General features: G+C 35.4%; 3 protein-coding genes and 2 non-coding genes across 5 annotated transcripts; 2 read left to right on the plus strand and 3 right to left on the minus strand.

Annotated features, from left to right (window-relative positions):
* Positions 1-2458: 2458 nt before the first annotated feature.
* Positions 2459-23348, minus strand: LOC105943105 (NKG2-A/NKG2-B type II integral membrane protein-like). The gene is made up of 7 exons (XM_012933394.2): positions 23271-23348; positions 9327-9546; positions 8896-8994; positions 7618-7677; positions 6968-7137; positions 3110-3210; positions 2459-2822 (listed from the first exon to the last, which is right to left on the minus strand). The coding sequence occupies exons 1-7, from the start codon at positions 23346-23348 to the stop codon at positions 2708-2710; spliced, it is 843 nt and encodes a 280-aa protein (XP_012788848.2). The 3' UTR covers positions 2459-2707.
* Positions 23349-25088: 1740 nt separating this feature from the next.
* On the plus strand, positions 25089-25222 carry LOC129399225 (U11 spliceosomal RNA). The gene has a single exon (XR_008627000.1). It is a non-coding gene; the product is annotated as a U11 spliceosomal RNA (small nuclear RNA).
* Positions 25223-36888: 11666 nt separating this feature from the next.
* On the minus strand, positions 36889-43971 carry LOC129399163 (NKG2-C type II integral membrane protein-like). Its single transcript, XM_055118458.1, has 5 exons — positions 43883-43971; positions 43309-43407; positions 40540-40709; positions 37294-37394; positions 36889-37006 (listed from the first exon to the last, which is right to left on the minus strand). The coding sequence occupies exons 1-5, from the start codon at positions 43944-43946 to the stop codon at positions 36889-36891; spliced, it is 552 nt and encodes a 183-aa protein (XP_054974433.1). The 5' UTR covers positions 43947-43971.
* On the plus strand, positions 42356-42489 carry LOC129399228 (U11 spliceosomal RNA). Its single transcript, XR_008627003.1, has one exon. It is a non-coding gene; the product is annotated as a U11 spliceosomal RNA (small nuclear RNA).
* A 7746-nt stretch (positions 43972-51717) lies between the features above and the next one.
* LOC129399164 (NKG2-A/NKG2-B type II integral membrane protein-like) lies at positions 51718-60593 on the minus strand. The gene is made up of 6 exons (XM_055118459.1): positions 60407-60593; positions 59976-60074; positions 58969-59028; positions 58323-58492; positions 55748-55848; positions 51718-55460 (listed from the first exon to the last, which is right to left on the minus strand). The coding sequence occupies exons 1-6, from the start codon at positions 60591-60593 to the stop codon at positions 55346-55348; spliced, it is 732 nt and encodes a 243-aa protein (XP_054974434.1). The 3' UTR covers positions 51718-55345.
* Positions 60594-71370: the final 10777 nt, after the last annotated feature.

Below are 71370 nucleotides of genomic sequence, written 5' to 3' on the forward strand. Positions count from 1 at the left end.
CAATCTCTCCAGACCCTAATTATGAAAAGTTTAGAATTCCTAGAGCTCCAAGCCACTCTTGCAGCCACGTGACATTGTATTGTATCCATAACAAGCAATACAAAACACATTGACTAGCATTGCATTTTTGGCAGGTATGAGGGGTGGTGGGACTGGGCTCAAATATCAAAGGTGACCAACTTAGAGAAAGAGTATTGTGCAAATTGTCTGCCATGTAGGCAGGAGTAGGTGTGGAATGGGCGTGGTGGGGGCGGGGATACTGGGGACTTTGGTGGTAAAAAACGTGCACTGGTGAAGGGATGGGTGTTTGATGATTATATGAATTTAGATTTTGTCTAAATTCAAATATGAAAGCTCTGTTACTGTACCTCACAGTGAATCAATAAAAAGGGGGGGAATTAAAAGGGGCCAGAGCAGTAACCCTGAGGGTGGGGGGCTTGCCTTAGACTTGGCTAATCTAGTCTGACCCCCTGAGCGTGACCAGGAGTGGTCTCTGAGCACAGAGTGAAGAGAAAGTCCTGAACACCATCAGGTTTTACCCAAAACCAAAAATAAATAAAATAAAAAGTTTACTCAATCACAGAAGTCATATTCAAGAAAAATGTAGAACATTTTTAGATTTACAGAAAGTTTTTTTAACAGGAGTTTACCTAAAAGTGCAGGGAATACCAAATACATGAATATTCTTTCATGGCTTAAAATTCACTAATACATCCCTAATTAGCACAGCAATTTAGTAAATGGGTAGAGTGAACTTTCACATTACATATAAATGGAAAGAAAATTATGACATTAAGTGTATTATGCACAGATATAAATAGGAAGGGAGGAAGGAGAGAATAGAAAGCAAAAAAGGAAAAAGAGCTCAAGAAATGAGAGTGAGAGAGAGAGAGAGAGAGAGAGAGAGAGAGAGAGAGAGACTATACAAAACAAAACCCGAAAGGCCGAAATGCTGAATTAGAGGCAATGCAAGGAAAGTAAAGGGCCAGAGAGCAAGCACAGAGCGTAAGGTGCTTGCACGGATGAGGGACAGGCAGACCCAGGTTCTATCCTTAGAACCACATGTGACCCCCTGAGGCATTGCCAAGAGTGATCCACAAACACTGCGCCAGAAATAGCTTTTGAACCCCTGGACGTGGCTTAACAGTCCAGGTTTGGGGGCAAAAGAAGTAGCAAAGGGAGTAGAAGGAAGAAACTGATAATTATTAGAAACATCAGAATGACAGTTAGGGAGCACCAGAGCCAAGATGCTTTCATGATAATATTGAATAATGGTAACAATGACTGTTGAGAACATTGGAAATACTTCAGTTTCAATTGTCATGCTTTTAACACACATAAACAGATAATAATGCAAAATTATAAATACATTTTAATCTCTATAGAAACTGAAAAATCCTAGAAAATGAAAATTACAAATATGCAGTACAACTAATAGGCACAGAAGTCCTTAGCACTGTCCAATTTGACACCAAAAAAACACATAAAATATTTGGGGCTGGAGAGATAGCACAGCGGGTAGGGCGTTTCCCTTGCACACGGCCGACCCGGGTTCGATTCCCAGCATCCCATATGGTCCCCTGAGCACCGCCAGGGGTAATTCCTGAGTGTAGAGCCTGTGCATCGCCAGGTGTGACCCAAAAAGAAAAAAAAAACCACATAAAATATTCATGGTGGGTGCTATCTTCCTTTATGTTGGATCCTACTTGATCTACAGCACTTCATATGTTTCCCAGTTCATTGCTATGTATGACCCCTGAGCACTGCTGGAGTACTTTAATTCCTGCCTTCAATGATATAGACATATATATGATATAGGTATAGGTATATATAATGATATAGGTATAGACATATATAGATATCTATATGTCAATATGTCAATGATATAGACGTGTGTGTGAGTCCTATCATACAATTATCTTCTGTTGATACAATAAGCAAATGCTTCTTATTCATAGCACTGTATAGCACTGTCATCTCGTTTTTATCAATTTGCTTGACCGGGCACCACTAACGACTCCATTGTGAAACTTGTTGTTACTGTTTTTGGCATATAATACGCCACGAGTAGCTGGCAGGTTCTGCTGGGCTCTCCAAGCGGGACGAAGGAATTGAACCCAGGTCAGCCATGTGCATGGCAAACGCTCTACCTGCTGTGCTATCGCTCCACCTTGTGTAGCTTTCTTATGTCACCTTGATAAAATCTAAGTATATAGTTAAAAATAAAATCTTACTCTAGTCTGTGAATTGGTTAAGAAAACATCTCAAATAAATATAGATACACACCAATTTTTTTTAAAAAAGTACATCTACTCACTTTAGTTTATTTTAGAATTAAGATTCTTTTACCATTAATTTACAAACATAAAATGGAAAAAATTTGTTATTCCAATCTAAACAAAAACAATAAAAATTACCACCACTTGTAGAATTATAGAATGTAGTAAAAAAATGAGAATACTTTTCTATTGGAGAAAAATGGGAATTACTTTAACTATGACAAAAATTCAATAAGTCTCATATTTGGGATGAAATACAGAAATAATTTCCCTGAAATAGGAAAGGTACATATAGAAACTTTACACTAATTACTCAAACTTTACTTTTGTACATTTCAATTTTATTTGGTAAGGTCATTATCAGATGCAAAATGAGCTATTTTCTTTAAGATTATCAATTGATTCAATAGAATTTATATATAGCTTTACTAATTCTGAAGTTTATGCTTGCAATAATATAAATTTGTATAAGTGCAAATCTCTGAATGGAGCCTAAATAATAATACGACACAGTTATCTTCTCCAGCTGAATTTTCTTTAATTCTGTAATGGAAAAACATGCATAAATATGTTAGCACTTTTTAGCAGGCAACCCACTAATCAATAACATTTCTTGTGTAAAGGAAGAAACAAATGTATTGAAAGTGAAGAAAAGATAATTTCCAACAACTTTGGGTTCAAAATCTAACCATTCCATATTTTGAAATTAATATGAAAAATTGCTAGCAAACAATATTTTCTTCATGCTATAATTAAACAAGTTAAGATTATTATAAAATCTTATATTTTCTCTATACATTTCAAATGTGTAAAGCAAACAAAAAACTTACATTAGTTTGGAAGTTGAACCATTTATTGACATCCATGGATGATATGTGCTGTTACGAAATATTCCAACCCAAGTCGGAGGTAATATGGAGCCCAGAAATTTCTATTTGAAAATATATAGTGTTCATTATGAGAAATTTTATTATTTTAAAGATGCAAGTAGCTATTTTTTCAAAGATTCTTAATTTAAAAGTGAAAAGTTATTGCTACATTTCAATTTGGCAAAAATAGAGATTAACGATTTTCATATTGCCTAAAATTGTATTACCATTTTGCTTCTGATTTAAATTCCTGGATATAAAAAATTAGTGGCTTTGGTTGGTTTCTGATTTAACAAGGAAAATGAAGTGTACATAATTTATTTATGTTTATCATTTCCCCAGACCTGGAAACAAATCAATTGTCACTGTCATCTCTGCTCATCGACTTGCTCAAGCGGGCACCAGTAACATCTCCATTGTGAGACTTATTGTTACTGTTTTTGGCATATCAAACACGCCATGGGTAGCTTGCCAGGCTCTGCCTTGTGGGCAAGATAGTTTCGGTAGCGTGCCTGGCTCTCCAAGAAAGAGATGTAAATGTAAATTGTTACGTTACATTTTTACTTTGAGTTTGCTTTTATAAGGAAACTAACAAAAGATTTCATAACGGGTTGGCAGTCAGAAAATGATAACTGGATATCCAAAATTATTTGTTGGGGGGGGGCTACATCTAGTTGTGCTAAGGGATCACTCCTGGAGTTACCAGGAGACATATATGGCACCAGGGGTCAAACTAGGGTTAGTTTCCTCAAGGTCATAAGGCCATACCTTACCCCTGTTCTATCTCTAAGCCAACTGCTCTCTAAGCCAAGATAAGCAAAGAACAATGCCTCTTCACTGTAACAGCAATCTGTTCAAGCTGCTATACTCATTTCTCTTTGTTCGTTCCTGCTAATAACATTTTTTACTAAAATTCTAATGTAAAAGTTAAAGGACTCTGAAAGAGAAAGGCAAAGAGTGTTCTCCAGAGTTATGAAAAAACAGGTATGGAAAACACTACTATAGATCACCCAACAGAGGAGCTAGACTTGCTGCTTCCCAACACCAAACTACAGAAGAGGTGGCTCAGGGCAGCCAATCCCCCCCCCCCTCTCTCTCTCTGGCTCTCTCTCTCTCTGGCTCTCTGGCTCTGGCTCTCTGGCTCTCTCTCTGACTAATAAACAAAGGTTATACATTACTCTCAATAACGTTGTGAAGGCATTTGAAAAGATCATCACCAATGTGTTAATTTTTAGAAAATGGTGACATCAGGAATATAGTTCAAGATGTAGGATCCTCATGTTCTGTAAATATAAAGTTCTGGATTCAACCCCAAGGTCATGAAACATATATATTTATACAAAAACCAAAAGAAAATATTGATAGAAGTGATATATCTAGAAGTAATCAAAACACATACATAGTTAATGTCATAATCAGTGTTTAAAAGTGAAAAGATTTTTCTGGAAAAACACACTAAACACAAACACGATTAAATGAATAAGCCTGTGCACCTTTGCATATCTATAAATACTTTGAATAATCTATATTAGAGTTGTAACAATGAATTTTATATGGTTGTATGTTTATTTTTTAAGAAAATTATAATTTTCCTAATTTATATACAATATGTAAGTTTAATTAAAATACCAACACTGAAGAAACCATTCCTAAAAGTGAAAAATAACAGATCTATGTATATTTATAATAAAATCATATATAAACAGAAAGGCTTCCTAAAGAAGAACAATGAAAATTTAGATGGCCACATGGGAGGGATTTGGTGAAAATGTCTAATGGATTGTGCTGGACCTACATTGACCTGGGGGTGAAGGGTGTGGTGTGACAGTAATACATTCCAAATGTGTCTAAACATTTGGAAAACAGTCTATTATAATTTTGTATATAATGTCAGATATAATGTTACTTATAAGTCTAATATGCTGTATAAATCAACATTGTCACAATAAAAATGTTTTATTTTGTTACTTATTTTTGGTGGAGAACCCCAAGATTTGGACAGGAATCCCGAAGGCCCCTTTCAACTGTGCTCAGCCAAGTAGATTAGGCAGGTCAGCGAGAACCTGCGGCTGTGATATTGCTCAGGTTCTGTGGGATCAAAAATTACCCAGTTCCCAGAGCCCTAGAGGCTGAACCCTTCAATACTGGGTTAACCACGGGGTTGAACCTGGGCAGTACACGTGCATGACTTAACTGCAATCCAAGTACTATCTCTCTGGCCCCCATTTTTTATTGAATATAATCTTTTACAGTAAAATTGGGAACAAGGTAAAACATCTATTAGTACCATTTTTGTTCAGTTGAATATTAGAAGTACTAGTCAGATCAAGTAGAAAGCACATAATAAAACAAGTAAAAAGTAATAAGAATTCAAGTCAGGTGAGAGGGTTTAAGGCATTTGCTTGTAAAGCAGTGGATGCTCTTAGATATCCGGCATCACAAAGGTCCCCAAGCACAGCTAGGGGTGATCCCTGAGCACAGAGCAAGGAATCATCCCTGAACACCACTGGGTATCACCAGAATCTCCCCTTCTAATAAGCCTACAATCCATTACTTTGTGCATATTTTGTGATAGTATCTATCAAAAGTCTTAAAGACTTAATTAAAATCTATAGAAGCATTCATGAGCATAGACAATTGCAAAAATGAAAATTCAAAAAGAAATCTTATTTATAATTGAATAGAATAACCCGGAGAGAAAATGCATAAAATCTGGTAAAATATTAATACAGGAGTCTATTTAATGACAAGGAAAAGACATTAAGACATGTTAAGGACTTTGAGCTGGAGAGATTGTACAGTGGTTAAGAGGCTTGAATTGCATGTACCAGGCCCCACTTCAATCTCAGCAGGACATATGGGTCCCCAGGATGTGCCAGGATCTTGAGCACAGAGTTGGCACACTTGAAATGCTCAAGCCTTCCTGCACAGACAAAAACTATGAAAAGATTTTTTTTTCCTTGTTGGTCACACCCAGCGATGCTCAGGGGTTACTCCTAGCTTTGCACTTAGGAATTGCTCCTGGCAGTTCTTGGGGGACCATATGGGATGCCAGGGATCGAACCCAGGTCGGCTGCATGCAAGGCAAATGCCCTACCCGCTGTGCTATTGCTCCGGCCCCCTATGAAAAGATATTTTTGTATGCAGACAGTGAAAATGTCTATATTAACACTACCATTTTACTGAAAGCAACATGTAGATTTAATGCAATTTCATTAATAATTACAAAAATGTAAATTTGCATATCAGTGCAAAGAACATGAAAACATTAACTCAAAGGTTACATTTTCCCAAGTTTATTGATACACATTATCTAAAAGAACTAAAAATGGACTGGAGCGATAGCACAGCAGGTAGGACATTTGCCTTGCATGGGGCCGACCCGGGTCAATTCTTCCGTCCTTTTCCCTTTTTGACAGAACGGCCTTTGAAGCATGGAGTGTTTTTATGTCACTGGCAGACTGAAAAATGTGCCAATTTCTTATTGCATTTATGAGCACAGAATAACACTTGATTCACTTGAAGCTAACTAAATCCACTTAAATGGCTATCACTAGCTGTAATATGAGTAAATATTATATCTTTAATTAGCTTAAATGGAAGAAAAAAATTAAAAACAGTTGTGAAAACATGTCTTTCTAGAAAAAAGTAAGAATGATAAATCAAATGTGTATTACGACATGAAAGAAAATTGCAGGACTACTGAAATATTAAAAGTCAATATGTAGAGTGTACAAAATATACAGTAAAAATATGCGAAAGTGAATAAGTATTAACTGAAATGTCTTTTGGAATGTGGTTGTCACGTTAAACTCTTACCAGTTCTTTTTTGCTCTCTATGTAAAGCAGGCGAGACCGGCCAGAAGCACAGGCCACCACACTCTCGGTCCATGACATTTTTTCATGATTTGTATAGTAGCAATTGTTGGAGTATGTAAATCCCTCAGGAGGACAGTGAGCACAGTGAGTCTCCAGAGAGTTATTTTCAGCTATTAATAGGAAAGTTGAATTACAAACATCAGATAGAACTACTACACGCGCATAGGTAAAAACATGCTTGTATATTGCATATTTTGCACTGTCAGGATGTGATACATCAAAGCACAAGTCTCATGCAAACACGCCCAGTAAGGGTCAGTTTTTATCCCTTAATTTAAATGTTGATATAAGACAAATACCACACTAAAAATTCCCACTCCATATATATACTTTAGCCACAAACAATTTTTATCGTTGAATAACTTATTCACCATCATTTTTAGCTGTAAGATATTTGAACCAAAATTTGTAAAGAAAATTATAATAAGTAAGTTATTCTTTATATGTTGTTGCATACCAATTACTTTTTATGAACTCTCATTTCCTTATTTTTTAACTATGTTTTCTCTTAAATTGGCTAGCATTTCTACTTAGTCCAAGATATACAAATTATAAAATGTACTATAAAAACTTTGAAAATCAGTATTTACCTTTCTGAGTGCTCGTTGTATTAATTGTGGAAGAATTATTCTGCCTTAGATTCTGGGTAGCTTGAAGAAAATGAAGGAAAACCTATAAATATAAATTGATTCAACTATATCACAATAACATTAGTGTCTTAGTGGACAATTTTTGCATTGTTAAAGATTAGAATCATATTCAATAAAATTGTGTGTAAAGTATAGCACTATTATTGAGAGAGGGTACTAATTCTAAGAAGAATATGGACAGAGAGACAATAGCAGAAAGAAGGAAAGAGAGAAGTAGAGAGAAGAGAAATAAAGCAAACCCAAAAAGAATAAAGACAATTCAGACTGAATTTCACATTCTCAACCATCCCAGAACAGAATACTTTTAAATAAGAGGAAGAGAAATTACGCAGGTGACTCCATCTAAGAAAATTAATTTTACTAAGGAAAACAATATAAGAATAAGTTTGGGCGGAAAAATACTTTAAAAGCTTAGAGAAATGAAGTTACATCTCCCTCTACTTCTGGTTTAACAAAGTTAAAAAAAAATTACATTTCCCAATAAGGTATTTTAGTATCCTAAATATGTTTTTATTATAAATTCAAAATAATCAATCCACACTAGTCTACATATACTTGCATTAATGAGAGATCTGTTCCTTAATATTATAAAATCTTTGACTAAGAGGAATTACGCAGGTGACTCCATCTAAGAAAATTAATTTCACTAACAATATAAGAATTAAGTTTGAGTGGAAAAATATTTTAAAAGTTTAAAGAAATGAAGTTACATCTCCCTCTGTATTTGGTTTAACCAAATTCAAAAAAATTTACGTTTCTCAATACGGTATTCTAGTATTCTAAATTATGTTTTTATTATAAATTCAAAATAATCAATCCACACTAGTCTACATATACTTGCATTAATGAGAGATCTGTTCCTTAATATTATAAAATCTTTGACTAAGAGGAATTACACAGGTGACTCCATCTAAGAAAATTAATTTCACTAACAATATAAGAATTAAGTTTGAGTGGAAAAATATTTTAAAAGTTTAAAGAAATAAGTTACATCTCCCTCTGTATTTGGTTTAACCAAATTCAAAAAAATTTACGTTTCTCAATACGGTATTCTAGTATTCTAAATTATGTTTTTATTATAAATTCAAAATAATCCACATTAGTCTATATATACTTGCATTAAAATGAGGGATCTGTTCCTTAATATTATAAAATCTTTAGTGGAGGTGAGATCATCTGTAAAAGTTTCCTTTTTTAAAATTTCAAAAATTTACTTACAATGAGTAATAATCACTGTGGTTGTTATAATGCACACCAAGACAAAGCAAAGGATTCCCAGGACCCCAGCAATGAGCTTCTCTGGAGGTGACAGAAATCCTATGGGAGTGAAATGAAAACACTGAGAATGGAAAGACGGAGAGAACTATTTAGAAGTGCGATTCTGTTACCATTTTGGACTCTAGGTCCATTGCAGTCTTTCTCCCAGAACACTGCATTGCATTTTTAGCAAGTGCATAGCTCTATGATTTGTTCAACAATGCCTAAACAAAATTAGTCTTCAGAATTCATATTAGAATATCATATTCAAATTAACTCTCTGATTGTCCAAAATGAACAATACTGAGTTTCCTCTCTTCTCTCTCCCAACACTCTGCAACCCAACTGCCCGTTCTCGAACTGTTGCATCTTACATGTATATAAAAGTTTACCTTTGCAGTGGTAGTTCTTGTCATTTGCCTGAGGAGACTGAGTAGCATTTTGAAGATTTAATTCTGCATAGTATATTTCTTGTTCTGTTCCTGAAGTGAAGCCTTTAGCACCTCTAGGTTTTATTTGTTGTTTTTTTGACTTTTTAGTCAAATTTAGCTCTGCATATGTTGTTTTTTCATTACTCATCTCTGCAGCTAAGTTAATGCCAGGCACTGCGCTCTAAGGTAAGTAGATTTGAGAAAAATAGTACGTAACAACAAGGTGGTAGAACAGGAACTGGGTGGGGTGGAGGGTGTGTACTAGAGTTCATTCCACAGTTGAAGAATCTACAGCTATTATATAAATTCTTGGGTCCTTAAATAAGGGTCTCATGGCAAAAAAAAATAAGAAAAACTTTATTTATAAAATATTCTATAATTGACAATATTTTATTACTGGAATGATACACATTGAAAATCTGTGAGGAATCAAGATTCTGACAGTAATATGCCTATTTATTTAAAGTCAGATTGTAATGATTTAATAACATGAAAATGAATACCTGTGTTAAAATTAAAACTGTCATCAAAAAGTCACTGATGATTATCAGTATTTTGAAATATAATAATCACTAAAGACAGTTTATAATCTTCAAATTCTAATAGGAAAGTAATTGTTGAATAGCTTGAGGCTGAAATAGGAAAATGGCATACATTTCAAGTTATTGCATTATGCACATTACATTGTAATTATTTACATATTTAGCATCATAAAAGTAATTTATTAACAATTTAGTAACAATAGTAGGCAACAACTTCTGCATGTGAGAGGACAGAGAACTGGAAAAAAATCTTAAGTTCACAAAATATACAACATCAGGTATAATGTCTCAAGAATTCTAAATCTAAAGTTGCTATTTATCATTATTTATCATTGTTCATCTTATGGGTGGTTATCAACTATAGCAAATAATAATTGTTTAAAATAAATAAGCTATACACAAAAGAGATTGCTAAGTGCTCTTTTTACTTATAATATTGAGGATTTTATGGAAAAATGTAAAGAATACCATGTTGTAAAATGTTACATAACATAGTAAATTTATTCAAAATATAAAACTGAAATCTAAAATATAAAAGAAATCACAAATGTACTTACTTTAGATAAATGAGTTCAACAAATGAATGTGTTGGTTTAAAAAAAAACATGTGGGTGCCAATTTCCAGAAATATCCTATGATCAGTGAAGTTCACTTCAGCTGTCTAAGTGATTTAAATAATTCACATAAGGTAATTTCTAAGTCTTTTGTTAATTACCTTTTCAAATTTATTGTGACAACAAAAAAATTGTCAGTTCTAACTACTATCAAGTTTTTGAAATTTCTAAATTAAATTTTATGCTTATAAAAGCTTGAAATTTCACATGAAAATATGTTTGTGGGAAATATAAAGCATTAAAGTATACTCAACTAAATCACCATAAATTTGATTAAATATGAAATAATTACTCAATGTGATATTCAGTGACTTATTATCCAATGATACCTAGCTTTCTCCCTTTACATGAATGTTTATTAAAAATGTTACAAGTCATGTCCCACTTTGCCGCGCCCGCCGCTCCAGTATGACTGAGGAGGACAAGAGAGCTGCTTTGGACACCAGCAGTCCACTGAACAACCTGCAGTATGTGATTTGAGCGTTTCCGCCAGGCCCCCCGTGCGGGGGCCCGGCGTTTCTCTTTTTTTTAATCTCTCTCTCTCTCTCTCTCTCTCTCTCTCAACCTCTCCTGGGCACAGCACAGCTTCCACCCCACTTCTCTGAGCACAAAATGGAGACACGCACCCAACTGCATGGCGTGGCTGGCGGGAGATCGAGGGCAGGGAAGTACCGGTCTCCGTCCACCTCGGACACTTTCCCACTTCCGCCCGTTTAGGGGCCCGGTATTTCTCTAGGTTTTCCCATCTTATTAGCACCATAAAAGGATAAAAGATTGTAGCGATAGAATTTCAGGCAGAATTTTCCCTGGACTTTATACAGAAACCCAAAACCGCGCGACCTAATGTCATCTAATCATCAGCAATATGAAATGGTTCCTTTTTAACGGGTCGGACTTTGGTGGGAAACCCTAACAAGAATAGTAAGTTTTTTGTTGAAATATTGAAGGCAACCAAAATGGTAGCCATCTCTCTAGATTGAACTAAGCCATATCCCCACGCCAGTTGAGAAGAAATATCTTTCTTTCTCGGGAAGAAACGCGGCGTGGCGTTAACCATAGTATGATGTCCATTAAGTTGACACGGACCTGGTGGCATGGGAATGGGATACAAGGGAATAAAGTATTATGTACATGGAACAGCGGGACGCTGGTGGAATCACGAGTCGGGGCCGATACCAGCACACTACTTTTGGTTCCAGAAACTGCAGACTTTCTACCAGACTATCAACTAAGCCAGAGCCCCACGCCGGCTGATGACAGGAAATAACCATCTTTTCCGGTTTGTTTTCCTTTGTCAGGCACCGTGGTGAATACTAAACAGGCGTGAACTCAGTGGCGCAGGATGAGGGGGGAAAAAAATAGAAAAGTTATGTAACAAACAACGGGACTTAATATCTTTACATTCTCAGCAATGGAGAACTATCAAATGATTCCTTGACAATAGGACTGTCTTTTTCCTATTGGCAGGAAACCCCAGCAACAATAGCGAGTTATGTGTTGAAACATAGAATGTAACCAAGATAAACGAAATGAAACTTATCAATTACAAGGGCGGGGACGGGGGGGTGCGGGAGGGGGCAGGAGGTATCCTGGGGTGGTTGGTGATGGAATAGGGGCACTGGTGAAGGGAAGGGTGTTTGAGTATTGTATAATAGACATAATCCTGAGAACTATGTAACCCTCCACATGGTGATTCAATAAAATGAAAAAAAAATGTTACAAGTCAAGACCTAACTTATTCAGGCAGAAATATAGATGCTGTTATCTATCTACTTGTTTGTTTGGATTTAGGGTCTCACCCAGCAGTACTCTGGTTCTGTGCTCCGGGATCGTTACTGGTTGGCACATGGACCAAATGAGGTACAGGCGATCAAATCTGGGCCTGACTTATACAAGGTAGTTTGGCTCCAAGATCATTTTTTTTAAAGCAGGGAGGGCACACTTGGCAGTACTCAGGTTCATTTCTGAGTCAGCGCTCATGGATGACTATTTGCAGTGCTCAAGGGGCCATATGTGGTGCCAAGATCAAACCAGGGTCAACAGTGCAGGGCAACCTCCCTACCCACCTTACTATTATTTGAGCTCATTCAAGACACTATTTTTAAACTACCACTTAATAAAAAAGGGGACAAACAGAAAAGTAGCTTTAATTGTGTTTGTTAGGGTTTAGGGCCACACTGCAATGCTCAGTACTTATTCTCATGCTTCGGGATCATTTTTCTGCAGTTGCTCAGGGGACTATCTGAGATGTCAGGGAGGGAAGTTGGAGGGGCCAGGCACATGGCCAGTGCACTGACTACTGCTGTCCTATCTCTCAGCTCTATGGCAAAAGCAGATTGGGAGTGGGGCAGCGGGGGAGAGCTTGTTTTGTGGTGACCCCTGGCTATGCTTACGGCTTACTCCAGGCTCTATGCTCATGGTCACTCCTGGCTGGGATTGGGGCCCGACAAGTAGTGACAGAGACTGAATCTGATTCAGCCATGTGCAAGGGCCCGACCCACTTCATTATCATTTGGCCCCCAAAAGTAGACTTTTAAATCACAAATCAAAAGACACAATGACATCAAAAGAAGTGCATCATTAAATCTTGGAGTCTAGTTTATACCTAAAGGAATTCTTTTAATGATTTCCCATTGTTGTATCCACAAAGAAGTCTATCATTCCTATGGAAGTTCACTTCTAAACTGCTCACTGTCACTGTCATCCCCATTGTTCATCGATTTGCTTGAGCAGGCATCAGTAACATCTCCATTGTGAGACTTGTTACTGTTTTTGGCATATTGAAGACGCTACGATTAGCTCACCAGGCTCTGCCTTATGGGCGGGATACTCTCGGTAGCTTGTCAGGCTCTCCGAGAGGGGCAGAGGAATTGAACCCTGGTCAGCTGTGCATAAGGCAAATGCCCTATCCGCTGTGCTACCGCTCACTGGAGAATGAATTTAGACAAAATCTAGCTTTATCTTTATGAAATCTAGGAAATTTTCACACAATTCATTGTTGTATTTTAATAATCTGTACTAATTTAAGGATTCTATAAATGGAAAATGGCTAAATATATGCATTTTTCTAATGATTCCATTTTTATTAAGTCAAAAGGAGAGAAATAAAAAAAGCGCCTACCATCAAAATAAACTGGGCATGTCGTGGTAGAAGGGAAATTGGGGACATTGGTGGTGGAAAATGTACACTGGGTGAAGTGACAAATGTTGCAGCATTAAAAAGTTAAATGATATTTTTCACTTTCCATTAGTCATATTATGAAATTGTAAGACTAAAATCATTCACTAATTCACCAGATAGGGCCATGCTCACTAATGCTGCCCTTTTTAATTTGAAGTATTTGAAGTTTTATACCCATTTTATCACTTTGTTTTCTTTTTAAATTAAATAGTGTCACATAAAAAATAATACAATTTGGGCGTCCTGGTGGGAAAGAAAAAAAATTTAAAAATAATAAAAAATAATAAAATTTGGTACATGAGAATATATGGTTGATTCTGGAGTTATTTACAAAATAAAATAAAATAATAACCATTTAAAAATAATTGATTATTATTCACTTATGATGATGTGAGTAAATACACATATTACTATTTAGGATGATGGCAATACGAAAAATGACTATATTGGAAATCAAAAATCAAATTAGCATATAACATATGTGGCACTAAAACTATACATTGTGGAGAAACTAAAACAAGTTCAAAGAAATAGTAGTGTTCAGTATAAAAGAGTAACTAACTTATATGTAAAATTAATTCTATCAATATTTTTGAAACCTAAAAATATGCATAGTTCTTATGACATAAAAATATTTATTTGCACAATAAATGTAATTGGAAAATTATTTACATTCAATGAAAATGTTTATACAAATATATTTTTATTTCAGAAATACATTTAATAAACATTTAGAATAATAAAGTTTAATACATGAAAGAATATATTAAAAAAAGAAATCAATTGAGTCAGATTTGGAAATAAAAAAAGGAGCAAGGAAAGTAAAAGAAAGAAACTGATAATTATTAGAAACATATGACATTATCAGGATGGAGCAATTGCACAGTGGGTAGGGCTTTTGCCTTGCATGCAGTCAACCTGGGTTCAATTCCTCCGCCCCTCTCTGAGTGCGAGCTACCGAGAGTATCCCACCCGCACGGCAGAGCCTGGCAAGCAACCTGTGGCATATTCAACATGCCAAAAACAGTAACAACAGGTCTCACAGCAGAGACATTACTGGTGCCTGCTCAAGGATATTGATGAACAAAGGGACAACAGTGCTACAGTGCTACAGAAACAGATGATAATGCAAAATTGTAAATACATTTTAATCTCTACAGAAACTAAAAAATCCTAGAAAATGAAAATTACAAAGATGCAGTACAACAAATAGACACAGAACTCCTTTGCACTATCCAATGTGACACCAAAGCAAACAAAATATACATGGTAAGGGCCATTTTCCTTGCAGCTGAATCCTGTTTGATCTACAGCACCTCATATGTTTCCCCAGATCATTGCCAGGAATCACCCCTCTTCAATGCTCCTGAGCACTGCTGGAGTACTTCAATATCTGCCGTATATATATATGTATATATACATATATATGTACACATATATATGAGCACCCTTCAATGGTGTAGACATATATATGATATAGACATAGACATATATAGATGTCTATATGTCGATATGTCAATGATACAAACCTGTGTGTATGTGTGTGTGTGTGTGTGTGTGTGTGTGTGTGTGTGTCTGTCTGTCTGTCTGTCTTTCTGTCTGTGAGTCCTATCATACAATTACTATCAGGTGATATAATAGTGAATGCTTCCTTATCTAGCTTTGATAAAATCTAAGTATATAGTTATAAATAAAAACTTATTCCAACCTGTGATATTGCGTTAAGAAAACATCTCAATATAAATATAAATACACACAGATTTTAAAAACAAAAATAGCACATCCACTTACTGTAGATTTATTTTAGAAGTGGAGGATTATTTTAACATTATTTCACAAACATAAAATGGAAAATATTTGCTATTCCATTTAAAAAAAAATAAAAACTACCATCACTCTTTATTGAATCTAGTAAAAAAATGGGAATATTTTTCTATTGAAAAAATGTGAATTACTTTAATGTAAGTATGAAAAAAATTCAATAAATCTCATACTTGGGATGAAATATAGAAATAATTTCCCTGAAATAGGAAGAAACTTTACGGTAATTACTAAAACTTAATTTTGTACATTTCAATTTGGTAAGGTCATTATTAGATGCAAAATTAGTTGTTCTCTTTAAGATTATCAATTTATTCAATAGAATCCATATATAGCTGTACTAATTCTGAAGTTTATGCTTGCACCAATATGAATTTAGACTATTGCAAATCTCTGCACGGAGGATAGATGAGAATAATAAAACACAGTTACATTCTCCATCTGAAGTTTTCTTAATCCTGTAATGGAAAAAAAGGCATAAATATGTTAGCACTTTTTAGCGGCAAACTCACTAGTCAGTAACACTTTCTGTGTAAAAAAAAATTAATGTATTGAAGATGGAAAAGATGATTGGGATCAGAAGACTAATCACTCCATACTTTAAAATTTATATGAAAAAATCGTTAACAAGCAACAAGAGATTAATAGAGCACAGTTATGTTCTCAAAATGATTTATTTAAATTCTGTAATGAGAGTAATGCATAAATACATTGTCAGTTTTTAGCAGGAGAATCACTATACAGTAACATTTTTGGGGAAAGGAATGTAAAAGGAATAAACTATTATATTAAAAGTGACAAAATGAAATTTTCAAGTATTTTGAAGTAAGGACAACTAACCACTTCATACTTTAATATTTGCATAAAAATTCATTTAAAAACAATATTTTCTTTATGCTATTATTTAGCATGTTAATTAAGATTATTATGAAATCTTGTATTTTCTCTATACATTTAAAATAGTTAAAGGAAATAAAAAACTTACATTAGTTTGGAAGTTGAACCATTTATTGATGTCCATGGATGGTGTCTGCTGTCACGAAATATATCAACCCATAATGGAGGTGATATGGACGCCAAAAATTTCTATCCCAGAAACATTCAATGTGTATGATGAGAAATTTTATTATTTTAAAGATGCAAATAGTTGTTTTTTCAAAGGATTCTTAATTAAAAAATAAAAAGCAGTGCTTTTTTCACTTTGACAGAAATAGAGATAGATTATTAATGCTTTTCACATTGTCTAAAATTTTATTATTATTTTGTTTTGATTTAAATTCCTAGATATAAAAAATTAGCAAGTTTGGTCTGTTTCTTATTTAACAAAGAAAATGAGGTGCGCATAATTTATTTATGTTGATAGAAATAACACACTAAATACATTTCCAGCTACTGTGACATTTATTTCCCCAGACCTTGACACAAATTAATGATAACTTTTACAGTTTTACTCAAGATTGATTTTACAAGGATTTAACAAAAGATTTTATAAGGGATTGGCAGTGAGGAAATTAACAATAATTGGATGTCCAAAATTATTTGTTTAGGGGCTACACCAAGTTGTGCTCAGGGATCACTCCTGGAGGTACTTGGGGGACATATGTGGTACCAGGGGTCAAACTAGGGTTAGTTTCCTCAAGGTCATAAGGCCGTCCCTTACCCCTGTACTAGCTCTAAGCCAACAACTGCTCTCATTTTTAGCAAGATAAAGCAAAGAACAATCCCTCTTTACTGAAAGAGTCCAACAATTGGGTCAAGCTTCCATAGACTTATTTCTGTTAGTCCCTGCTAATAACATTATTAAATGAAATTCGAATAGGTGAAAAGTTTTCTCCTGAGTTATGAAACAACAGGTATGAAAAAACCACTATTACAGATCACCAACAGAAGACCTAGACTTGCTGCTTCCCAACATCAAACTACATAAGAGGTGGCTCAGGGCAGCCATTCTCTCTCTCTGTCTCTCTGTCTCTCTCTTTCTCTCTCTGTCTCTCTCTCTCTCTCTCTATTGCTCTCTCTCTCTTTCCTTCTCCTTCTTTCTTCCCTCTCTCTCAACTAACCACAAGTGTGTGTGGGGCTGAGGGTAGGTAAGATAGAGAAGAGACCAGTATGACAATAATAGCTGGAAATGATCATGCTGGACAAGATCTGGGGGTTAAAAGTAGGTAAAGGGTTATTCTTAATGACCTTTCAATATCAATATTGCAGCCATTCTCATTTATAAATCTCAATTTTCACCAGTGAATTTTACCAACTGCTTATAATTTCAAAAACAAACTTTTGCCCTTTTATTCATGCCTCACTCTTCAAATAAAAAAAAATAGATCGTGGAATTCATGCTCAATTCAATCAGCTTAATTAATGGCTGACTAGATTGCAGTACTACGTTTAAAAAAAATAGATTGACAAATCAATTAAACAAAGGAGGGGAAAAGGTTCCAAGTAATTTTATATGGACATCATTACCCTGATAATGAAAAAAGAAGACTAGGATAGCACTCAAAACCAAAAAATAGCAGTATTTCTGATATATAGAGATGTAAAGTTCTCAACAAAACACTATCTTTCAAATACAACCGTGTTTTTGAAAGATCACTTATCATTGCCAAGCAAGTGTCTTCAAGAAAGTCAAGGCAAGTTCAACCTACGCAAAATTTTACCAGATAGTTGTTTACAGTGGCCTCTGTGAGCCTTTGTATTTCTATATTTATTGTAATATCTTATTATTTATAATGTATATTGGAGTTTTCACTCTTCTTTATAGGTTCTATCATTGAACAAAAACACAAAGATGATACATTAATCTCAATAACGTTGTGAGGGCATTTGAAAGGATCATCACCAGTCTGTTAATTTTTGGAAAATGGTGACATCCAGGAATATAGTTCAAGTGGTAGGATCCCCATGTTCTGTAAATATGAAGTAGTGGATTCAACCCCTGCAAAAATGTAAGGAACACCGAGGGGCGAGTGCACTCGGGCTCTCCGGGCGTTCTGTGCCCTGGAATGGCAGTGTGGATGGCCAGTTGGTCCCGATTTGTTACTTTTTATCCAATCTTTAAACTTCCATTTCCTGCACTCTCCTTCCCCATCTTCTCTCTTTCTCTCTCTCTCTCTCTCTCTCTCTCTCTCTCTCTCTCTCCCTCCCTTCCTCCCTCCCTCCCTCTCTCTCTCTCCCTCTCTCTCTCTCTCTCCCTCCCTCCCTCCCTCTCCCTCTCTCTCTCCCTCTCTCTCTCTCTCTCTCTCTCTCTCTCTCTCTCTCTCTCTCTCTCTCTCTCTCTGAACCCCTTTTTGCTCATGGCACAATACATTGACGTCACCAAAGGCACCAAAAGATCTTATAGGAAGAACAATGAGGCAGCATTATTCTCTTGTATCTGCAGGCCAGTAATCTAGGCCTCTGGAAAGAAGATACAAAACCAAAACAGAAGCCTTCCTTGGGCTGAAAGCACTTGGATTTACATACCAAAGACTGGGCTGGGCTGCCACATGAAATCTACATTGTCAATTAAAGAATAGGCAGCACGAAATCTACATCCCAAAGACTAGGCTGGGCCAGAGCCTGGAATCTACAATGTAGCAGAACACCTATTCTCTAGCACAGATACTCTTTCAGTAGGACCCATCAATGATGAAATCCCATGCTGTGTTTCTCCTCTCCTTGTCCAACAAACATATAAGCATTCATAATATTAATCGTTTTGTATGGGCATAGCAAGAGATGCATTAAACTTTTAGAATTGCTCTCCTGGGGTCATCTCAATTTCAGACTACAGTGCTCAGGCCAGATTAGTCTTTCCTATCCCTAGCAGGGTCCTAGTCTCGTCATTACTTTAAGATCATGACAGCACTTGTCCATGATCAGACTCTTAAGTTATAGTTAAGAATGAGGCACTTTGGCCAGGCCCATCTTGATGCCAGGGTAGCACATAACTTACCGCTTGCCCTGGGTCCTTCTCGTCCCACGTCGGGACCCTGCTTTGGGGGTGCTAGGAAGTAAGGGCAGCTGAGGCTTAGGTCAAGAGAACAGATGCCCTGGAGGAAAATATCATGTAGGACAAATGACTCCCAGGTTACAAAAGCATAACATTTGTTAAGTCTTCCTGTGTCCACACAAAAAGAACTTGCTCTGAATAAACTATGCAAAGGACTCAAGGAGAAGAGAAAAACATTATTTACAGTCAACAGAATACTAAGAAAGAAGCTACAAATAAACACAGAGGAATGGGAGCACTGTGATGGGAGTAACCCAATAAACCTAAACTACCTAAAGCTATGTAATCCTACAAACCCCAACATCATAAAACATATATATTTACATAAAAAAGAGAAAATATTGATAGAAGGGATATTTCTAAAAGTAATAAAAACATATACATAGTTAATGTCATAATCAGTGTTTAAAATTGAAATGATTTTTCTTGAAAAACACACTAAATACAAACATGATTAAATGAATAAGCCTGTGCACATTTACATATCTATAAACACTTTGAATAATCTATATTAGAGTTGTAGCAATGAATTTTACATGGTTGTATGTTTAATTTCTAAGAAAATTATAATTTTCCTAATGTATATATAATATGTAAGTTTAATATACCAGCACTGAAGCAAATATTCCTAAAAGTGAAAAATAACAAATCTATGTATATTTATAATAAAATCATATATAAACAGAAAGGCTTCCCAAAGAAGAATAATGAAAATTTAAATGACCACATGGGAGACATTTGGTGAAAATGTCTAATGGATTGTGCTGGACCTACATTGGCCTGGTGGTGAAGGGTGTGGTGTGACAGTAATGTATTCCAAATGTGTCTAAACATTTGGAAAAGAGTCTATTATAATTTGGTATATAGTGTCAGATGTAATGTTATTTATAAGTCTAATATGTCGTATAAATCAACATTGTCACAATAAAAAATGTTTTATTTTGTTATTTATTTTTGTTGGGGGAACCCCAACATGTGGACAGGAATCCCAAAGGTCCGTTTCAAATATGCTCAGCCAAGTAGATTGGGCAGATCAGCGAGAGCCTGCGGCTGTGATATTGCTCAGGTTCTGTGGGGCCAAGGGTTATCCAGTGCCCAGAGTCCTCCAGGCTGAACCCTTCAATGCTGGGTTAACCACGGGGTTGAACCTGGGCAGTAAACACGCATGACTTCTCTGAAATCCCAGTACCATCTCTCTGGCCCCAATTTTGTCTTGAATGTAAGCTTTTTCATTAGAATTGGGAACAAGGTAAAACATCTATTAGTATCACTTTTGTTCAATTGAATATTAGAAGTTCTAGTCAGATCAAGTAGAAAGCACATGATAAAAAAAAACACAAATAAAAAGTAATAAGAATTCAAGTCAGGTGATAGAGTTTAAGGCATTTGCTTGTAAAGCAGCGGACCCTGTTAGATCCCGGCATCACAAAGGTCCCCAAGCACAGCTAGGGGTGATCCCTGAGCACAGAGCAAGGAATAACCCCTGAACACCACTGGGTGTCAACCGAATCTCCCTCTCTAAAAAGCCTACAATCCATTAATTTGTGCAAATTAAATGATAGTATTTCTCAAAAGCATTAAAGACTTCATCAAAATCTATAGAAGCATTCAGTGAGCATAGAAAATTAATGGTTGGGGCAGGAGCGATAGCACAGTCAGTAGGGAGTTTGCCTTGCAAGAAGCTGACTCGGGTTCAATTCCCAGCATCCCATATGGTCCCCCAGCACCGCCAGGAGTAATGCCTGAGTGTAGAGCCAGAAGTAAGCCCTGAGCATCGCTGGGTGTGACCCAAAAAGGAAAAAAAAATCTTTTCATAGTTTTTGTCTGTGCAGGAAGGCTTGAGCATTTCAAGTGTGGTCACAAAAAAGATAATTCAGAAAGAAATCTTATTTATAATTGAATAGATTAACCCAGAAAAAAATGCATAAAATCTGGTAACATCTTAATACAGGACTCTATTTAATGACAAGGAAAAAGACATTAAAAGATGTAAGGACTTTGAGCTGGAGAGATTGTACAGTGGTTAAGAGGCTTGAATTTTGTGTACCAGGCCCCACTTCAATCTCAGCAGGACATATGGGCCCCCAAGATGTGCCAAGATCTGGAGCACAGAGTTGGCACACTTGAAATGCTCAAGCCTTCCTGCACAGACAAAAACTATGAAAAGATATTTTTGTATACAGATAGTGAAAATGTCTATATTAACACTACCATTTCACTGAAAACAACATGTACATTTAATGTAATTTCATTAATAATTACAAAAATGTAAATTTGCATATCAGTGCAAAGAACATGAAAACATTAACTCAAAGGTTACATTTTCCCAAGTTTATTGATACATATTATTTTAAAAAACTAAAAATGAACTGGAGCAATAGCGCAGCAGGTAGGGCATTTGCTTTGCATGCGGCCGACCTGGGCTCGATTCCTCCATCCTTCTTGAAGAGCCTGGCAAGCTACTGAGAGTATCCCACCTGCTTAACAGAGCCTGGCAAGCTACCCAGGCGTATTCGATATGCGAAGAACAGTAGCAGCAATCTCACAATGGAGACGTTACTGGTGCCACTCATGCAAATCGATGAACAATGGGATGACAGTGCTACAGTGCTGCAACTGAAAATGAGCAACTGGTGACCTCAAAATGACCAGGTAACGTAGCTGTGATAGACTTATCCAATCCTATCAGTGTAGTATTTATAAAAATGGATCTTTGATATTTGCAAACAAAGTGAAATGAGCTCCCTACAATTATGCTGCATGAATTGTCTGAAGGAAAAAGACAAATACAAGATTTTGCCTATGTCCTAATTAGGAAATTTTGATGCACAGAAAAAGCACAAGGAAAAGACGAAGAAGTAGGTAATACTGAGAGAACTATGGTAGCTTGAGAGGAAAGTGGGAAGGGAAGAAAATCTGAAACAGGGTGGAAAAAAATTTGCATCCTAATGACCTGGTGTGTTTTTTTAAAAATTTTTATTCATTTTATGAGACTGGAGTGATAGCACAGCGGGTAGGACATTTGTCTTGCACAAAGCTGACCCGGGTTCGATTCCCCCATCCCTCTCGTAGAGCCCAGCAAGCTACCGAGAGTATCCCACTGGTATGGCAGAGCCTGGCAAGCTACCTGTGGCGTATTCAATATGCCAAAAACAGTAACCAGTCTCACAATGGAGATGTTACTGAAGCCCACTCAAGCAATAGGATGACAATGCTACAGTGCTATTCATTTTATAAAATTTATCTTGCTTGAATGTTTAGAAATTGTTTGATAATTGTGAATATACTATTCATACTTTGCTTTCACTATCCAAGATTCTTATTTGACTTTCTAATAATAACAGAGTGACTGACAGAACGGCCTTTGAAACATGGAATGTTTTTTGTCACTGGCAAACTGAAAAATGTGCCAATTTCTTATTGCATTTAGGAGCACACAATAACACTTGATTCATTTGAAGCTAACTCAATCCACTTAAATGGTTATCACTAGCTGTAATATAAGCAAATATTGTAATCTTTAATTAGTTTAAATGGAAGAAAAAATTAAAAAACAATAGTGAAAACATGTCTTTCTAGAAAAAAGTAAGAATGAAAAATCAAATGTACATTATGACATGAAAGAAAATTGCAGGACTGAAATATTAAAAGTCCAGATGTAGAATGTATAAAATATGCAGTAAAAATATGTAAAAATGAATAAGTATTAATTGAAATGTCTTTTGTAATGTGGTTGTCACGTTAAACACTTACCAGTTCTTCTTCACTCTCTATATAAAGCAGTCTAGACAGGCGAGAAGCACAGGCCACCACACTCTCCTGCCATGACATCGTCCCGTGATTTATATAATAGCAATTGTTGGAGTATGTAAATCCCTCAGGAGGACAGTGAGCACAATGAGGCACCAGAGAGTTATTTTCAGCTATTAATAGAAAAGTTGAATTACAAACATCAGATGGATCTGCTACACGGGCATAGTTAAAAACATGCTTCTATATTACACACTGTGCACTGTCAGGATGTGATACATCAATGCACAAGTCTCATGCAAACACTCCCAGTAAGGGTCAGTTCTCATGCCTTAATTTAAATGTTGATATAAGACAAATACAGCACTAAAAATTCCCACTCTGTATATTTACATTAGCCACAAATAAATAATTTGTAAGGTTGAATAACTTATTCACCATCATTTTTAGGTATAAAATATTTCAGCCAAAATTGGTAAAAAATTTATAACAAAGAAGTTACTTTTTATATGTTATTGCATACCAATTACTTTTATGAACTTTTATTTTATTTTTTAATGATGTTTCCTCTTAAATTGATTAGCATTTCTACTTATCCCATGACATACAAATTATGAAATGTACTATCAAAACTGAAAATCAGTATATACCTTCTTTCTGGATCCTCGTTGTAAAAATTCTGGAAGAATTATTCTGCTTTAGGTTCTGGATAGCTAGATGAAAATTTAGAAAAACTTGTAAATTTAAATTTATTCCACTACATCACAATAACATTAGTTTCTTAGTTGAAATTTTTTGTATTGTTAAAGTTTAAAATAGTACGCAATAAAACTGCGTGCAAAGTAAAATAATATTATTGAGGGAGGGTGCTAATAAGAGTACTAATAAGAAGAATATGGACAGAGAGAGAAGAGCAGATCGAAGGGAAGAGAGACACAGAGAGAAGAAAAATAAATCAAATCTGAGAAGCCAAAAAGAGTGAAGAAAATTCAGACACTGAATTTCACTTTCTGGGTGATCCAGAACAGAGCACTTTAAAGTAAGAGGAAGAGAAATTATGCAGGTGACTCCAGCATGGAGTGTTCTGATAAAATTAATTTTTCTAAGGAAAACAACATAAGTATTCAGTTTGAGTGCAAAAATATTTTTAAAACTTAAAGAAATGAAGTCACAGCTCTCTCTGCAATTTTTAATGAAGTTCAAAAAATTATTTACATTTTCTAATAAGTTCTTTTAGTGTACTAAAGCATGTTTTGATTATAAAGTATAAATATATAAAATATTCTCTATAGTACTCTTTATTCTTATTATAAATTCAAAATAATCAATTCACACTAGTCAATATATACTTGCATTAAAATGAGAGATCTGTTCCTTATGCTCTTTTATATTATGAAATCTTGGAAAAAAGAAAAAAACATAAATTGTATTATTATTAGAATTTCAAGGGCTGGAATCATAGCACAGCGGATAAGGCGTTTGCCTTCTACAAGGCTGACCAGTGTTCTATTCCTCCGCCCCTCTCAGAGAGCCTGGCAAGCTACTGAGAGTATCTCGCCTGCATGGCAGAGCCTGGCAAGCCACCTGTGGCATATTCAATATGCCAAAAAACAGTAACAATAAGTCTCACAATGGAGACGTTACTGGTGTCTGCTTGAGCAAATTGATGAGCAACGAGTTGACAGTGACAAAGTGATTAGAATTTCAAAGATCATTATATACCTTTCTGAGTCCATGTCACTAATGATGCATTATTCGGCTCTGGTATTTCAATTTCAGTATCTAGAAAATTGGAAAGTAATTCTATAAAAATTTACTTTTAAAGAGGGCTCCTGCCGTGACCAGCACACGTAGGGCAGCGCCCTTGCTCTACATACAGAATCAACATCAAGAGATTTTGGAAACATAATTTTTCAGCAGCAGGGAAGCTGGTGATTGTTGATCCTGGTTCACCTGCCAGATTATTTTGAATAATAGATGTAAGTATAGTTCTTTAATTTGATATCAATTATGTTATTTTAATTTTAAATTACCTACAATAAAATTTGCAAACCTTGAAATAATAATGTTGAAGACTTAGACTATTTCATAAGTGTGGGGGGAAAATATGACCATTCATAATATATCATATATATTTTGTTCAAATATCTCAAAATAAATATGTATTTCTCAGTGAGACATTTAACTCTTTTATTACATTTGTTTTATTTACGAAATAAGTTAATATATAATCATATCTGCAGTTGCTCTACTACTATAATTTTAATACAAGTGTAAATTGCAATAAAATATTTATGTGATGACAATTATACATTAATTTAATAAATGTGCTTTTTTTTTATTTTTGGTTCATACCCAGCAATGCCCCGGGATTACTCCTGGCTCTGCACTCAGGAATTACTCCTGGCAGTGCTGGGGGGACCATATGAGATGCCGACAATTGAACACAGGTAGACTACTTGCAAGTCAAATGCCTTACCCGATGTCTTATCGCTCCAGCCCCTAAATGTGCATTTTTATTTTTATATTTTTACTATATTTAGAATAGTCCATATGTTTAAATTCACATGTAAAAATAAGTCATTTTCATGATATTATAAATGTATGTATTTATAGGCATTGATCATTATTAAACTGAACAATTTTCTTGAAAATTTTCAATTCTGTTTTTTAATTTTTAATTTGACAGCACACATAATTATTCTCAGGGGCTAGTTCTGCCTCCCACCCATTGAGTCATACCCCAGGCCCCTTAAACATATTCTTACAGGAAGTAAGGATTATGGTTTTCACGAAGGTGGACAGCAAGACCAAGCAGGTAATTCCCAGGACCTCAGCAATCAGCTGTTCTGGAGGGAAGGGGAAACCTTCAGGAAGAGTGATGGAAACACAGAAAGGAGAAATGTTGGTAATCATATCATTATTTCCAAAAGAATGGACGAGCACAGGCATTGTATTGACCAAACCACTAAGGAAAACTCTAAGCTACTTTAGGAAATACCATTGCATTTTCAAGAAATATAATGTTCCAAGAGATTTTTTTTTAATTAGTCTTCAAATTTCAATGCATGAGTAAAATTCGTCCTCAGATTTCATATTAGAATACCATAGTCCAACTTCTTCAAGTTTTCATTCCACCAATGAAAAGTATATAAGCCTCATTCTCTGTTCTTCCTGCACCCCCACTCCCAACAGTTCACTGGAGACAGTCAAATGTCTATTCAGCGCTTTTCCTTTGCTCTGAGAATACTTGTTAGGCCTTTACAGGTTCATTTTCAAGATTGATTTCCAGCTTTATTTGCTATTAGTTTGTTACTGAAATGAAGTTATAAGCGCGCTTACCTTTCCTTAACTGTCTTCTTGATTGCAAATTCAGTTGTGGGTCGTTTTCTCTTTGGTGTCTCATCTCTGAGCTGCTTAGCGGCAGGCCTGCGCTCTGTCCTGACTACATGTAGCAGTTAATAAAGGGTGTGACCAAGATTCTAGCAGAGTCACTGTGGGCGGGGAAACTTGAGGAATAGTTATTTTGCAGGTTAACAAGCAAAAAACTAAGTTATTGCTTTCTTAAAGATTTAAACATGTGCATCATGAAGGAACACATTTTAAGTTTAATTATTCTAATTTGATGCAAAGAAAAATATTAGAAATAATATTGATAGCAAACAAGCAAAGAAAATTGCTTTAAATATTTTTGATAAAACCTTAAATATTTATTTTTAAGATTTTAAATAATATTCTGCCTAAGAAGCTGGCAATTGATTATTTGACTCCTCAGCAAATGAAAGATTATCTACGGGACAAAACTGTTTATTCAAATTTTCATAGAGATGATGTTGTCTGTTAAACCAGTCAATTAAATTATCAATTGAGATATCAGATAAAATAGTTTAACTGATATACAAGATTAATTCATATTGTTGGGAGTAAAGCCCTTTTTGGTGTGTTTTGAAGTGCAATACTAACTCCTGGGCTCAGCAGGCAGATGTGTTGGGAGAAAAATACCTCTGGTCTGCTGTGAGTGTAGCCTGTTACAATCCATGTCACAGTCCAATGTTACATGGGGGCAGGATGTTTCTGGCAAATGTGCTTTGAAGGTGTGGCCCTATCTACAGAAAACATGTTTGCTCTGATCATCCTGTGTAGGTGACCAGTTGCATACTCCCACCACCTCCTCAACCTATATTAAGGCTTGATGTCTCTCAGTATAGTGGATTCCACTTTGCAGGACCCACACTGTGCTTCTGTGCTTTATTCTCTTTCCTTGGAGGATGCTGTGGCAAGGTTTGCTCTTTTCCCTCAGACCCCTCCCCTTACTTGGAGGGAAACTTGGCCCTGTCCTCAGGACCCTGAACAGTGGCTCCTTGCTGGGTGAGTGAGCATGCTGAACAGAGGCCTGGAGAAGACCCCAACACATACTTCTATTATTTTCAACCTTTGACCTTTAATAAGTTTAAAGATTGCACATTATCCTTTAGTACAGCCTGCCTGTGGTCTGGACAGACTGACATGTGAAGGCCCAGAATGAAAAGCAAGAGTGAAAAAAGCTAGGTTCCCTACTGAAGTATCACCTGAAATTTCAATAGGAAATCCTTAGATTTGAATTTAAAGGAGAGTTAAAGACACACCTTATTTTACATGAATGAATAAATAAATATATAAATAAAATAAGAATGAAAGATATGTAGATTGCTATTCCTGTGAAACATTTAGCAGAATTGTTATATGCACAAAATTAATATTTATGATTCCTTATTCATAATAACAGAAATATGTGAGATTAAAGTGATAGAAGAACATTTTGTTGATCTGATACATGTATGTTTGCCATATTTTGTTCAATATTTTTTAAGATCTTTTGATTTTTGATAATTTGTGTTAGGTGAAACATAATGGGAGCTTCATAATCCTAATGCTTTTTAAAAGCTAAAATAATTTGGTTTAATAAAAGTCAATGTATGAAATATTGTGTTGATATGTATGATCAGGTAAATTCATTTTAGCAAGATATCTTTAAAGGCATAACTAAAAATGGAGTACATACAGAAGCCAAACTGCTTACAAATACCAAAACAACAAAGTCAGCAAGTATGTCAATATATAATTGACTGATTCTTCAAAATCACTACATTGAATCATAAAGAAATCTTTTGTATATTTTATATTTATATCTCTTTCCCACCTTGAGCTTTCAGGCAGAGATACCGATGTTCCATTTAATTTGGTCATTTATTAATTGCATCTCAGTTGTTTCATTTCTAGTTTTCATAGTATTCCATGAATTGCTAGACAGAAGAGCAGCAACAAATACCTTCTGCTGGCCAGGATGTGAAGTGCCCTCTACAGAGAGACCAGGTGTGAAAAGAACTTTCAAGGTGTGAAACATCTGTGGTCTGGACAGACTGACCTCTGGAGACTCAGAATGCAAAGCAAGAGTGAAAAAAAAAAAACAGATTTCTTATTGAAGTGTCACTTGAAATTTCAACAGGAAACCTTAGATTTGAATTAAAGAGAGTTAAAGACACACGTCCACCCTACAGAGTTCTCTGAGCTTCCAGTCTGTCACTGAGTTTGTCTATTGGCAAATACCTTGGAAACAAGAGCTATGGAAGAAGAAGCCGTTACAAAAGACTTGACCATCCTTGACTGTTAATTTGCTTTCATTCAATAACAAGTACTAACTAAAGCCTTAAATCTCATTAAGTATAATGTAGACAACTTGCCAATAGGGAAACAACCCAGCATCACCAGAGAACATCATACCACCAATGATTCTACCCAAATAGTCTTGTCTGGGCTGAGAACATTGGGGCCTTCTCACAATGGGGATGAGCAGGATCCCCCCTTCTCTTCCAGAAGTTTCAGTAGCCCGGAGCCGTAGCCAATACTCTCAGACTTAGAAACGGTTCGGTTTCACAACTGAATCTCATCAAACTGCTATGCCGCCAAATTGTTCCAGACTTTTCGCTCCTGGAATGCCCAACCAAGCACCTCAGTAGTTCATAGTACTGTTGAATAGGGCAAATCTGTTGCATAGAAGCCCAACAAGCTAAAAAAGTCTCAGCAATAACACAAGCAACCACTAGCACCAACCAGTACGACAGACCCTCAATGACCTTAGTAATATCAGTGTGAGAAGTAACAATTTTTACAAATTGACTCATATTGGATCTAAAATTTGATAGTTCCATTTGTCTTTTTCTTGTAACAAAAAATAGAAAGCAAATTTAATTGTGCTTGCAAGATATCAGGCTGGGTGGTGGGTATTGGTGGAGGGAAGGACACACTAGTGGTAGGAATAGTATGGCAATACTTTACTCCTGAAACAACAGTATTATGAACAACAGTAAATTATGGAGTTGCAATAAAAAATAACTTAAAAAAGAACAATGTAGATGACCAATCTGAACTCAGTTGCTAAATTTTGGTATTATGAGCCTCTTCTTCTCACAACCTCATGATGTCATTTTTAATGAAAATAATTCAAATATCATAATCCCATTAAATTAGATAATTATCTCTAACTATTCTCAAGAATTGTTATATTTTCTTTTTATCAATGACATTGTCAACTTTATTTTAAAACTTATCCACTTTCAATCTAAAATTACTGATCAAGTTCTTAGAATTTTCTGAAATTTTATTTATTGAAAATTTGGGAGCATGGTACTGACAGCAGGTCAACCTGTGTCTATGGAGCAAGTGTATCAGCAGTCTTTTGGTGTCCTCAGGCTTCCTGATATCCCATTGCCACTGTGTCTCTGGCCGAACCCCAACAACTTGGTACCAAGTTTTCTGAGAAATTAAACAGCCAAAAGTTAGGTACCTGGGAGCCACACCCACAAACCACCTCCAGCCCAGCTATTGAAAACCTTTTTTTCAGAGATCGATTAACAAATCTTGAAAGAGATCAAAAGCCGAAGTGAATCTCAAACCTTTCCAGGCTGAGCAGACCAGTGGAAATTAGAGGGGAAGGTCATCCTGGTGCCTGTCCAGGCCAAGCCCCTGGCAGCTGCTTGCTCCCATAATCCAAAATCGCTACTATGACCCTAGCCTGACTCAACCATCTCCGGACAGACCACACCAAGTCAATAACATATTGAAAATGTTGGTTTGGGGTTTTGTGACTGGTCTACAGGTTTTCCTAGGGAGGAGATGGGCACCTCCCCCATTTTCCTATACTCCTGGAAGCTCTAGCAGTACCCCATGAACCAACTTCAGCACCACGATTTAAGCTCTTCTACAGAGACCCATGAATAAATCAAAAGAAATCAAAAGTGTTCTGTTGTAGAAAATGTGGAGTGTCTTCTACAGAAATAAAGGCTGCCATTGTGAAAAGACAAATTGGCTGTGGTCTGGACAGACTGGTCTATGAGAGCTCACAATGAAAAAATGAGTGAAAAAAAGTAACACATTATTGAAGTGTCACTTAAAATTTCAACAGGAAACCCTTAGACTTGTATTTTCAAACTGGTAGCAGACACGCCTCAATAATACAGAGACTCTGAGTTTCTAGTCTGTCATTTAGTTTGTCCATTGGCAAATGCTTCTGAGAGATTATTCCTGTAACAGTAGGTGTTGGGGTACAATAGACTTGACCATCCTTTGCAGTTGAACTTGTTTCATCTCTGCACAAATACTAAAAACTTAGATACAATCTCTAAATTTTGGTATAATACAACTTTCCCTCATCCTTTCATGATGGCACATTTACTCTAAGAAAAATATTTCAAAAATTATGGTCCATTAATAATATTTCATTTTTGATACACTACTGATTTTCTGAAGAATTTCTACATGTTTAATTAATTAGATTTTCAAATTTATTGTGACAACAAAAGAATTGTCAGTTCTCCTAACTACTGTCAAGTTTTGGATATTTCTAAAATTAAATTTTATTTTTATAAAAACCTTGCAATTTCACATTCAAATATGTCTTTGGGAAATATAAAGCTTTAAAATGTACTCAACTAAATCATAAATTTGATTAAATGTGAAATAATACTCAGTGCGATATTCAGTGACTTCTTATCTAATGATAACTAGCTGTCTTTCTTTATATGAATGTTTATTAGAAATATTACAAGTCAAAGTCTAACTTATTTAGGCAGAAATAAAGATGCTGTTATCTATCTATGTTTTGTTTGGATTTTGGGTGTTGCCCAGCAGTGCTCTGGTTCTGTGCTCCGGGATCATTACCGGTTAGCACACAGACCAAATGGGGTACAGGGATCAAACCTGGGCCTGGCTCATACAAGGCAGTTCGGCTCCAAGATAATTATTTTAAAGCAGGGAGGGCACACTCAGCAGTACTCAGGGTTTACTTCTGACTCGGTGCTCATGGATGACTATTCAAAGTGCTCAAAGGGCCATATGTGGTGCCAGGATCAAACCAGGGTCAACTGTGAAGAACAATCTCCCTACTCACTGTTCTATTACTTGCACCCATCCAAGATACTATTTTTAAAATATCACTTAATAAAATGTTGGACAAACAGAAAAGTAGCTTTTGATTTTGTGTTTGTTTTGGTTTGGGCACATTCTGCAGTGCTCAGTGTTTATTCCTGTTCTTTGGCATCATTCCTGCGGGTGCTTGGGGGTCTGTATGGGATGTTAGGGAGGGAAATTGGAGGGGCCAGATACATGGCAGGTGCCCTATCTTTCAGCTCTATAGGAATAGCAGATTGAGAGTGGGGGTGAGGGGTAGGGGTTGTTTTGTTATTATACCTGGCTAATTTCTCCGGGCTCTATGATAAGGGTCACTCCTGGCTGGGATTGGGGAACCACAAGTAGTAGCAGAGACCAAATCTGAGTCAGCCATATGCAAGGGCCCGACTCAATCAACTGTCATTTGGCCCCGAAAAGTAGACCCTTAAATCACAAATCAAAAGACACAATGACATCAAAAGAAATAGATCAATAAATCTTGTGGTCTAGTTTATACCTATTCCTAGAGGAATTCTTTTAGTGATTTCCCGTTTTGTATCATTCCTGTGGAAATTCACTTCTAAACCACTCATTTGGAGACTGAATTTAGACAAAATCTAGCTTTATCTTTATAAAAACTAGGAAATTTCACAAAATTTCTTGCTTTATTTTAAGAATCTGTACTTATTGTAAAGCTTCTGTCAATGGAAAATGGCTCAGCATATGCATTTTTCCAATGACTCCATTTTTATTAAGTTAAAAGGAGAGTAAAAGAGAAGAAAAGTGTCTGCTGTAAAGGTAAACTGGCCTGGCATGAAAGAAGGGAAATTGGGGACATTGGTGATGTGAAATATACACTGGGTGAAGTGACAGGTGTTACAGCATTTAAAAATTAAATGATAGTTTTTCACTTCTGATTAATCATATTATCAAACTATAAAAGTCATCCACCAATTCACCAAATAGGGTCATGCTCAATAATAATGCCCTTTTAAATTGAAATATTTAAAATTTAACACTCATTTATCACTTTGTTTTTTTTACTTAAGTACTGTTACTTAAACAATACATTTTGTTACCTGTAAATACATGGTTTTTAAAACATGTTTTTTAAATATATGCAGCTACTTAAAAAGTAAAATAATAACTATTTTTAAATAATTGATGATTATTTACTTATGATATCAGTAAATGCACATAACTTTTTTATGATAATGGCAATACCTAGTGACCATAAAAATGAATATTTTGGAAATCTAACATTAAATTAGCACATAATGTATGTGGCACTAAAAATAGATGTTGTGGAGAAACTAAAACCAAGTTCAAAGAAGTAGTAGTATTCAATCAAAATAGTGACTTATATGTAAAATTAATCTATCGACATTTTTCAAAAATAAATAAAAATGAAATAAATAAAATATTTATTTGCAAAATAAATATGATTGGAAAATAATTTACATTCAATGGCAATATCTATATAGATGTATTTTTATCACAGAGACATATATAATAAATACATAGAGTGATAAAGTTTAAAACATGAAAGAATATATTTAAAAAACAAATCAATTGAATCAATGTTGCAAAAATGATGGTTTCATGATGATGTGTGCAGCTGTAATTGATTTTCAATGGTTTATGAGAGCCTGTGAAAATAATATAGCAGAGTTGCAAAAGTAAGAAATAAAAATCTGAAATAGAGAATTCAACAATTTTCACTGCTTATAAAACAAGGTGATCCACCAGGATAGATTTTTATTCACACACAAATCTGTACTGTATACACATAAATAATGCGCCAAATCATAACACGTAAGAAATGATTCTACACATACGATAAATACACAAATAAGATAAACTTTTATGTTCACATACATTTTAGATGCAGTATAAATTCATAATTCTTATAATACTATGACATTATTGAACTGTGATGTTCCTCCAGCAGACGCTAGACAAGATCACCTGTAATGTAGACATTAAAGTTCATGTTAAGTTAATTAAATAAAATTTAAAATTAAAGGGGGCCACCACTTTTGCAATAGGCCATTTACACGGGGCCACTCCAGTTAGGGCCACTCCAGCTGGGTGCAGGTGCCATCCCTCGCCTGCCGCCTAGGAATCCCAGTGGCTGCCATCTTCTAGAACTCGGCAAAAAGCTCCAGGTACAGGTCGTGGTGGTTGGAAATGCCAGACCTCACGAGACAGCGGAAGAGTCGTACTTCTCCTTCCCACCTCCCATGGGACTCTGAGACGCTGCCCACACACAGCCACCATCTGCTTAAGCTCCCACACGGTCAGGATCCAGAGACACACAAATGAATCTTGGACCCTAGCAACTTGCTGCAGCGATATCTCCAGACCCTAATTATGAAAAGTTTAGAATTCCTAGAGCTCCAAGCCGCTCTTGCAGCCACGTGACATTGTATTGTATCCATAACAAGCAATACAAAACACATTGACTAGCATTGCATTTTTGGCAGGTATGAGGGGTGGTGGGACTGGGCTCAAATATCAAAGGTGACCAACTTAGAGAAAGAGTATTGTGCAAATTGTCTGCCATGCAGGCAGGGGTAGGTGTGGAATGGGCGTGGTGTGGGTGGGGATACTGGGGACTTTGGTGGCAAAAAACATGCACTGGTGAAGGGATGGGTGTTTGATAATTATATGAATTTAGATTTTGTCTAAATTCAAACATGAAAGCTCTGTTACTGTACCTCATGGTGGATCAATAAAAAGGGGTGGGGGAATTAAAAGGGGCCAGAGCAGTAACCCTGAGGGTGGGGAGCTTGCCTTAGACTTGGCTAATCTGGTATGACTCCCTGAGCACTGCCAGGAGTGCTCCCAAGCACAAAGTGAGGAGAAAATCCTGAACACCACCAGGTTTTACCCTAAAGCAAAAATAAATAAAATAAAAATTAAGAGTGGTTACTCAATCACAGAAGTCATATTCAAGAGAAATGTAGGACATTCCTAGTTTACAGAAATTTTTCTAACAGGAGTTTACCTAAAAGTGCAGGGAATACCAAATACATGAATACTATTTTGTGGCTTAAAATTCACTAATACATCCCTAATTAACTCAGCAATTAAGGTTAAATGGACAGAAAGAACTTTCACATTACGTATAAATGGAAAGAAAATTATGAAATTAAGTCTATTATGTACAGACATAAATAGGAAGGGAAAAAGGAGAGAATAGAAAGTAAAAAAGCAAAAAGAGCTCAAGAAATGAGAGAGAGAAGGAGAAAGAGAGAGAGGGAGAAAGAGAGAGAGATAAAGATAGAGAGATACAGAGATAAAGAGAGAGAGATACAGAGATAAAGAGAGAGAGAGAAATAAACTATACAAAAGAAAACTGGAAGGCTAAATTAGGGGCAATGCAAGGAAAGTAAAGGGTCAGAGAGCAAGCACAGAGTGTAAGGATGAGGGACAGGCAGACCCAGGTTCTATCCTTAGAACCAAATGTGACCCCCTGCAATTGCCAAGAATGATCCACAAGCACAGTGCCAGAAATGGCTCTTGAACACCTTGGATGTGGCTTAACAGTCCAGGTTTGGGGAAAAAGAAGTAGCAAAGGAAGTAGAAGGAAGAAACTGATAATTACTAGAAACATCAGAATGGCAGTTAGGGAGCACCAGAGCCAAGATGTTTTCATGATAATACCGAATAATGCTAAAAATGACTTTTGAGAACATTGGAAAGACAAAAAGCTTCATTTTCAATTGTGATGCTTTTTATGCACATAAACAGGTAATAATGCAAAATTATGAATATATTTTAATGTCTACAGCAAAAAAACTGAAAATCTTAGAAAATGAAAATTACAAAAATGCAGTACAAGAAATAGGCACAGAGTCCTTAGCACTGTCCAATTTGACACCAAACAAACCCATAAAATATACATGGTGAGTGCTATCTTCCTTTCAGTTGGATCCTGCTTGATCTTCAGCACTTCATATGTTCCCCAGATCATTGCTAGGAATGACCCCTGAGCACGGCTGGAGTACTTTAATTCCTGCGAATATATATTATGAGTACCCTTCAATGATATAGGCATATATATGATATAGGTATAGACATAGATATCTATATGTCAATACGTCAATAATATAGATGTGTCTGTGTGAGTGTGAGTCCTATCATACAATTATCTTCTGGTGATACAATAAGCAAATGCTTCCTTATGTACAGCACTGTATAGCACTTTCATCCCATTTTCATCAATTTGCTTGAGTGGGCACCATAATGACTCCATCGTGAGACTTGTTGTTACTGTTTTTGGCATATCGAATAGGCCACGAGTAGCTTGCCGGGCTCTGCCGTGTGGGTGGGATACTCTCAGTAGCTTCCCGGGCTCTCCGAGAGGGGCAGAGGAATCAAACCTGGGTCAGACACGTGTATGGCAAACCCTCTACCTGCTGTGCTATCGCTCTACCTTATGTAGCTTCCTTATGTCACCTTGATAAAAACCTAAGTACATAGTTATAAATAAAAACTTACTCTAATCTGTGATATTGTGTTAAGAAAATATCTCAAATAAATATAGATACACAGCAATTTTGTTTTTTTGTTTTTGTTTTTGGGTCACACCTGATGAAGAACAGGGGTTGTCCTGGCTCATGCACTCAGCAATTACTCCTGGCCGTGCTCAGGGGTTCAGGGGGATATGGTTATGAAATGCTGGGAATAGAACCCAGGTTGGTCGTGTGCAAGGCAAACAGCCTACCCGCTGTGCTATTGCTCCAGCCCCCAGATACACACCAATTTTAAATACAAAAATAGTACATCCACTCACTGCAGTTTATTTTAGAATTAATGGTAAACTAATTTTACCATTAGTTTACAAACACAAAATGGAAAATATTTGTTACTCCAATCTAAACTAAAACAATGAAAATTACCACCAATTATAGAATTATATCATCTAGTAGAATAATGAGAATATACTTCTATTGAAGAAAAATGTAAATATCTTTAAGTATGACAAAAATTCAATAAGCCTCATATTTGGGATAAAATATAGAAACAATTTCCATGAAATAGGAAAGGTACATATAGAAACTTTACACTAATTACTAAAACTTTACTTTTGTACACTTCAATTTTATTTGGTAAGGTCATTATTACATGCAAAATGAGCTAGTCTCTTTAAGATTATTAATTTATTCAACAGAATTCATATGTAGCTGTACTAATTCTGAAGTTTATGCTTGCAATAATAAGAACTTGGATATGTGCAAATCTCTGCATGGAGGCCATCTGAGAATACAATAACACAGTTAGATTCTCCAGCTGAATTGTCTTTAATCCTATAATGGAAAAATATGCATAAATATGTTAGCACTTTTTTAGCAGGCAACCCACTAATCAATAACATTTCCTATGTAAAGGAAGTAACTAATGTATTGAAAATGGAGAAAAGAAAATTTACAAAAAATTTGGATTCAAAATCTAACCACTGCATATTTTAATTTTCATATGAAAAAATGCTATCTAACAATATTTTCTTCATGCTATAAATTAACAAGTTAAGATTATTATAAATCTTATATTTTCTTTATACATTTCAAATATTTAAAGCAAACAAAAAACTTACTTTAGTTTGGAAGTTGAACCATTTATTGACATCCATGGATGATGTTTGCTGTTACGAAATATTCCAACCCAACTTGGAGATAATATGGAGACCAGAAATTTCTATTTGAAAATATATAGTGTTCATTATGAGAAATTTTATTATTTAAAAGATGCAAGTAGATATTTTTTCAAAGATTCTTAATTTAAAAGTGAAAAGGCATTGCTACATTTCAACTTAACAAAAATAGAAATTAATGATTTTCAAATTGCCTAAAATTGTATTACTATTTTGCTTCTGACTTAAATTTCTGGATATGAAAAATTAGTGGCTTGGGTCTGTTTCTTATTTAACAAGGAAAAAGAAGTGCACATAATTTATTTATGTTGATCATTTCCCCAGACCTTGAAACCAATTAATTGTCACGTCATCTCTTTGCTCATCCATTTGCTCAAGCGGGCACCAGTAACATCTGCATTGCGAGACTTGTTGTTACTGTTTTTGGCATATCAAATACGCCATGGGTAGCTTGCCAGGCTCTGCCTTGTGGGCAAGATAGTTTCGGTATCTTACCTGGCTCTCCGAGAAAGAGATGTAACTGTAAATTGTAACGTTACATTTTTACTTTGAGTTTGCTTTTATAAGGAAACTAACAAAAGATTTCATAACTGGTTGGCAGTCAGAAAATGATAACTGGATATCCAAAATTATTTATTTTGGGGCTACATCTAGTTGTGTTCAGGGATCACTCCTGGTGGTACCAGGGGACATATATGGTATCAGAGGTCAAACTAGGGTTAGTTTCCTCAAGGTCATAAGGCCATACCTTACCCCTGTTCTATCTCTAAGCCAACTGCTCTCTAAGCCAAGATAAGCAAAGAACAATGCCTCTTCACTGAAACAGCAATCTGTTCAAGCTGCCATACTTATTTCTCTAAGTTCGTTCCTGCTAATAACATTTTTTACTAAAATTCTAATGTAAAAGTTAAAGGACTTTGAAAGAGAAAGACAAAAAGTTTTCTCCAGAGTTATGAAACAACAGATATGGAAAACACTACTATAGATGACCCAACAGAGGAGCTAGACTTGCTGCTTCCCAACACCAAACTACAGAAGAGGTGGCTCAGGGCAGCCATTCCCTCTCTCTCTCTCTCTCTCTTTCTCTCTCTCTCTCTCTCTCTGGCTCTCTAGCTCTCTGTCTCTGGCTCTCTGTCTCTCTCTCTGACTAATAAAGTTTATACATTACTCTTGATAATGTTGTGAAGGCATTCGAAAATTTGAAAAGATCATCACCAATATGTTAATTTTTGGAGAATGGTAACATCAGGAATATAGTTAAAGATGTAGGATCCTCATGTTCTATAAATATAAAGTTGTGGATTCAACCCCAATGTCATAAAACATATATATTTATATAAAAAAACAAAGAAAATATTGATAGAAGGGATATATCTAGAAGTAATCAAAAGACATACATAGTTAATGTCATCAACAGTGTTTAAAAGTAAAGAGATTTTTCTGGAAAAACACGCTAAATACAAACACGATTAAATGAATAAGCCTGTGCACATTTGCATATCTATAAACACTTTGAATAATCTATATTAGAGTTGTAACAATGAATTTTATATGGTTGTATGTTTATTTTTTAAGAAAATTATAATTTTCCTAATGTACATACAATATGTAAATTTAATTCAAATACCAACACTGAAGCAACCATTCCTAAAAGTGAAAAAAAAAAACAGATCCATGTATATTTATAATAAAATCATATATAAACAGAAAGGCTTCCTAAAGAAGAACAATGAAAATTTAGATGGCCACATGGGAGGGATTTGGTGAAAATGTCTAATGGATTGTGCTGGACCTACATTGGCCTGGGGGTGAAGGGTGTGGTGTGACAGTAATGTATTCCAAATGTGTCTAAACATTTGGAAAACAGTCTATTATAATTTTGTATATAATGTCAGATATAATGTTATTTATAAGTCTAATATGTTGTATAAATCAACATTGTCACAATAAAAATGTTTTATTTTGTTACTTATTTTTGGTGGGGAACCCCAAGATTTGGACAGGAATCCCGAAGGCCCCTTTCAACTGTGCTCAGCCAAGTAGATTAGGCAGGTCAGCGAGAGCCTGCTGCTGTGATATTGCTCAGGTTCTGTGGGATCAAAAATTATCCAGTGCCCAGAGCCCTAGAGGCTGAACCTGAACCCTTCAATACTGGGTTAACCACGGGGTTGAACCTGGGCAGTACACGTGCATGACTTAACTGCAATCCAAGTACTATCTCTCTGGCCCCCATTTTTTATTGAATATAAGCTTTTACAGTAAAATTGGGAACAAGGTAAAACATCTATTAGTACCACTTTTGTTCAGTTGAATATTAGAAGTACTAGTCAGATCAAGTAGAAAGCACATAATAAAACAAGAAAAAAGTAATAAGAATTCAAGTCAGGTGAGAGGGTTTAAGGCATTTGCTTGTAAAGCAGTGGATGCTCTTAGATATCCAGCATCACAAAGGTCCCCAAGCTCAGCTAGGGGTGATCCCTGAGCACAGAGCAAGGAATAACCCCTGAACACCACTGGGTATCACCAGAATCTCCGCCTCTAATAAGCCTACAATCCATTACTTTGTGCATATTTTGTGATAGTATTTATCAAAACTCTTAAAGACTTCATTAAATTCTTAGAATCATTCATGAGCATAGACAATTACATAAATGAAAATTCAAAAAGAAATCTTATTTATAATTGAATAGAATAACAAGGAGATTAAAATGCATAAAATCTGGTAAAATCTTAATACAGGACTCTATTTAATGACAAGGAAAAGACATTAAGAGATGTTAAGGACTGACAGAACGGCCTTTGAAACATGGAATGTTTTTATGTCACTGGCAAACTGAAAAATATGCCAATTTCTTATTGCATTTAAGAGCACACAATAACACTTGATTCATTTGAAGCTAACTAAATCCACTTAAATGGCTATCACTAGCTGTAATATAAGCAAACATTGTAATCTTTAATTAGTTTAAATGGAAGAAAAAATTAAAAAACAATAGTGAAAACATGTCTTTCTAGAAAAAAGTAAGAATGAAAAATCAAATGTACATTATGACATGAAAGAAAATTGCAGGACTGAAATATTAAAAGTCCAGATGTAGAGTATATAAAATATACAGTAAAAATATGTAAAAATGAATAAGTATTAGTTGAAATGTCTTTTGTAATGTGGTTGTCACGTTAAACTCTTACCAGTTCTTCTTCACTCTCTATATAAAGCAGGCGAGACCGGCGAGAAGCACAGGCCACCACACTCTCATGCCATGACATTTTCCCGTGATTTATATAATAGCAATTGTTGGAGTATGTAAATCCCTCAGGAGGACAGTGAGCACAATGAGGCACCAGAGAGTTATTTTCAGCTATTAATAGAAAAGTTGAATTACAAACATCAGATGGATCTGCTACACGCGCATAGTTAAAAACATGCATGTATATTACATACTGTGCACTGTCAGGATGTGATACATCAATGCACAAGTCTCATGCAAACACTCCCAGTAAGGGTCAGTTCTCATCCCTTAATTTAAATGTTGATATAAGACAAATACAGCACTAAAAATTCCCACTTCGTATATTTACATTAGTCACAAATAAATAATTTGTAAGGTTGAATAACTTATTCACCATCATTTTTAGGTATAAAATATTTCAGCCAAAATTGGTAAAAAATTTATAACAAAGAAGTTACTTTTTATATGTTATTGCATACCAATTACTTTTATGAACATTTATTTTATTTTTTAATGATGTTTCCTCTTAAATTGATTAGCATTTCTACTTATCCCATGACATACAAATTATGAAATGTAGTATCAAAACTGAAAATCAGTATATACCTTCTTTCTGGATCCTCGTTGTAAAAATTCTGGAGGAATTATTCTGCTTTAGGTTCTGGGTAGCTAGATGAAAATTTAGAAAAACTTGTAAATTTAAATTTATTCCAGTACATCACAATAACATTAGTTTCTTAGGTGAAATTTTTTGTATTGTTAAAGTTTAAAATAGCACGAAATAAAACTGCATGCAAAGTAAAATAGTATTATTGAGGGAGGGTACTAATAAGAGTACTAATAAGAAGAATATGGACAGAGAGAGAAGAGCAGAAAGAAGGGAAGAGAGACACAGAGAGAAGAAAAATAAAGCAAATCTGAGAAGCCAAAAAAAGTAAAGAAAATTCAGACTCTGAATTTCACATTCTGGGTGATCCAGAGCAGAGTACTTTAAAGTAAGAGGAAGACAAATTATGCAGGTGACTCCAGCATGGAGTGTTCTGATAAAATTAATTTTTCTAAGGAAAACAACAGAAGAATTAAGTTTGAGTGCAAAAATATTTTTAAAACTTAAAGAAATGAAGTCACAGCTCTCTCTGTATTTTGATTAATGAAGTTCAAAAAATTATTTACATTTTCTAATAAGTTTTTTATTATACTAAAGCATGTTTTGATTATAAAGTATAAATATATAAAATATTCTCTACAGTACTCTTTATTCTTATTATAAATTCAAAATAATCGATTCACACTAGTCTACATATAGTTGCATTAAAATGAGAGATCTGTTCCTTATGCTCTTTAATATTATGTAATCTTGGAAAAAACAAAAAAACATAAATCGTATTATTAGAATTTCAAGGCTAGAGCGATAGCACAGCGGATAAGGCCTTTGCCTTGCACAAGGCCGACCAGTGTTCAGTTCCTCCGCCCCTCTCAGAGAGCCTGGCAAGCTACTGAGAGTGTCTCACCCGCATGGCAGAGCCTGGCAAGCCACCTGTGGCACATTCAATGTGCCAAAAAACAGTAGCAATAAGTCTCACAGGCAGGCACTTTACTGGTGCCTGCTTGAGCAAATTGATCAGCAAGGAAATGACAGTGACACAGTGATTAAAATTTTGAAGATCATTATATACCTTTCTGAGTCCGTGTCACTAATGATGCATTATTCGACTCTGGTATTTCAATTTCAGTATCTAGAAAATTGGAAAGTAATTCTATAAAAATGTATTTTTAAAGAGGGCTCCTGCCGTGACCAGCACACGTAGGGCAGCGCCCTTGCTCTACATACAGAATCAACATCAAGAGATTTTGGAAACATAATTTCTCAGCAGCAGGGCAGCTGGTGATTGTTGGTCCTGGTTCACCTGCCAGATTATTTTGAAAAATAGATGTAAGTATAGTTCTTTAATTTGATATCAATTATGTTATTTTAAGTTTAAATTACCTACAATAAAATTTGCAAACTGTGAAATAATAATGTTGAAGACTTGACAGACTATTTCATAACTGTGGGGGGGAAAATATGACCATTCATAATATTTCATAAATATTTTGTTTAAATATCTCAAAATGAATATGGATTTCTCAATGAGACATTTAACTCTTTTATTACATTTCTTTTATTTATGAAATAAGTTAACGTATATCACATCTCTGCAGTAGCTCAACTACTATAATTTTAATACAAGTGTAAATTGCAATAAAATATTTATGTGATGACAATTATACATTAATTTAATAAATGTGCTTTTTTTTGGTTTTTGGTTCATACACAGCAATGCCCCAGGATTACTCCTGGCTCTGAACTCAGGAATTACTCCTGGCAGTGCTGGGGGGACCATATGGGATGCCGACAATTGAACACAGGTAGTGCTACCTGCAAGTCAAATGCCTTACCCGATGTCTTATCGCTCCAGCCCCTAAATGTGCTTTTTTATTTTTATATTTTTACTATATTTAGAATAGTCCATATGTTTAAATTCACATGTAATAATAAGTCATTTTCATAATATTATAAATGTATATAATTATAGGCATTGATCATTATTAAATTGAATACTTTTCTTGAAAATTTTCAATTCTGTTTTTTAATTTTTAATTTGACAGCACACATAATTATTCTCAGGGGCTAGTTCTGCCTCCCACCCATTGAGTCATACCCCAGACTCCTTAAACATATTCTTACAGGAAATAAGGATTATGGTTTTCACAAGGCTAGACATCAAGACCAAGCAGGTAATTCCCAGGACCTCAGCAATCAGCTGTTCTGGAGGGAAGGGGAAACCTGCAGGAAGAGTGATGGAAACACAGAAAGGAGAAATGTTGGTAATCATATCATTATTTCCAAAAGAATCGACGAGCACAGGCATTGTATTGACCAGACCACTAGGGAAAATTGTAAGCTACTATAGGAAATACCATTGCATTTTCAAGAAATATAATGTTCCAAGAGATTTTTTTTAAATTAGTCTTCAAATTTCAATGCATGAGTAAAATTCGTCCTCAGATTTCATATTAGAATACCATAGTCCAACTTCTTCAAGTTTTCATTCCACCAATGAAAAGTATATAAGCCTCATTCTCTGTTCTTCCTGCACCCCCACACCCAACTGTTCACTGGAGACAGTCAAATGTCTATTCAGCGCTTTCCCTTTGCTCTGAGAATACTTGTTAGGCCTTTACAGGTTCATTTTCAAGATTGATTTCCAGACTTATTTGCTATTAGTTTGTTACTGAAATGAAGTTATTAGCGCGCTTACCTTTCCTTAACTGTCTTCTTGATTGCAAATTCAGTTGTGGGTCGTTTTCTCTTTGGCGTCTCATCTCGGAGCTGCTTAGTGGCAGGCTGTGCTCTGTCCTGACTACATGTAGCAGTTAATAAAGGGTGTGACCAAGATTCTAGCAGAGTCACTGTGGGCGGGGAAACTTGAGGAATAGTTATTTTGCAGGTTAACAAGCAAAAAACTAAGTTATTACTTTCTTAAAGATTTAAACATGTGCATCATGAAAGAACACATTTTAAGTTTAATTATTTTAATCTGATGCAATATTACTTGCTCGGGATAAAAAAAAACATTAGAAATAACATTGATAGCAAACAGGCAAAGACAATTGCTTTAAATATTTTTGATAAAACCTTAAATATTTATTTTTAAGATTTTTAATAATATTCTGCCTAAGAAGCTGGCAATTGAGTCAATGGCCAATATTTGCCTCCTCAGCAAATGAAAGATTATCTACGGAACAAAACTGTTTATTCAAATTTTCATAGAGATGATGTTGTCTGTTAAACCAGTCAATTAAATTATCAATTGAGATATCAGATAAAATAGTTTAACTGATATGCAAGATTAATTCATACTGTTGGGAGAAAAGCCCCTTTTGGTGGGCTTTGAAGGGCTATACTAACTCCTGGGCTCAGCAGGCAGATGTGTTGGGAGAGAAATACCTCTGGTCTGCTTTGAGTGCAGCCTGTTACAATGCATATCACAGTTCAAAGTTACCTGGGGCAGGATGTTTCTGGCAAATATGCTGTGAAGGTGTCGCCCTATCTACAGAAAACATGTTTGCTCCGATCATCCTGTGTAGGTGACCAGTTGCATACTCCCACCACCTCCTCAACCTATATTAAGGCTTGATGTCACTCAGTACAGTGGATTCCGCTTTACAGGACCCACACTGTGCTTCTGTGCTTTATTCTCTTTCCTTGGAGGATGTGGTGGCAAGGTTTGCTCTTTTCCCTCAGACCCCTCCCCTTACTTGGAGGGAAACTTGGCCCTGTCCTCAAGACCCTGAGCAGTGGCCCCTTGCTGGTTGAGTGAGCGCACTGAACAGAGGCCTGGAGAAGACTCCACCACATACTTATATTACTTTCAACCTTTGATCTTTAATAAGTTTAAACATTGCACATAATCCTTTAATACAGCCTGCCTGTGGTCTGGACAGACTGACCTGTGAAAGCCCAGAATGAAAAGCAAGAGTGGAAAAAGCTAGGTTCCCTACTGAAGTATCACCTGAAATTTCAACAGGAAATCTTAGATTTGAATTTAGAGGAGTTTATTTTTTTTTTTCATTCCTATATACATTTATTTTATTTTTTAAATTCTTTTATTGAATCACCACGTGGAAAGTTACAAAGCTTTCAGGTTTAAGTCTCAGTTATACAATGCTCAAACACCCATCCCTTCACCAGAGCACATATTCCACCACCAAGAATCACGATATACTTCCTCCTTTCCCCCCACCTCTCCAGCCCCCCAACCAGCATGTGTAACTGGTAAATTTCACTTTACTTTCACTTTACTTTGATTACATTCAATATTTCAACAAAAAAGTTCACTATTATTGATTTGGAGTTTCTACCTCCTAAATTCGATCTGCTGAAAAGAAAGCATTTGGTAATTTGTTTTCCATTGCTGAGAATAAAGAGATATGAGGTCAGGAGGCCACACTAGCAGCAGCATAGTTTTGGATTTCTGTATTTTAGTATTTTAGTAACTAAGTCCAGAGAAATGTCTGCCAAGAATCGCAACATTGTAAGCTTGTACCTCTCAGCTACTTTATAGTCCACATATGAGTGCGATCTTTCTATATCTGTCTCTTTCTTTCTGACTCATTTCACTCAGCATGTTACTTTCCACGTTGATCCAATTATATGCAAATTTCATGACTTCATGTTTTCTGACAGCTACATAGTATTCCATTGTGTAAATATATCAGAGTTTCTTTAGCCAATCATCTGTTTTCGGGCACTCTGGTTTTTTCCATATTGTGGCTATTGTAAACAGAGCGGCAATGAACATGGAAATGCAGATGTCATCTCTACTATACCTTTTTGCCTCTCCGGGAAATATTCCCAGGAGTGGTATTGCTGGGTCAAATGGGAGCTCAATTTCTAACTTTTTGAGAATCGTCCATATTGTTTTCCAAAGGGCTGAACCAGTCGGCATTCCCACCAGCATTGAAGGAGAGTCCCTTTCTCCCCACATCCACGCCAACACCGGTTGCTTTTGTTTTTTGGGATGTGGGCCAGTCTCTGTCGTGTGAGATGATATCTCATTGTTGTTTTGATCTGCATCTCCCTGATGATTAGTGATGTTGAACATTTTCTCATGTGCCTCTCAGCCATTTGGATTTCTTCTTTGGAAAACTTTCTGTTCATTTCATCACCCCATTTAAAGACACCCCTTATTTTATATAATAAATAAATAAATAAATAAATAAGTAAATAAATGAAATAAGAATAAAAAATATGTAGATTACTATTCCTATGAAACATTTAGCAGACTTGTAAGGCCATAAAGTGAGATTTTAATAATATGTCACTGATTTTTTTGTTATATTCACTAAATTAATATTTATGATTTATTATTCATAATAACAGAAATGTGTGAGATTAAAATGATAGGAGAGGCTTTTGTTGATGTGATACGTGTATGTTTATATGTTTTGTTCAATATTTTTTAAGATCTTTTGATTTTTAATAATTTCTGTAAGGTGGAACAAAATGGGAGCTTCATAATCCTAATGCTTTTTAAAAGCTAAAATAATTTTGTTTAATAAAAATCAATGCATGAAATACTGTGTTTGATATATATGATCAGGTAAATTCATTTTAGCAAGATATCTTTAAATGCATAACTAAAAATGGAGTACGTACAGAAGCCAAATTGTTTACAAATACCAAAACAACAAAGTCAGGCATGTATGTGAATATATAATTGACTAATTCTTCAAAATCACTACATTGAATCATAAAGAAATCTTTTGTATATTTTATATTTTAATCTCTTTCCCACCTTGAGCTTTCAGGCAGAGAAACTAATGTTCTATTTGATTTGGTCATTTATGAATTGTATCTCAGTTGTTTCATTCCTAGTTTTTATAGTATTCCATGAATTGCTAAAGAGAAGAGCAACAACAAATACCTTCTGCTGGACAGGATGTGAAATGTCCTCTACAGAGAGACCAGGTGTGAAAAGAACTTTCAAAGTATGAAATATCTGTGGTCTGGACAGACTGATCTGTGAAGACTCAGAATGCAAAGCAAGAGTGAAAAAAAAATAGATTCCTTATTGAAGTGTCATTTGAAATTTCAACAGGAAATCCTTAGATTTGAATTTCAAGAGAATTAAAGAAACACTTCCACCGTACAGAGGACTCTGAGCTTCTAGTTTCTAATTTAGTCTGTCTATTGGCAAATACCTTGGAAACAAGAGCTATGGGAGGAGTGGGCGGTACAAAAAACTTGACCATTGTTTACTTTTCAATTGCTTCTATTTCAATAACAAATACCAAACCTTGGATCTCATTAAGAATAACATAGATGACTTGCCAACAGGGAAACAAATCAGCATCACCAGAGAACATCACAACACCATTGATTCCTCCCTAGTAGGCTTGTCTGGGCTGAGAACATTGGGGCCTTCTCACAATGGGGATGAGCAGGATCCCCCCTTCTCTTCCAGAAGTTCCAGCAGCCCGGAGCCGGAGCCAACACTCTCAGACTTAGAAACGGTCAGGTTTCACAACTGAACCTCATCAAACTGCTATGTCACCAAATTGTTCCAAACGTTTAGCTCCTGGAATACCAACCATGTACCTCAGTAGCTCATAGTACTGTTGAATAGAGCAAATCTGTTGCATAGAAGTCCAACAAGCTCAACAAGTCTCAGCAATAACACAAGCAACGACTAGCACCAACCAGTACCACAGACCCTCAATGACCTTAGTAATATCATTGTGAGAAGTAACAATTTTCACAAATTGACTCATACTGGATCTAAAATTTGATAGTTCCATTTGTCTTTTTCTTGTAACAAACAATAGAAAGCAAATTTGATTGTGCCTGCAAGGTATCAGGCTGGGTGGTGGGTATTGGTGGAGGGAAGGACACACTAGTGGTAGGAATAGTATGGCAATATTTTACTCCTGAAACAACAGTATTATGAACAACAGTAAACTATGGAGTTGCAATAAAAAATAACTTAAAAAGAACAGTGTAGATGACCAATCTGAACTCAGTTGATAAATTTTGGTATTATGAGCCTCTTCTTCTCACAACCTCATTATGTCATTTTTAATGAAAATAATTCAAATATCATAATCCCATAAAATTAGATAATTATCTCTAACTATTCTCAAGAATTGTTATATTTTCTTTTTATCAATGACATTGTCAACTTTATTGTAAAACTTATCCACTTTCAATCTAAAATTACTGATCAAGTTCTTAGAATTTTCTGAAATTTTATTGATTGAAAATTTGGGGGTATGGTACTGACAGCAGGTCAACCTGTGTCCATGCAGCAAGTGTATCAACAGTCTTTTGGTGTCCTCAGGCTTCCTCGTACCCCAAAATTGCCACTGTCTCTGGCCGAACCCCAACAACTTGGTACCAAGTTTCCTGAGAAATTAAACAGCCAAAAGTTAGGTACCTGGGAGCCACACCCACAAACCACCTCCAGCCCAGCTATTGAAAACCTTTTTTTCAGAGATCCATTAACAAATCTTGAAAGAGATCAAAAGCCGAAGTGAATCTCAAACCTTTCCAGGCTGAACAGACCAGTGGAAATTAGAGGGCGTAGGTCATCCTGGTGCCTGCCCAAGCCAAGCCCCTGGCAGCTGCTTGCTCCCATAATCCAAAATCGCTACTATGACCCTAGCCTGACTCAACCATCTCAGGACAGACCACACCAAGTCAATAACATATTGAAAATGTTGGTTTGGGGTTTTGTGACTGGTCTACAGGTTTTCCTAGGGAGGAGATGGGCACCTTCCCCCACTTTCCTATACTCCTGGAAGCTCTAGCAGTACCCCATGAACCAACTTCAGCACCACCATTTAAGCTCTTCTACAGAGACCCATGAATAAATAAAAAAGAGATCAAAAGTGTTCTGTTGTAGAGAATGTGGAGTGTCTTCTACAGAAATAAAGGCTGCCATTGTGAAAAGACAAGCTGGCTGTGGTCTGGACAGACTGGTCTATGAGAGCTCACAATGAAAAAATGAGTGAAAAAAAGTAACACATTATTGAAGTGTCACTTAAAATTTCAACAGGAAACCCTTAGACTTGTATTTTCAAACTGGTAGCAGACACGCCTCAACAATGCAGAGACTCTGAGTTTCTAGTCTGTCATTTGGTTTGTCCATTGGCAAATGCTTCTGAGAGATTGTTCCTGTAACAGTAGGTGTTGGGGTACAATAGACTTGACCATCCTTTGCAGTTGAACTACTTCCATCTCTGCACAAATACTAAAAACTTAGATACAATCTCTAAATTTTGGTATAATACAACTTTCCCTCATCCTTTCATGATGGCACATTTACTCTAAGAAAAATATTTCAAAAATTATGGTCCATTAATAATATTTCATCTCTGATACACTACTTATTTTCTGAAGAATTTCTACATGTTTAATTAATTACATTTTCAAATTTATTGTGACAACAAAAGAATTGTCAGTTCTCCTAACTACTGTCAAGTTTTGGATATTTCTAAAATTAAATTTTATTTTTATAAAAACCTTGCAATTTCACATTCAAATATGTCTATGGGAAATATAAAGCTTTAAAATGTACTCAACGAAATCATAAATTTGATTAAATGTGAGATAATACTCAGTGCGATATTCAGCGACTTCTTATCTAATGATAACTAGCTGTCTTTCTTTATATGAATGTTTATTAGAAATATTACAAGTCATAGTCTAACTTATTTAGGCAGAAATAAAGATGCTATTATCTATCTATGTTTTGTTTGGATTTTGGGTGTCCCCAGCAGTACTCTTGTTCTGTGCTCCGGGATCATTACCGGTTAGCACACAGACCAAATAGGGTACAGGGATCAAACCTGGGCCTGACTCATACAAGGCAGTTGGACTCCAGGATAATTATTTTAAAGCAGGGAGGGCAAACTCAGCAGTACTCAGGGTTTACTTCTGATTCGGTGCTCATCGATGACTATTTGAAGTACTCAAAGGGCCATATGTGGTGCCAGGATCAAACCAGGTTCAACTGTACAGGGCAAACTCGATACTCCCTGCACTAGTACTTGGGCCCATCCAAGATACTATTTTTAAAATAGCACTTAATAAAAAGTTGGACAAACAGAAAAGTAGCTTTTGATTTTGTGTTTGTTTTGGTTTGGGCACATTCTGCAGTGCTCAGTGTTTATTCCTGTTCTTTGGCATCATTCCTGCGGGTGCTTGGGGGACCGTATGGGATGTCAGGGAGGGAAATTGGAAGGGCCAGATACATGGCAGGTGCCCTGACTATCTTTCAGCTCTATAGGAATAACAGATTGAGAGTAGGGGTTGGGGGGGTAGTGGTTGTTTTGTGGTCACACCTGGCTAATTTATCCAGGCTCTATGCTCAGGGTCACTCCTGGCTGGGACTTGGGGACCATAAGTAGTGGCAGAGACAGAATCTGAGTTAGCCATATGCAAGGGACGGACCCAATCAACTGTCATTTGGCCCCGAAAAGTAGACCCTTAAATCACAAATCAAAAGACACAATGACATCAGAAGATATAAATCAATAATTCTTGGGATCTAGTTTATACCTATTCCTAAAGGATTTTAGTGATTTCCCATTTTGTATCATTCCTGTGGAAATTCACTTCTAAACCACTCATTTGGAGACTGAATTTAGACAAAATCTAGCTTTATCTTTATAAAAGCTAGGGAATTTCACAAAACTTATTGCTGTATTTTAAGAATCTATACTAATTGTAAAGCTTCTGTCAATGGAAAATGGCTCAGTATATGCATTTTTCTAATGATTCCATTTTTATTGAGTTAAAAGGAGAGTAAAAGAGAAGAAAAGTGCCTGCCATAAAGGTAATCTGGGTCTGGGATGAAACAAGGGAAATTGGGGGCAGTGTTGATGTGAAATATACACTGGGTGAAGTGACAGGTGTCACAGCATTAAACAATTATATGAAAGTTTTTAACTTCTGATTAATCATTTTGTAAAACTGTAAAACTAAAAGTCATTCACCAATTCACCAAATTGGGTCATGCTCACTAATAATGCCATTTTAAATCGAAATATTTAAAATTTAACACTCATTTTTATCACTTTGTTTTTTTTTTAAATTTAGTACTGTTACATAAACAATACATTTGTTACCTGTAATTTCATGGTTTTTAAAACATGTTTTTTAAAATATGTGCAGCTACTTAAAAAGTGAAATAATAACTATTTTAAAATAATTGATGATTATTTACTTATTATGATATCACTAAATACACATATTACATTTTTATGATGATGGCAATGCCTAGTGACCAGAAAAATGAATATTTTGGAAATCTAACATTAAATTAAAACATAATGCCCGTGGCACTAAAAATAGATGTTGTGGAGAAACTAAGACTAAGTTCAAAGAATTAGTAGCATTCAATATAAAAAGTAACATATGTAAAATTAATCTATCAACATTTTTCAAACCTAAATAAAAAATGCATAGTTCTTATGATATAAAATATTTATTTGCAAAATAAATATAATTAGAAAATAATTTACATTCAATTAAAATATTTATATGAATGAATTTTTATTACAGAGACATAAATAATAATATATAGAGCGATAAACTTTAAAACATGAAAGAATATATTTAAAAATGAATTAATTGAATCAATGTTGCAAAAATGATGGTTTTATAATGATGTATACAGCTGCAATTGATTTTCAATGGTTTATGAGAGCCTTGTGAACATAATAAAATAACAGATTTGCAAAAGTAAGAAATAAAAATCAAAAATAGAGAATTAAACAATTTTCACTGCTTATAAAACAAGATGATCCACCAGGATAGATTTTTATTCACACACAATCTGTACTGTATACACATAAACAATGCACATAATCATAACATATAAGTAATGATTCTATGCATGATAAATACACAAATAAGATAAACTTTTATGTTCACATACATCATAGCTGCAGTACAAATTCATAATTCTTATGATATTATAACATTACTGAACTGTGATGTTCCTCCAGCAGACACTAGACAAGATCACCTGTAATGTAGACATTAAAGTTCATTTTAAGTTAATTAAATAAAATTTAAAATTAAAGGGGGCCACCACTTTTGCAAGGCCATTTTCTCGGGGCCACTCCAGTTGGGGCCACTCCAGCTGGGTGCAGGTGCCATCCCTCGCCTGCCCCCTAGGAATCCCAGCGGCTGTCATCTTCTAGAACTCGGCAAAAAGCTCCAGGTACGGGTCATGGTGGTTGGAAATGCCAGACCTCACGAGACAGGTTGAGTCGGTCCTTCTCCTACCCCCCTCCCATGGGACTCTGAGATGACACCCACACACAGCCACCATCTGCTTAAGCTCCCACACGGTCATGATCCAGAGACACACAAATGAATCTTGGACCCCAGAAACTTGCTGCAGCGATCTCTCCAGACCCTAATTATGAAAAGTTTAGAATTCCTAGAGCTCCAAGCCGCTCTTGCAGCCACGTGACATTGTATTGTATCCATAACAAGCAATACAAAACACATTGTCTAGCATTGCATTTTTGGCAGGTATGAGGGGTGGTGGGACTGGGCTCAAATATCAAAGGTGACCAACTTAGAGAAAGAGTATTGTGCAAATTGTCTGCCATGTAGTCAAGGGTAGGTGTGGAATGGGGGTGGGGATGGGGATACTGGGGACTTTGGTGGTAAAAAACGTGCACTGGTGAAGGGATGGGTGTTTGATGATTATATGAATTTAGATTTTGTCTAAATTCAAACATGAAAGCTCTGTACTGTACCTCATGGTGAATCAATAAAAAGGGGGGAAATTAAAAGGGGCCAGAGCAGTAACCCTGAGGGTGAGGAGCTTGCCTTAGACTTGGCTAATCTGGTATGACCCCCTGAGCACTGCCAGGAGTGCTCCCCGAGCACAAAGTGAGGAGAAAATCCTGAACACCACCAGGTTTTACCCTAAAGCAAAAATAAATAAAATAAAAATTAAGAGTGGTTACTCAATCACAGAAGTCATATTCAAGAGAAATGTAGGACATTCCTAGTTTGCAGAAATTTTTCTAACAGGAGTTTACCTAAAAGTGCAAGGAATACCAAATACATGAATATTCTTTTATGGCTTAAAATTCACTAATACATCCCTAATTAACTCAGCAATTAAGGTTAAATGGACAGAATGAATTATCACATTACGTATAAATGGAAAGAAAATTATGAAATTAAGTCTATTGTGTACAGATATAAATAGGAAGGGAGGAAGGAGAGAATAAAAAGCAAAAAGAACTCAAGAAATGAGAGAGAGAAGGAGAGAGAGAGGGAGAAAGAGAGAGAGAGATAAAGAGAGAGAGAGATACAGAGATAAAGAGAGAGAGAGAAATAAACTATACAAAAGAAAACTGGAAGGCTGAATTAGGGGCAATGCAAGGAAAGTAAAGGGTCAGAGAGCAAGCACAGAGCATAAGGATGAGGGACAGGCAGACCCAGGTGGTTCTATCCTTAGAACCACATGTGACCCCCTGAAATTGCCAAGAATGATCCACAAGCACAGTGCCAGAAATATCTCTTGAACACCTTGGATGTGGCTTAACAGTCCAGGTTTGGGGAAAAAGAAGTAGCAAAGGAAGTAGAAAGAAGAAACTGATAATTACTAGAAACATCAGAATGGCAATTAGGGAGCACCAGAGCCAAGATGTTTTCATGATAATACCGAATAATGGTAAAAATGACTTTTGAGAACGTTGGAAAAACAAAAAGCTTCATTTTCAGCTGTGATGCTTTTTATGCACATAAACAGGTAATAATACAAAATTATAAATATATTTTAATGTCTACAGCAACTGAAAATCTTAGAAAATGAAAATTACAAAAATGCATTACAACAAATAGGCACAGAGTCCTTAGCACTGTTCAATTTGACACCAAACAAACGCATAAAATATACATGGTCAGTGCTATCTTCCTTTCAGTTGGATCCTGCTTGATCTTCAGCACTTTGTATGTTCCCCAAATCATTGCTAGGAATGACCCCTGAGCACGGCTGGAGTACTTTATTTCCTGCCCGATATATATATGAGCACCCTTCAATGATATAGACATATATATGATATAGGTATAGACATATAGTTATCTATATGTAAATATGTCAATAATATAGACGTGTGTGTGTGTGTGAGTGTGAGTCCTATCATACAATTATTATATGGTGATACAATAAGCAAATGCTTTCTTATGTACAGCACTGTACAGCACTGTCATCCCATTTTCATCAATTTGCTTGAGTGGGCACCATAATGACTCCATCGTGAGACTTGTTGTTACTGTTTTTGGCATATCGAATACGCCAATTGTAGCTTGCTGGGCTCTGCCGTGTGGGTGGGATACTCTCAGTATCTTCCCGGGCTATCTGAGAGGGGTGGAGGAACCAAACCTGGGTCAGACACGTGCATGGCAAACCCTCTACCTGCTGTGCTATTGCTCTACCTTATGTAGCTTCCTTATGTCACCTTGATAAAATCTAAGTATAGAGTTATAAATAAAAACTTACTCTAGTCTGTGATATTGTCTTAAAAAAATCTCAAATAAATATAGATACACACAGATTTTATGTTTTTTTGTTTTTGTTTTCTCTTTGGGTCACACCTGGCGATGCACAGGGGTTGTCCGGGCTCATGCACTCAGCATTTACTCCTGGCCGTGCTCAGGGGGCTCAGGGAGATATGATTATGGGATGCTGGGAATAGAACCCAGGTCGGTCGTGTGCAAGGCAAACGCTGTGCTATTGCTCCAGTCCCCAGAGACACACTGATTTTAAATACAAAAATAGTACATCCACTCACTGCAGTTTATTTTAGAATTAATGGTAAACTAATTTTACCATTAGTTTACAAACACAAAATGGAAAATATTTGTTATTCCAATCTAAACAAAAACAATAAAAATTATCACACTGATAGAATTATAGCATCTAGTAGAAAAATGGGAATATTCTTCTATTGAAGAAAAATGTAAATTTCTTTAAGTATGACAAAAATTCAATAAGCCTTATATTTGGGATAAAATATAGAAATAATTTCCCTGAAATAGGAAAGGTACATATAGAAACTTTACACTAATTACTAAAACTTTACTTTTGTACACTTCAATTTTATTTGGTAAGGTCATTATTACATGCAAAATGAGCTAGTATCTTTAAGATTATTAATTTATTCAACAGAATTCATATGTAGCTGTACTAATTCTGAAGTTTATGCTTGCAATAATAAGAATGTGGATATGTGCAAATGTCTGCATTGAGGCTAGGTGAGACAATAACACAGTTAGATTCTCCAGCTGATTTTTCTTTAATCCTATAATGGAAAAATATGCATAAATATGTTAGCACTTTTTTAGCAGGCAACCCACTAATCAATAACATTTCTTTTGTAAAGGAAGTAACTAAAGTATTGAAAATGGAGAAAAGATAATTTCCAAAAAATTTGGATTCGAAATCTAACCACTCCATATTTTAATATTCATATGAAAAAATGCTAGCAAACAGTAATTTCTTCATGCTATAATTTAACAAGTTAAGATTATTATAAAATGTTATATTTTCTCTATACATTTCAAATATTTAAAGAAAACAAAAACTTACTTTAGTTTGGAAATTGAACCATTTATTGACATCCATGGATGATGTGTGGTGTTACGAAATATTCCAACCCAACTTGGAGGTAATATGGAGACCAGAAATTTCTATTTGAAAATATATAGTGTTCATTACGAGGAATTTTATTATTTAAAAGATGCAAGTAGCTATTTTTTCAAAGATTCTTAATTTAAAAGTGAAAGGCACTGCTAAATTTCTATTTGACTAAAATAGAGATTAATGATTTTCAAATTGCCTAAAATTGTGTTACAATTTTGCTTCTGATTTAAATTTCTGGATATAAAAAATTAGTGGCTTGGGTCTGTTTCTTATTTAACAAGGAAAATGAAGTGCACATAATTTATTTATGTTGATCATTTCCACAGACCTTGAAACCAATTAATTGTCACTGTCATCTCGTTGCTCATCCATTTGCTCAAGCGGGCACCATAAATGTCTCCATCATGAGACTTGTTGTTACTGTTTTTGGCATATCAAATATGCCATGGTAGCTTGCCAGGCTCTGCCTTGGGGGCAAGATACTTTCGGTAGCCTGCCTGGCTCTCCGAGAAAGAGATGTAAATGTAAATTGTTACGTTACATTTTTACTTTGAGTTTGATTTTATAAGGAAACTAACAAAAGATTTCATAACGAGTTGGCAGTCAGAAAATGATAACTGGATATCTAAAATTATTTAATTCAGGGCTACATCTAGTTGTGCTCAGGGATCACTCCTGGAGGTACCAGAGGACATATATGGTACATATATGGACATATATGGTCAACTAGGGTTAGTTTCCTCAAGGTCATAAGGCCATACCTTACCCCTGTACTATCTCTAAGCCAACTGCTCTCTAAGCCAAGATAAGCAAAGATCAATGCCTCTTCACTGAAACAGCAATCTGTTCAAGCTGCCATACTTATTTCTCTAAGTTCGTTCCTGCTAATAACATTTTTTACTAAAATTCTAACGTAAAAGTTAAAGGACTCTGAAAGACAAAAAGTTTTCTCCAGAGTTATAAAACAACAGGTATGGAAAACACTACTATAGATGACCCAACAGAAGAGCTAGACTTGCTGCTTCCCAACACCAAACTACAGAAGAGGTGGCTCAGGGAAGCCATTCGCTCTCTCTCTCTCTCTCTCTCTCTCTCTCTGGCTCTGGCTCTGGCTCTCTGGCTCTGGCTTTCTGGCTCTCTCTCTCTGACTAATAAACAAAGGTTATAAATTACTCTCAATAACGTTGTGAAGGCATTTGAAAAGATCATCACCATTTTGTTAATTTTTGGAAAATGGTGACATCCAGGAATATAGTTCAAGTGGTAGGATCCTCATGTTCTGTAAATATGAAGTTGTGGATTCAACCCCAGCAACGTAAAACATATATATTTATATACAAAACAAAAGAAAATATTGATAGAAGGGATATATCTAGAAGTAATCAAAAGACATACATAGTTAATGTCATCAACAGTGTTTAAATGTAAAGAGATTTTTCTGGAAAAACACACTAAATACTAACACGATTAAATGAATAAGCCTGTGCACCTTTGCATACCTATAAACACTTTGAATAATCTATATTAGAGTTGTAACAATGAATTTTATATGGTTGTATGTTTATTTTTTAAGAAAATTATAATTTTCCAAATGTATATACAATATGTAAGTTTAATGAAAATACCAACACTGAAGCAACCATTCCTAAAAGTGAAAAAAAACATATCTATATATATTTATAATAAATCATATATAAAAAAAAATTTGCATCCTACAGACCTGGTGGGTTTTTTATTTTTATTTTTATTCATTTCATGAGACTGGAGCCATAGCACAGCGGGTAGGGTGTTTGCCTTGCACAAGGCTGACCCGGGTTGATTCCTCCATCCCTCTTGGAGAGCCCAGCAAGCTACCGAGAGTATCCCACTGGCATGGCAGAGCCTGGCAAGCTACCTGTGGCGTACTCAATATGCCAGAAACAGTAACCAGTCTCACAATGGAGATGTTACTGAAGCCCACTTCAAGCAATCGGACGACAGTGCTACAGTGCTTTTCCTTTTATTAAATTTATCTTGCTAGAATGTTTAGAAATTGTTTGATAATTTTGAATGTACTGTTCATACTTTGCTTTCACTATCCAAGATTCTCATTTGACTTTTTGATGATAACAGAGTGACTGACAGAACGGCCTTTGAAGCATGGAGTGTTTTTATGTCACTGGCAGACTGAAAAATGTGCCAATTTCTTATTGCATTTGTGAGCACAGAATAACACTTGATTCATTTGAAGCTAACTAAATCCACTTAAATGGCTATCACTAGGTGTAATATCAGCAAATATTATATCTTTAATTAGCTTAAATGGAAGAAAAAATTTAAAAACAGTTGTGAAAACATGTTTTTCTAGAAAAAAGTAAGAATGATAAATCAAATGTGCATTATGACATGAAAGAAAATTGTAGGACTGAAATATTAAAAGTCAATATGTACAGTGTACAAAATATACAGTAAAAATATGCGAAAGTGAATAAGTATTAACTCAAATGTCTTTTGTAATGTTGTTGTCACGTTAAACACTTACCATTTCTTCTTCACTCTCTATATAAAGCAGGCGAGACCGGCGAGAATCACAGGCCACCACACTCTCGATCCATGACATTTTTTCATGATTTGTATAGTAGCAGTTGTTGAAATATGTAAATCCCTCAGGAGGACAGTGAGCACAAGGAGGCACCAGAGAGTTATTTTCAGCTATTAATAGGAAAGTTAATTACAAACATCAGATAGAACTGCTACACGCGCATAGGTAAAAACATGCATGTATATTGCATATTGTGCACTGTCAGGATGTGGTACATCACAGCACAAGTCTCATGCAAACACACCCAGTAAGGGTCAGTTCTCATCCCTTAATTTAAATGTTGATATAAGACAAATACAGCACTAAAAATTCCCACTCTATATATCTACATTAGCCACAAACAAACAATTTTATCGTTGAATAACTTATTCATTTTTAGCTGTAAGATATTTGAACCAAAATTTGTAAAGAAAATTATAATAAGTAAGTTATTCTTTATATGTTGTTGCATACCAATTACTTTTTATGAACTCTCATTTCCTTATTTTTTAACTATGTTTTCTCTTAAATTGGCTAGCATTTCTACTTAGTCCAAGATATACAAACTCTAAAATGTACTATAAAAACTTTTAAAATCAGTATTCACCTTTCTGAGTGCTCGTTGTATTAATTGCGGAAGAATTATTCTGCCTTAGAGTCTGGGTAGCTAGAAGAAAATTAAGCACAACCTATAAATATAAATGGATTCAACTATATCACAATAACATTAGTGTATTAGAGGACAATTTTTGCATTGTTAAAGATTAGAATCATATTCAATAAAATTGTGTGTAAAGTAAAGTAGTATTATTGAGAGAGGGTACTAATTCTAAGAAGAATATGGACAGAGAGACAATAGCAGAAAGAAGGAAAGAGAGAAGTAGAGAGAAGAGAAATAAAGCAAACCCAAAAAGTATAAAGACAATTCAGACTGAACTTCACATTCTCAGCAATCCCAGAACAGAATACTTTAAAATAAGAGGAAGAGAAATTACGCTGGTGACTCCATCTAAGAAAATTAATTTTACTAAGGAAAACAATATAAGAATAAGTTTGAGTGGAAAAATATTTTAAAAGCTTACAGAAATGAAGTTACATCTCCCTCTGTATTTGGTTTAACAAAGTTAAAAAAATTTACATTTCCCAATAAGGTATTTTAGTATCCAAAATATGTTTTTATTACAAATTCAAAATAATCAATCCACGCTAGTCTATATATACTTGCATTAATGAGAGATCTGTTCCTTAATATTATAAAATCTTTGACAAAGAGAAATTACGCAGGTGAATTCATCTAAGAAAATTAATTTCACTAAAAATAACAATATAAGAATTAAGTTTGAGTGGAAAAATATTTTAAAAGTTTAAAAAATGAAGTTACATCTCCCTCTGTATTTGGTTTAACCAAATTAAAAACAATTTACATTTCTCAATAAGGTATTCTGGTATTCTAAATTATGTTTTTATTATAAATTCAAAATAATCAATCTACACTAGTCTATATATACTTGGATTAAAATGAGAGATCTGTTCTTTAATATTATAAAATCTTTAGTGGAGGTGAGATCATCTGTAAAAGTTTCCTTTTTTTAAAAATTTTAAAAATTTACTTACAATGAGTAGTAATCACTCTAATTATTATAATGCACACCAAGACAAAGCAAATTATTCCCAGGACCCCAGCAATGAGCTTCTCTGGAGGTGACAGTAATCCTATGGGATTGAAATGAAAACACTGAGAATAGAAAGATGGAGAGAACTATTTAGAAGTGCGATTCTGTTACCATTTTGGACTCTAGGTCCATTGCAATCTTTCTCCCAGAACACTGCATTGCATTTTTAGCAAGTGCATAGCTCTATGATTTGTTCAACAATGCCTAAACAAAACTAGTCTTCAGAATTCATATTAGAATATCATATTCAAATTAACTCTCTGATTGTCCAAAATGAAAAATACTGAGTTTCCTCTCTTCTCTCTCCCAACACTCTGCAACCCAACTGCCCGTTCTCGAACTGTTACATCTTACATGTATATAAAAGTTTACCTTTGCAGTGGTAGTTCTTGTCATTTGCCTGAGGAGACTGAGTAGCATTTTGAAGATTTAATTCTGCATAGTATATTTCTTGTTCTGTTCCTGAAGTGAAGCCTTTAGCACCTCTAGGTTTTATTTGTTGTTTTTTTGACTTTTTAGTCAAATTTAGCTCTGCATATGTTGTTTTTTCATTACTCATCTCTGCAGCTAAGTTAATGCCAGGCACTGCGCTCTAAGGTAAGTAGATTTGAGAAAAATAGTACATAACAGCAACGTGGTAGAACAGGAACTGGGTGGGGTGGAGGGTGTGTACTAGAGTTCATTCCACAGTTGAAGAATCTACAGCTATTATATAAATTCTTGGGTCCTTAAATAAGGGTCTCATGGCAAAAAAAAATAAGAAAAACTTTATTTATAAAATATTCTATAATTGACAATATTTTATTACTGGAATGATACACATTGAAAATCTGTGAGGAATCAAGATTCTGACAGTAATATGCCTATTTATTTAAAGTCAGATTGTAATGATTTAATAACATGAAAATGAATACCTGTGTTAAAATTAAAACTGTCATCAAAAAGTCACTGGTGATTATCAGTATTTTGAAATATAATAATCACTAAAGACAGTTTATAATCTTCAAATTATAATAGGAAAGTAATTATTGAATAGCTTGAGGCTGAAATAGGAAAATGGCATACATTTCAAGTTATTGCATTATGCACATTACATTGTAATTATTTACATATTTAGCATCATAAAAGTAATTTATTAACAATTTAGTAACAATAGTAGGCAACAACTTCTGAATGTGAGTGGACAGAGAACTGGAAAAAAATCTTAAGTTCACAAAATATACAACATCAGGTATAATGTCTCAAGAATTCTAAATCTAAAGTTGCTATTTATCATTATTTATCATTGTTCATCTTATGGGTGGTTATCAGCTATAGCAAATAATAATTGTTTAAAATAAATAAGCTATACACAAAAGAGATTGCTAAGTGGTCTTTTTACTTATAATATTGAGGATTTTAAGGAAAAATGTAAAGAATACCATGTTGTAAAATGTTACATAACATAGTAAATTTATTCAAAATATAAAACTGAAATCTAAAATATAAAAGAAATCACAAATGTACTTACTTTAGATAAATGAGTTCAACAAATGAAAGTGTTGGTTTACAAAAAAACATGTGGGTGCCAATTTCCAGAAATATCCTATGATCAGTGAAGTTCACTTCAGCTATCTAAGTGATTTAAATAATTCACATAAGGTAATTTCTAAGTCTTTTGTTAATTACCTTTTCAAATTTATTGTGACAACAAAAAAATTGTCAGTTCTAACTACTTTCAAGTTTTTGAAATTTCTAAATTAAATTTTATGCTTATAAAAGCTTGAAATTTCACATGAAAATATGTTTGTGGGAAATATAAAGCATTAAAGTATACTCAACTAAATCACCATAAATTTGATTAAATATGAAATAATTACTCAATGTGATATTCAGTGACTTATTATCCAATGATACCTAGCTTTCTCCCTTTACATGAATGTTTATTAAAATGTTACAAGTCAAGTCCCACTTCGCCGCGCCCGCCGCTCCAGTATGACTGAGGAGGACAAGAGAGCTGCTTTGGACACCAGCATTCCACTGAACAACCTGCAGTATATGATTTGAGCGTTTCCGCCAGGCCCCCCGTGCGGGGGCCCGGCGTTTCTCTTTTTTTTAATCTCTCTCTCTCTCTCTCTCTCTCTCTCTCTCTCTCTCTCTCAACCTCTCCTGGGCACAGCACAGCTTCCACCCCACTTCTCTGAGCACAAAATGGAGACACGCACCCAACTGCATGGCGTGGCTGGCGGGAGATCGATGGTGGGGAAGTACCGGTCTCCGTCCACCTCGGACACTTTCCCACTTCCGCCCGTGCAGGGGCCCGGTATTTCTCTAGGTTTTCCCATCTTATTAGCACCATAAAAGGATAAAAGATTGTAGCGATAGAATTTCAGGCAGAATTTTCCCTGGACTTTATACAGAAACCCCAAACCGCGCGACCTAATGTCATCTAATCATCAGCAATATGAAATGGTTCCTTTTTAACGGGTCGGACTTTGGTGGGAAACCCTAACAAGAATAGTAAGTTTTTTGTTGAAATATTGAAGGCAACCAAAATGGTAGCCATCTCTCTAGATTGAACTAAGCCATATCCCCACGCCAGTTGAGAAGAAATATCTTTCTTTCTCGGGAAGAAACGCGGCGTGGCGTTAACCATAGTATGATGTCCATTAAGTTGACACGGACCTGGTGGCATGGGAATGGGATACAAGGGAATAAAGTATTATGTACATGGAACAGCGGGACGCTGGTGGAATCACGAGTCGGGGCCGATACCAGCGCACTACTTTTGGTTCCAGAAACTGCAGACTTTCTACCAGACTATCAACTAAGCCAGAGCCCCACGCCGGCTGATGACAGGATATAACCATCTTTTCCGGTTTTTTTTCCTTTGTCAGGCACCGTGGTGAATACTAAACAGGCGTGAACTCAGTGGCGCGGGACGAGGGGGGAAAAAATAGAAAAGATATGTAACAAACAACGGGACTTAATATCTTTACATTCTCAGCAATGGAGAACTATCAAATGATTCCTTGACAATAGGACTGTCTTTTTCCTATTGGCGGGAAACCCCAGCAACAATAGCGAGTTATGTGTTGAAACATAGAATGTAACCAAGATAAACGAAATGAAACTTATCAATTACAAGGGCGGGGACGGGGGGGTGCGGGAGGGGGCAGGAGGTATACTGGGGTGGTTGGTGATGGAATAGGGGCATTGGTGAAGGGAAGGGTGTTTGAGTATTGTATAATAGACATAATCCTGAGAACTATGTAACCCTCCACATGGTGATTCAATAAAATGAAAAAAAAATGTTACAAGTCAAGACCTAACTTATTCAGGCAGAAATATAGATGCTGTTATCTATCTACTTGTTTGTTTGGATTTAGGGTCTCACCCAGAAGTACTCTGGTTCTGTGCTCCGGGATCGTTACTGGTTGGCACATGGACCAAATGAGGTACAGGCGATCAAATCTGGGCCTGACTTATACAAGGTAGTTTGGCTCCAAGATCATTTTTTTTAAAGCAGGGAGGGCACACTTGGCAGTACTCAGGTTCATTTCTGAGTCAGCGCTCATGGATGACTATTTGCAGTGCTCAAGGGGCCATATGTGGTGCCAAGATCAAACCAGGGTCAACAGTGCAGGGCAACCTCCCTACCCACCTTACTATTATTTGAGCTCATTCAAGACACTATTTTTAAACTACCACTTAATAAAAAAGGGGACAAACAGAAAAGTAGCTTTAATTGTGTTTGTTAGGGTTTAGGGCCACACTGCAATGCTCAGTACTTATTCTCATGCTTCGGGATCATTTTTCTGCAGTTGCTCAGGGGACTATCTGAGATGTCAGGGAGGGAAGTTGGAGGGGCCAGGCACATGGCCAGTGCACTGACTACTGCTGTCCTATCTCTCAGCTCTATGGCAAAAGCAGATTGGGAGTGGGGCAGCGGGGGAGAGCTTGTTTTGTGGTGACCCCTGGCTATGCTTACGGCTTACTCCAGGCTCTATGCTCATGGTCACTCCTGGCTGGGATTGGGGCCCGACAAGTAGTGACAGAGACTGAATCTGATTCAGCCATGTGCAAGGGCCCGACCCACTTCATTATCATTTGGCCCCCAAAAGTAGACTTTTAAATCACAAATCAAAAGACACAATGACATCAAAAGAAGTGCATCATTAAATCTTGGAGTCTAGTTTATACCTAAAGGAATTCTTTTAATGATTTCCCATTGTTGTATCCACAAAGAAGTCTATCATTCCTATGGAAGTTCACTTCTAAACTGCTCACTGTCACTGTCATCCCCATTGTTCATCGATTTGCTTGAGCAGGCATCAGTAACATCTCCATTGTGAGACTTGTTACTGTTTTTGGCATATTGAAGATGCTGCGATTAGCTCACCAGGCTCTGCCTTATGGGCGGGATACTCTCGGTAGCTTGTCAGGCTCTCCGAGAGGGGCAGAGGAATTGAACCCTGGTCAGCTGTGCATAAGGCAAATGCCCTATCCGCTGTGCTACCGCTCACTGGAGAATGAATTTAGACAAAATCTAGCTTTATCTTTATGAAATCTAGGAAATTTTCACACAATTCATTGTTGTATTTTAATAATCTGTACTAATTTAAGGATTCTATAAATGGAAAATGGCTAAATATATGCATTTTTCTAATGATTCCATTTTTATTAAGTCAAAAGGAGAGAAATAAAAAAAGCGCCTACCATCAAAATAAACTGGGCATGTCGTGGTAGAAGGGAAATTGGGGACATTGGTGGTGGAAAATGTACACTGGGTGAAGTGACAAATGTTGCAGCATTAAAAAGTTAAATGATATTTTTCACTTTCCATTAGTCATATTATGAAATTGTAAGACTAAAATCATTCACTAATTCACCAGATAGGGCCATGCTCACTAATGCTGCCCTTTTTAATTTGAAGTATTTGAAGTTTTATACCCATTTTATCACTTTGTTTTCTTTTTAAATTAAATAGTGTCACATAAAAAATAATACAATTTGGGCGTCCTGGTGGGAAAGAAAAAAAATTAAAAAATAATAAAAAATAATACAATTTGGTACATGAGAATATATGGTTGATTCTGGAGTTATTTACAAAATAAAATAAAATAATAACCATTTAAAAATAATTGATTATTATTCACTTATGATGATGTGAGTAAATACACATATTACTATTTAGGATGATGGCAATACGAAAAATGACTATATTGGAAATCAAAAATCAAATTAGCATATAACATATGTGGCACTAAAACTATACATTGTGGAGAAACTAAAACAAGTTCAAAGAAATAGTAGTGTTCAGTATAAAAGAGTAACTAACTTATATGTAAAATTAATTCTATCAATATTTTTGAAACCTAAAAATATGCATAGTTCTTATGACATAAAAATATTTATTTGCACAATAAATGTAATTGGAAAATTATTTACATTCAATGAAAATATTTATACAAATATATTTTTATTTCAGAAATACATTTAATAAACATTTAGAATAATAAAGTTTAATACATGAAAGAATATATTAAAAAAAGAAATCAATTGAGTCAGATTTGGAAATAAAAAAAGGAGCAAGGAAAGTAAAAGAAAGAAACTGATAATTATTAGAAACATATGACATTATCAGGATGGAGCAATTGCACAGTGGGTAGGGCTTTTGCCTTGCATGCAGTCAACCTGGGTTCAATTCCTCCGCCCCTCTCTGAGTGCGAGCTACCGAGAGTATCCCACCCGCACGGCAGAGCCTGGCAAGCAACCTGTGGCATATTCAACATGCCAAAAACAGTAACAACAGGTCTCACAGCAGAGACATTACTGGTGCCTGCTCAAGGATATTGATGAACAAAGGGACAACAGTGCTACAGTGCTACAGAAACAGATGATAATGCAAAATTGTAAATACATTTTAATCTCTACAGAAACTAAAAAATCCTAGAAAATGAAAATTACAAAGATGCAGTACAACAAATAGACACAGAACTCCTTTGCACTATCCAATGTGACACCAAAGCAAACAAAATATACATGGTAAGGGCTATTTTCCTTGCAGCTGAATCCTGTTTGATCTACAGCACCTCATATGTTTCCCCAGATCATTGCCAGGAATCACCCCTCTTCAATGCTCCTGAGCACTGCTGGAGTACTTCAATATCTGCCGTATATATATATGTATATATACATATATATGTACACATATATATGAGCACCCTTCAATGGTGTAGACATATATATGATATAGACATAGACATATATAGATGTCTATATGTCGATATGTCAATGATACAAACCTGTGTGTATGTGTGTGTGTGTGTGTGTGTGTGTGTGTGTGTCTGTCTGTCTGTCTGTCTTTCTGTCTGTGAGTCCTATCATACAATTACTATCAGGTGATATAATAGTGAATGCTTCCTTATCTAGCTTTGATAAAATCTAAGTATATAGTTATAAATAAAAACTTATTCCAACCTGTGATATTGCGTTAAGAAAACATCTCAATATAAATATAAATACACACAGATTTTAAAAACAAAAATAGCACATCCACTTACTGTAGATTTATTTTAGAAGTGGAGGATTATTTTAACATTATTTCACAAACATAAAATGGAAAATATTTGCTATTCCATTTAAAAAAAAATAAAAACTACCATCACTCTTTATTGAATCTAGTAAAAAAATGGGAATATTTTTCTATTGAAAAAATGTGAATTACTTTAATGTAAGTATGAAAAAAATTCAATAAATCTCATACTTGGGATGAAATATAGAAATAATTTCCCTGAAATAGGAAGAAACTTTACGGTAATTACTAAAACTTAATTTTGTACATTTCAATTTGGTAAGGTCATTATTAGATGCAAAATTAGTTGTTCTCTTTAAGATTATCAATTTATTCAATAGAATCCATATATAGCTGTACTAATTCTGAAGTTTATGCTTGCACCAATATGAATTTAGACTATTGCAAATCTCTGCACGGAGGATAGATGAGAATAATAAAACACAGTTACATTCTCCATCTGAAGTTTTCTTAATCCTGTAATGGAAAAAAAGGCATAAATATGTTAGCACTTTTTAGCGGCAAACTCACTAGTCAGTAACACTTTCTGTGTAAAAAAAAATTAATGTATTGAAGATGGAAAAGATGATTGGGATCAGAAGACTAATCACTCCATACTTTAAAATTTATATGAAAAAATCGTTAACAAGCAACAAGAGATTAATAGAGCACAGTTATGTTCTCAAAATGATTTATTTAAATTCTGTAATGAGAGTAATGCATAAATACATTGTCAGTTTTTAGCAGGAGAATCACTATACAGTAACATTTTTGGGGAAAGGAATGTAAAAGGAATAAACTATTATATTAAAAGTGACAAAATGAAATTTTCAAGTATTTTGAAGTAAGGACAACTAACCACTTCATACTTTAATATTTGCATAAAAATTCATTTAAAAACAATATTTTCTTTATGCTATTATTTAGCATGTTAATTAAGATTATTATGAAATCTTGTATTTTCTCTATACATTTAAAATAGTTAAAGGAAATAAAAAACTTACATTAGTTTGGAAGTTGAACCATTTATTGATGTCCATGGATGGTGTCTGCTGTCACGAAATATATCAACCCATAATGGAGGTGATATGGACGCCAAAAATTTCTATCCCAGAAACATTCAATGTGTATGATGAGAAATTTTATTATTTTAAAGATGCAAATAGTTGTTTTTTCAAAGGATTCTTAATTAAAAAATAAAAAAGCAGTGCTTTTTTCACTTTGACAGAAATAGAGATAGATTATTAATGCTTTTCACATTGTCTAAAATTTTATTATTATTTTGTTTTGATTTAAATTCCTAGATATAAAAAATTAGCAAGTTTGGTCTGTTTCTTATTTAACAAAGAAAATGAGGTGCGCATAATTTATTTATGTTGATAGAAATAACACACTAAATACATTTCCAGCTACTGTGACATTTATTTCCCCAGACCTTGACACAAATTAATGATAACTTTTACAGTTTTACTCAAGATTGATTTTACAAGGATTTAACAAAAGATTTTATAAGGGATTGGCAGTGAGGAAATTAACAATAATTGGATGTCCAAAATTATTTGTTTAGGGGCTACACCAAGTTGTGCTCAGGGATCACTCCTGGAGGTACTTGGGGGACATATGTGGTACCAGGGGTCAAACTAGGGTTAGTTTCCTCAAGGTCATAAGGCCGTCCCTTACCCCTGTACTAGCTCTAAGCCAACAACTGCTCTCATTTTTAGCAAGATAAAGCAAAGAACAATCCCTCTTTACTGAAAGAGTCCAACAATTGGGTCAAGCTTCCATAGACTTATTTCTGTTAGTCCCTGCTAATAACATTATTAAATGAAATTCGAATAGGTGAAAAGTTTTCTCCTGAGTTATGAAACAACAGGTATGAAAAAACCACTATTACAGATCACCAACAGAAGACCTAGACTTGCTGCTTCCCAACATCAAACTACATAAGAGGTGGCTCAGGGCAGCCATTCTCTCTCTCTGTCTCTCTGTCTCTCTCTTTCTCTCTCTGTCTCTCTCTCTCTCTCTCTATTGCTCTCTCTCTCTTTCCTTCTCCTTCTTTCTTCCCTCTCTCTCAACTAACCACAAGTGTGTGTGGGGCTGAGGGTAGGTAAGATAGAGAAGAGACCAGTATGACAATAATAGCTGGAAATGATCATGCTGGACAAGATCTGGGGGTTAAAAGTAGGTAAAGGGTTATTCTTAATGACCTTTCAATATCAATATTGCAGCCATTCTCATTTATAAATCTCAATTTTCACCAGTGAATTTTACCAACTGCTTATAATTTCAAAAACAAACTTTTGCCCTTTTATTCATGCCTCACTCTTCAAATAAAAAAAAATAGATCGTGGAATTCATGCTCAATTCAATCAGCTTAATTAATGGCTGACTAGATTGCAGTACTACGTTTAAAAAAAATAGATTGACAAATCAATTAAACAAAGGAGGGGAAAAGGTTCCAAGTAATTTTATATGGACATCATTACCCTGATAATGAAAAAAGAAGACTAGGATAGCACTCAAAACCAAAAAATAGCAGTATTTCTGATATATAGAGATGTAAAGTTCTCAACAAAACACTATCTTTCAAATACAACCGTGTTTTTGAAAGATCACTTATCATTGCCAAGCAAGTGTCTTCAAGAAAGTCAAGGCAAGTTCAACCTACGCAAAATTTTACCAGATAGTTGTTTACAGTGGCCTCTGTGAGCCTTTGTATTTCTATATTTATTGTAATATCTTATTATTTATAATGTATATTGGAGTTTTCACTCTTCTTTATAGGTTCTATCATTGAACAAAAACACAAAGATGATACATTAATCTCAATAACGTTGTGAGGGCATTTGAAAGGATCATCACCAGTCTGTTAATTTTTGGAAAATGGTGACATCCAGGAATATAGTTCAAGTGGTAGGATCCCCATGTTCTGTAAATATGAAGTAGTGGATTCAACCCCTGCAAAAATGTAAGGAACACCGAGGGGCGAGTGCACTCGGGCTCTCCGGGCGTTCTGTGCCCTGGAATGGCAGTGTGGATGGCCGGTTGGTCCCGATTTGTTACTTTTTATCCAATCTTTAAACTTCCATTTCCTGCACTCTCCTTCCCCATCTTCTCTCTTTCTCTCTCTCTCTCTCTCTCTCTCTCTCTCTCTCTCTCTCTCTCTCTCTCTCTCCCTCCCTTCCTCCCTCCCTCCCTCTCTCTCCCTCTCTCTCTCTCTCTCCCTCCCTCCCTCCCTCTCCCTCTCTCTCTCCCTCTCTCTCTCTCTCTCTCTCTCTCTCTCTCTCTCTCTCTCTCTCTCTCTCTGAACCCCTTTTTGCTCATGGCACAATACATTGACGTCACCAAAGGCACCAAAAGATCTTATAGGAAGAACAATGAGGCAGCATTATTCTCTTGTATCTGCAGGCCAGTAATCTAGGCCTCTGGAAAGAAGATACAAAACCAAAACAGAAGCCTTCCTTGGGCTGAAAGCACTTGGATTTACATACCAAAGACTGGGCTGGGCTGCCACATGAAATCTACATTGTCAATTAAAGAATAGGCAGCACGAAATCTACATCCCAAAGACTAGGCTGGGCCAGAGCCTGGAATCTACAATGTAGCAGAACACCTATTCTCTAGCACAGATACTCTTTCAGTAGGACCCATCAATGATGAAATCCCATGCTGTGTTTCTCCTCTCCTTGTCCAACAAACATATAAGCATTCATAATATTAATCGTTTTGTATGGGCATAGCAAGAGATGCATTAAACTTTTAGAATTGCTCTCCTGGGGTCATCTCAATTTCAGACTACAGTGCTCAGGCCAGATTAGTCTTTCCTATCCCTAGCAGGGTCCTAGTCTCGTCATTACTTTAAGATCATGACAGCACTTGTCCATGATCAGACTCTTAAGTTATAGTTAAGAATGAGGCACTTTGGCCAGGCCCATCTTGATGCCAGGGTAGCACATAACTTACCGCTTGCCCTGGGTCCTTCTCGTCCCACGTCGGGACCCTGCTTTGGGGGTGCTAGGAAGTAAGGGCAGCTGAGGCTTAGGTCAAGAGAACAGATGCCCTGGAGGAAAATATCATGTAGGACAAATGACTCCCAGGTTACAAAAGCATAACATTTGTTAAGTCTTCCTGTGTCCACACAAAAAGAACTTGCTCTGAATAAACTATGCAAAGGACTCAAGGAGAAGAGAAAAACATTATTTACAGTCAACAGAATACTAAGAAAGAAGCTACAAATAAACACAGAGGAATGGGAGCACTGTGATGGGAGTAACCCAATAAACCTAAACTACCTAAAGCTATGTAATCCTACAAACCCCAACATCATAAAACATATATATTTACATAAAAAAGAGAAAATATTGATAGAAGGGATATTTCTAAAAGTAATAAAAACATATACATAGTTAATGTCATAATCAGTGTTTAAAATTGAAATGATTTTTCTTGAAAAACACACTAAATACAAACATGATTAAATGAATAAGCCTGTGCACATTTACATATCTATAAACACTTTGAATAATCTATATTAGAGTTGTAGCAATGAATTTTACATGGTTGTATGTTTAATTTCTAAGAAAATTATAATTTTCCTAATGTATATATAATATGTAAGTTTAATATACCAGCACTGAAGCAAATATTCCTAAAAGTGAAAAATAACAAATCTATGTATATTTATAATAAAATCATATATAAACAGAAAGGCTTCCCAAAGAAGAATAATGAAAATTTAAATGACCACATGGGAGACATTTGGTGAAAATGTCTAATGGAT

The sequence above is a fragment of the Sorex araneus genome, chromosome 10 (assembly GCF_027595985.1).
Source record: "Sorex araneus isolate mSorAra2 chromosome 10, mSorAra2.pri, whole genome shotgun sequence".
NCBI lineage: Eukaryota > Metazoa > Chordata > Mammalia > Eulipotyphla > Soricidae > Sorex > Sorex araneus.

What these genes read in the sequence shown, in the direction of transcription:
- LOC105943105 (XM_012933394.2), bottom strand. Translation starts at nt 23,348, where the DNA reads ATGTCATGGCAGGAGAGTGTGGTGGCCTGTGCTTCTCGCCTGTCTAGA. An exon ending in CAAGAACTACCACTGCAAAG is followed by an intron (nt 8,995 to 9,326) that starts GTAAACTTTTAT and finishes TCACTCCCATAG; the next exon opens with GATTTCTGTCACCTCCAGAG. An exon ending in TACAACGAGCACTCAGAAAG is followed by an intron (nt 7,138 to 7,617) that starts GTAAATACTGAT and finishes TCCTATTAATAG; the next exon opens with CTGAAAATAACTCTCTGGAG.
- LOC129399163 (XM_055118458.1), bottom strand. Translation starts at nt 43,946, where the DNA reads ATGAGACGCCAAAGAGAAAACGACCCACAACTGAATTTGCAATCAAGA. An exon ending in TAGAGAGTGAAGAAGAACTG is followed by an intron (nt 37,395 to 40,539) that starts GTAAGAGTTTAA and finishes ATTTTCAAATAG; the next exon opens with AAATTTCTGGTCTCCATATT. An exon ending in GGTTCAACTTCCAAACTAAA is followed by an intron (nt 37,007 to 37,293) that starts GTAAGTTTTTTG and finishes TTTCCATTATAG; the next exon opens with GATTAAAGACAATTCAGCTG.
- LOC129399164 (XM_055118459.1), bottom strand. Translation starts at nt 60,593, where the DNA reads ATGAGTAATGAAAAAACAACATATGCAGAGCTAAATTTGACTAAAAAG. An exon ending in TACAACGAGCACTCAGAAAG is followed by an intron (nt 58,493 to 58,968) that starts GTGAATACTGAT and finishes TCCTATTAATAG; the next exon opens with CTGAAAATAACTCTCTGGTG. An exon ending in GGTTCAATTTCCAAACTAAA is followed by an intron (nt 55,461 to 55,747) that starts GTAAGTTTTTGT and finishes TTTCCATTATAG; the next exon opens with GATTAAAGAAAAATCAGCTG.